Below are 72089 nucleotides of genomic sequence, written 5' to 3' on the forward strand. Positions count from 1 at the left end.
GTAATCCATCACTCACATTTTAATCAGTAGGAAAAGTGTCTTGAATGTAATAGCTACATTTCTGAAAAAGGGTGAGTGGATGGGGCACCAGAGTGACTCAGTCGGTTGAGCGTCTGACTCTTGATTTGGGCTCAGGTCATGATCTCAGGATCATGAGATCAAATCTCTCATTTGGCTAACTCTGAGTGTGGTGCGTGCTCTCTCACTCTCTCTGGCCCTCCCCCTACCCCACTTCATCCCACTGCCCACCCTTCATGTGCGTATGTGCTCTCTCTAAAATAAATAATCTTTTAAAAAGGGGGGGGGTGAAGAGATGGAAGAAAAGGATTATTAAGAATAACAACTCTTTATTGATCACTGTGGTGTGCCAGACATTGTGCTAAAACCTTTGTGAGATTGTCTTGCTGTGTCTGCCCCACGAATCTGTAAGGTCTGTATCGTGATTATTCCTATCTGATAGATGATGAAACTGAGGCTGAACTACTGAGAGACACAATGGTTTGCCCAAGGGTCCCCAGTTAATGAGTGACAGAGCGATACTGGTTTATTTGTTTGTTTCTTTCTTTTCCAGGTTTTTTTTTTTTTTCAAGTTTTTATTTAAATTCCAGTTAGTTGGGACGCCTGGGTGGCTCAGTGGGTTAAGCCTCTGCCTTCAGCTCAGGTCATGATCTCAGGGTCCTGGGATCGAGCCCCACATCAGGGTTTCTGCTCAGCAGGGAGCCTGCTTCCCCCTCTCTCTGCCTGCCTCTCTGCCTACTTGTGATCTCTGTCAAATAAATAAATAAAATCTTTAAATAAAGAAATAAAGAAATTCCAGTTAGTAACATATGGTGTAACATTAGTTTCTCTTTCTTTCTTTAAGCAGAGTAACCATACATCTCTGTTTTCCCAGGGTAGTCCCAGCTTATATCTTGTGTCCTGATTATTATTTCCATCTCAAAAATGGATTCAACAATAAAATATAGGTCACTCTATCTCTAGGTTTTTCCCCCTTGGTACTATTGACCTTTGGAACTAGAAAATTCTTTGTGGTGGGGGCTGTCTTGTGTATTACAGGGTGTTTAACAGCATCCTTGGCCTCTACCCATTAGATGCCAGTAGCATTCCATCCAAGTAACAAAACCCAAAAAATATCCCCAGGTGTTGCCAAATGTCCCCTGAGGAGCAGAACTGCGCCCAGTTGAGAACAACCGCTCATGAAATTTAACTACAGAAGGAAAATACAATCTATTTGTTATGGAACATAGGCTGTGAACTGAACCTACCTTGTACTGTGACTAGCATGTGCCCTATACTCAATAAAGGTTTATTTCCTGGGGGCATTATCTGACTGCCCAGTTGTGGAGGGGAGCAAAGGCTAAGCAAGTAATGAATTAAGATGACCCGAGGGCTCTAGTGATAAAAATCAGTTTGTTGCGATTTTTCCTAGAGAACACCGAAACCGTGTACTGGGAAGTGACCCAGAAGCCTCCTGGCTTCCCATTCTGATCACATTGTGGGGTCTGATTCTTGATTCCCCTGAGTGTTTGGCCTTAGTGCTAAACACAAAAGCCCGGGAGGTAGCCAGAGAGTGATACCGTTTAAGTTTCATAGTGCAAACCTCTTCAATGACAACAGTTAATGATAATCAGTGTTCTGTTTTTCTCCTACTCTTATACTTAGAAATGACCACCATTTCTTTCATACCACCATTTTCCATTTATTAGCAATAACAGAATAAATACCAATAGCACCAATTAAAAATGAATCCACACGATGTGTTTTATCCTTACAGCTGTAATAACTAGTAACTAACATGGACTGGAAAGCACTTTGCAAATGTAAAAAGTGCTGTACAGATACATTATAATTATCATCATTAATAAATTAGCCCGATTCTCCTAGTATTCAAAAGGCACGTAAGGTCAGATACATGGGTTCGATGGGGCAAAATGATCACAACCTACAATGTAGCAATGGTTCACATGTGTTGGCAACAAGTTTTACCCCATGCAATCCTGCAGAGCTGAAGTTACACACCCTTCAAAATATGGGAGAATGAAGCTAAAGTAGACAAAACAGGCTTTTTTTTTTGAGATTTAATGCTTTTGTTTTAATAACAGACTCCTACCTCTTTTATGATAACTTTGAAAAGATAATATAATTAAACTTCTAAATTGTACATTTTAACAAAATTAAAATTTCTTATCTAAGGTGACAGTAAATTTTATTCTTCTCTATAAGCTGATATTCCAGATGTCATTAGAATTTCAAAGCATTCTGTGACTTCAGCGAGGTCAGATTGGTAAATTTTGTGCTTGCATACCTTCAGGGAATAACTGCGGTATTCATTCCAGAATTGTTACTAGAAAAAAACAGCTTTATCCATTCCCTTGCCAGCAGGAGTCTTGGCAAGAGACAGCTCTTGGCTGACCATAAATAAAATTCCTTGAATCACCAGTGTCTTGATTTAAGAAAGAAATTTTACTGTGTCTTTAATACACAAAAGCTGATTAAACAATGGTTAAAAAAACACTACTCCACTTTTTCACAGGTGTACAAAAGGAAATAGGATGGAATTACATTCAACAATAAAGCTTAAAGTTCACTCTAGGTAATAGTTGCATAAACATTCACATACACAAGCACAGAGTAAGTATATTTCAGGAGTCTTATAATAGCATACAGCATACATATGGGAGATTGATTTCAGGTAACATCATAGGTGTTAGCAAGATTAGCAATTCAGAGTGTTCTAAAAAAGGCAAACTAAACCAAAGAGGAGGTGTGGGCTAGCACACCAAGACAAAGCACAGAATTTGAGGATTGAAAAGTCGGCTCACTGTGTGTTTGAGAAAACAATGATTTTTCTTCAATTTCAGGGTCTCAATATAGTTGGCTAGAGAAGGTTGTGTATTCAAAGTGCACAGAATTGTTTCTTAGAAAAGAGAGAGAAAGATCTTTTTATTTAGGAATTAATACATGCAAGAGGCAGCCCCAGAGTGACCTGAAAGAGTAAAGCTGTGATTGGCAGGTGGCCAGTATAATACAGATGTTCCAGGCAATTCTCTTAAAGCACTTCTGTAGCAGCAGTGGTTGTTTAAATGGCTGTAGATTGGATTCTCTTTTGAGGAGAGTTGAGGGGAACTGTAGTCATCATATTTCTCTTTAAAGATTTATAGCTATAGATTTTTCTCTTTTTTTTAAATAAATCTATCAAACAACAAACAGCATAAAGTGAGGTGTTGGGGTTTTCTTTTGTCTTTGCTTTTGCATATGTGTTGGAAAAGGACCAGGCCTTTTCATAAACATTGTGTGCAAAAGAATGGGTAAGAAAGTGAGCACAAGGACATCCGCAAACACATCAGATCTGCTTCTGTCGCCCTGGTTGGCCCCGTGCAACACTGAGCTGTTGGCTTGTCGGTGTGATGTGAGTTGTAGGGATCACGACACCACAGCGACAGACTTAAGGCCTCCTAGGGCCTGGTCAGTGGGGGCAGTTTTGTCTTCGGGAGGGTGGCCACCGCCTCTTGCGTCATAAGGTTTAGAAAGTCTGGTCCCTTTTCGTTTCGCGCTCCCCCCTGGATCGGCCACTCCTGCCATTCTTTTGCCTTTCTTCCCACCAGCCCTCCTCAGGCGGGCTGGTCTCATCTGGCCCCGCCCAGCCGAGGTCTGGCACTCCCTCCCGCACCACCAGTGATCACACCAACCCAGTGGCCCCCCGAACCCCAGCTGCTCAATCTCAAAACCTTTGTGCCTGCCCTGCAAGTGTCATCAAGACAGCATCCCCGGAGCACAGGGCAGAGAGTTTCCAACCTCTCACTGGCGGGACTGGGAAGCCTCTCCTTTGCGGCGGAGGAGAAAGGAAACTTGGGTCTGCTTTTTAGGTTCTGAAAACAAGCCAGAGTGGAGAGAAAGAGTTAACACCAGACTTAGTAAAGCTTTCAAGACAAAACCTGTTCAATGGGATCTACATAGACACAGGGAACTTTCTGCAGATTTCTGAGGTCTATAGGAGAGGGCTCATGGAGACAGGAGAAAGGAGTGGGGAGTTGCTACATGGGAGAGATTTGCCGTTATTACAAAAACTGGCTAAGTGGCTTGTTTCCATGAGGTGACCTCACTGATCACTGTTGTCAGTCGTGCTGTTCCCTTTCTCTTTTTTTTCCTGGGTCTTGTTACCCTTCTTCTTTTTCTTCTTTTTCTTGGTCTCCTCCTTTTTGCCGAAGGTTATGAAGTCACTTTTGTCAATTTGGCTGTTAGTAGGCTCCTGCCGGATGGAGATGATTGCAGGAGATCCTGGGATAATGAATTTGTCTGGCAACTCACCGGGACCAGATTGTTTGGGGTTGCCTGGTCCGTATTTAAAGGTCCAGCTGTTGCTGTTGACACCAGCCCCAACTGGAGGGGACACCTCTCCTGCCTCCGGTTCTGAAAGACAGAAGGTCACAAGTCAGTAGGAGTCAACACATGCCCTCCAGGCCACACGAGTCGCGGAGACAGGGGAAGCTGCACAGATGAGCCTGACCCCCACCCTGAGAAATCAAGGGTTCTTTCTTCAAGCCTGAGGGAAATGTCAGCATTTGGAAACAATCAGGAAGGCAGATTTTCTCACCAGAAGGTCTGGAAATCTAATTTTCTAGTGACATACTTTTGGTTCCTTGTGAAGAATTTCCTAAAGAATATGGTTGTGATTCTTTTGCCTGAGAATAAGATGGGAAATGTACTGGGTTAAAGCAGACTAGGCAATAAAAGGAGTGAGAATCCATTTCACCAAGGAGGTGAAGGACCTGTACCATAAACTTGAAGATGTTTATGGAAGAAATTGAAGAAATGACCCAAATAAATGAAAAGATATTCTGTGCTCATGGACTGGAAGAATTAATATTGTTACAGAGTCAATGCAATCCTTATCAAAATTCCAATGGCATTTTTCACAGAAATAGGACAAACATCTTAAAATTTGTATAGAACCACAAAGGACCCTAAAGAGCCAAAGCAATCATGAGAAAAAAAGAATAAGGCTGGAGGCATCATGCTTCCTGATTTTAAGCTATATCACAAAGCTATAATCATCAAACAGTATAGTGTTGGCATAAAACCAGACACTTAGGTCAATGAAACAGAATAGAGAATGCAGAGGTAAACCAACACATATATGGTCAATTAGTTTACAACAAAGGAGGCAAGAATATACAGTGGGGAGAGGAGAGTTTCTTTAGTTAGTGGTGCTGGGAAAACCAGACAGCTACATGCAAAAGAATGAAACTGGACCCCCATTTTACACCACACACACAAATAAATTCAAAACCGATTAAAGCCTTGAACCTAAGACCTCAAAGCATGAAATTCTTAAAAGAAAATATAGGCAATAAGCTCAATGACATTAGTCTTTTTTTTTAAGGTTTTATTTATTTATTTGACAGACAGAGATCACAAGTAAGCAGAGAGGCAGGCAGAGAGAGAAGGGGAAGCAGGCTCCCTGATGCAGGGCTCAATACCAGGACCCTGAGGTCATGACCTGAGCTGAAGGCAGACGCTTAACTCACTGAGCCATCCAGGTGCCCTGACATTAGTCTTTTTGAATCTGGCACTAAAAGCCAAAGAGAAAAAAGCAAAAAGAAGCTATACCACATCTAAAAAGCTGCTGCCCTTGGGCGCCTAGGTGGCTTAGTGGGTTAAGCTGCTGCCCTTGGCTCAGGTCATGATCTCGGGGTCCTGGGATTGAGTCCTGCATTGGGCTCTCTGCTCGGCAGGGAGCCTGCTTCCCCCTCGCTCTCTGTCTGCCTCTCTGCCCACTTGTGATCTCTCTCTGTCAAATAAATAAATAAAATCTTTTAATAAATAAATAAGTAAATAAAAATAAAAAGCTGCTGCCCAACAAACTAAACCATCAACAAAATGAAAAGGGAAGCTACTGGATGGGAGGAAATATTTGTAAATCGTATATCTGATAAGTGGTTAATATCCAAAATATATGAAGAACTCTTACAACTCAACAGCAAAAATGCATACAATCCAATGGAAAAATAGGCAGAAGATTTGAATAGACTTTTTTTCCAAAGAAGACAGACACATGGCCAATAGGTACATGGAAAGGTACCCGACATCCCTAAACATCAGGGAAATGCAAATCAAAACCACAGTGAGATATCGGTTCCCACTTGTCAGTACAGAGATCATCGAAAAGACAAGAAATGACAAGTGTTGGTGAGGACATGTAGAAAGGGAACCCTTGTGCATTGTCAGTGGGAATGCAAACTGGTACAGCCACTCTGGAAAACAGTATTGAGGTCCCCCCCCCAAATTAAAAATAGAAATAACATCAATCCAGTGACTGTACTTCTGGGTATTGATCCAAAGGAAATGCTAACTTGGGAGGTTTGAGTGTTTACACTCAGTTGAGCCTCTGACTCTTGGTTTCAGTTTAGGTCATGATCTCAAGTGGTTGAGACTGAGCCCCATGTTGGGCTCTGCAATCAGTACAGATTCTGCTTAAGACTCTCTCTCCCGGGATGCCTGGGTGGCTCAGTGCCTTGAGCTGCTACCTTCGGCTCAGGTCATGATCTCAGGGTCCTGGGGTCGAGCTCCTGCATCGGGTTCCTTGCTTGGCAGGGAGCCTGCTTCTCTCTCTGCCTCTGCCTGCCTCTCTGCCTGCTTGTGCGCATGCTCTCTCTCTCTTTCTTTCTCTCTGACAAATAAATAAATAAAAAAAATCTTAAAAAAAAAAAAAGACTCTCTCTCCCTCTCCCCCTCCCCCTCCCCCAGCTCTCTCTCTCTCTCTCTCTCTCTCTCTCAAATACATAAATCATAAAAAAATAAAAGAAAATGATGGGGCGCCTGGGTGGCTCAGTCGTTAAGCATCTGCCTTCTGCTCAGGTCGTGATCCCCGGGTCCCGGAATCGAGCCCCACATCGGGCTCCCTGCTTGGCAGGAGGCTTGCTTTCCCTCCCCCTGCTTGTGTTCCTGCTCTCATTGTCTCTCTCTCTGTCAAATAAGTAGAATTTAAAATAATAATAATAATAATAATAATAAAAGAAAATGAAAACACTAGCTCGAAAATAAAGGTGCATTCCTATGTTCACTGCAGTGTTATTTTACATAGCCAAAATATGCAAACAACAAGAGTGTCCATAGATGGATGAATGGATAAAGAAAATGTGATATATATTGTAAAAATGAGTAAAAAATAATCTCATTTAAAATGGGGTCAATAAAAATAAAATAAATTAAAAAATAAAAATAAAATAAATTGGGGTCAGGAGGGGAGCCTGGCTCGCTCAGTCCCTGGAGCATGAGACTCTCCATCTCCCGGTGGTAAGTTTAAGCCCCAGGTTGCAGATGGAGCTTACTTCAAAAAAAATAAAAATAAAAATAAAAAATGGGAGTCAGGAAGCCCTAAGGGGAGAGATATCTCACACATACCACTCCTAGCAGCCTGCATTACCAGCGAACAAAGAAAGGTGATTCTTACCTTGACAAAAAGAGATACTTTTCACGTAGGAATTTTATCTCCTACTTTTAAGGAAAAAAAAAAAGACAACCTCTTCCTGTCCCAGCAACAACACCCTAACCACCACCTGAAGTCAAAGAGAAACCACCACAATCTAAGACTCTTGTTCTTTTTTTTTTTTTTAAAGATTTTATTTATTTATTTGACAGAGATCACAAGTAGACAGAGAGGCAGGCAGAGAGAGAGAGAGAGAGAGGGAAGCAGGCTCCCCGCCGAGCAGAGAGCCCGACGCGGGACTCAATCCCAGGACCCTGAGATCATGACCTGAGCCGAAGGCAGCGGCTCAACCCACTGAGCCACCCAGGCGCGCCCCGACTCTTGTTCTTTTCCAAAGAACTTTTTTTAGGGGCAAAGGGAAAGGGAGTGAGAGAATCTCAAGCAGACTCCCCATAGAGCATGGAGCTGGATGCTGAGCTTAATCCCACAACCTTGAGATCATGACCTGAGCAGAAATCAAAAGTCAGACACTTAACTGACTGAACCACCCAGGCGCCTCCCCCACCCCCATATCCCCACACCCCCACAAAGAACTTTTGTTTGAAACAACCCTCCCCAATTTCCTCCTGAAACCTATTAAGAGGTTATTGCAATTCCTCTGCTATTCCCTAATAAACTCATTTTGCTGGTAAAATAACTGGCTATTTTATTTTTAGGTTTGACAATTTATATAATGGAATATCATTTGGCCATAAAAAGTACTGAAATCTTGGTATTTGCAACAACATGGATGAACTCTCGGGGCATTATTCTAAGCAAAATAAGTCAGAAGGAAAAAGACAAACACTATATGATCTCACTTACATGTGATATCTGAAAAAACAAGCACGGTAACAAAACCGAAACCAAAAAGCCAAGCTCATAGATATAGAGGACAGACTGATGGAGGCCAGAGGCAGGAGGGCGACAGGTGTGGGCGACATGGATAAAGGAGGTCAAAAGGTATAGACTTAAAGTTATAAATAAAGCAGTCATGAGGATGTAACATATAGCATGGTGATGACAGTTAATAATACTGTATTGCATTTTTGAAAACTGCTAAAAGAGTAAATTCAAGTTCTCATCACACACACAAAAATTCTTTTGTAACTATACAGTGACAGACGTCAACTCGACTTAATGTGATGATCATTTTATAATGTATACAAATATCAAATCATTATACTGTACACCTGAAACTAATATAATGTTGTATTTCTATATCTCAGTAAAAAGAAAAACAATATTATTAAAGAGAATCTCTTTCACAAAAAGAAACAAAAAAACCAAAAGCTCGGAAGTTCTAAAAGCTGTTGTAAACAGTGCATTCCCTGGGGCAATTAGTACTGTTAACTTTTTTTTTAGCCTTTTCTACAATGAAAGATGCCCTGGGCATTTGTTCTTATAATCACCGCTGAAATACCTGAATCTCATTTGGTGTCACCAACTACAACTAAGGCTACTGTTTCTCAAGCCACTTCTAACGGTCTCTGGGGTCTCGAGTTTGCTGTCATAATTTTTAAAATGGAGGTTTCAATAGTGCTGGTAACAGAAGAGGCGGCTAAGTAGATTCTGTACTGCCGAACGACGTCACCAAACTAAACTGCCAAGGGATTGAAGAACACTTGTCTACAATTATACTCCAAATGCTTTAATGGTCTCCAGGTAATGGGGAAAAAAACCTAGATTAGAGGTACCTGATGCAGTTTCAGATGGGAAAAGAAGGAGAAGAAGAATATGCTAAAATCGTAGCATGTGAATTTTGGCTACACATGTATTTTGACACCTACTCTGTCCAGAACAAAAGATAAATTAGTTGAATCAATTATTTGATCCCTATTCTTTCACCGTGACCCTGAGGGGTGGTTGGATGAAGCAGAGAAGTGATGGAAAGATGTGTGGGTGTAGGGGGATACTGACCGGCACAGGCGGAGAGGATCCTTTTGTAAACATGGGTCTACTGGGGTAAAGCACTGGGAGCCAACTGGCTTTCCAAACCCAGTCTCCTACCTCAGTGTGCTCAGAGTCTAGCTGGGACAGACAATCCAGCAATCATAAGGCAATTGGGTAAATGCAATGACCAAGGTACATGTGAAACATTTGAGAAAGTCAAAGGAGATTCCAGAGGAGAGATGAAATTTGGAATAATGAGACTGGGGGAAATTATTATGCATCCACAGGGGTTTTTGATGTAAGACTTTCCCAAGAGCCAAGCTGGAAGACACAATGACTTCTAGAAGAGTAGGGGTCAGAGCTAGAGAGAAAGAGTAATGATCTGTCTGGGCAAAGTAATCCCAGCGGCCATGACATTGAAACCCTTTGACATCCCAGTAGTGTTCTTGTATCTGTCACTGCTCCTTTGGTGGAATCGTGAAAAGTTCTGCCAAGAAAGCGTTTGTGTTTGATTGCAGTTTGGGATTCTCTACATCTGCTCTCTCCATCTCCTGACCTATCACTTCCCTGTCTCTTCTCATCTGGCATCCATAGCACTACTTTTGTAACAGTGCCCATATCAAGCCCACTAATCACATTATTGCTAAAGCCAGTAGTCACAATTTAGTCTGCACTGTCGTGAACCCTCAGTGGCATTTGTCAGTCCCTTCTGGAGACACTGGTTTTTATGAGTTCCCTGTCCTGACCTTTCTCTTTTGGCCCTAGACCTTCATCTCTTCACTCCTGTTGGGATCTCAGCCAAGTCCATGGGTATCCACAGTGTCCAAAGATGCTGATGAGACACAGATTTCCATGTAAAGCCCTTAGCCCTCTGTGTTCCAGACTCATGTCTCCAAACGCCTATCCCGCATCTCCTCTGCAAAGCCTCACTGAGCATCTCAAGCTGAAAGAACTCCTGAGTCCTCTCATCTAGTCCTTTCTGCATCTCTCCGCTCACCTTAGTGCTCAAGCCGGAAACTTCAGAGCCATTCTGCATTTATCATCCATCAATACCTGTCCTTCCTGCCTCCTCAATGTACCTTGACTTTGTCCTCTTCTCTGCATCTGAGCTGTCACTACCCTTTTTTTTTCAGTGCACCATTATCCTGACTGTGAATTACAGCAATAGCCTCTTCCCCTTCAGCCTTCTCTCCAGCCCTCCCCCCAGGAGCCAGAGTTCTCTTCATTCCTTAAGTCTGTCCCCTTTTTTAAAAAAAAACCCTGAGGTATAGAGGGGTGCCTAGGTGGCTCATTTGGTTAAGCATCTGTCTTTAGCTCAGGTCATGATCCCAGGGTCCTGGGATGGAGTCCTGCATCGGGCTCCCTGCTCAGTGGGAAGCCTACTTCTCCCTCTCCCACTCCCCCTGCTTGTGTTCCCTCTCTCTGTGTCTCTCTCTTTCAAATAAATTAAAAAAAAAAAAACCAAAACTGATGTATAGGATACATACAGTAAGATCCTTCAAAAATAGAAACCAGATTACATCACTTCCCTGCCTAAAATTATTCAGAAGCCTTCTATTGCCTTAACAACAACAACAAAAAAGGCAAATGCCTTGACACGGTATATAAAGGTATATCAATAACCTATTATTTTTTTATTCTCTAATTGCATCTACAAGTCTCCCTCTTTTTTTTTTTTTTTTAAAGATTTTTTATTTATTTATTTGACAGAAATCACAAGTAGGCAGAGAAGCAGGCAGAGAGAGAGGAGGAAGCAGGCTCCCTGCTGAGCAGAAAGCCCGATGCGGGGCTCGAACCCAGGACCTGGGATCATGACCTGAGCCGAAGGCAGCGGCTTAACCCACTGAGCCACCCAGGCGCCCCTACAAGTCTCCCTCTTATCACACAGGCCTTCTTTCAGTTCATCAAACTCCCTTTGGGACTGTTTTTGCCTCACGTTCTGTACACACACAGTTTCCTTTTGTCTAGAATGATCTACCCTCCATTCTTAGCATGACTTCTCATTCTTAAAGTCTGTGCTTAAACGTAACCCCATGGCCGAGGCGTTTTATGACCCTCCTAGCCAAGCAGCCCCTTCACCTCCATCTGTCACTGCGGGAGAAAAAATAGTTGTTTTATTCACCACTACACAGCCAACATCTAGCGCAGTTCCTGGCCTCAAACAGGTATTTAATAAATACTTGTGAAGTGGGTGAATGAAAAGACTGTATGAGAAGCGGCAGCCACTCCAGCAGCTCTCAGCTCACTGCACTTCTCCTGTCCCTAAAGACAGTGAAGTCACGTGTGGAAAGCGCTAAGCCTGATCACCAGCTCGATGTGAGAGCCCAGTAAACTGAATCACATATGGGCAACTATATATGGCACAGCTCTCGGGGCGAGGAACGCAGGTTAAGAATATTGCAAATTTAGTCCAAGTACCAGCAAGCAGTTGGGAAACGAAGCAAGAACCTTTCTTCTCTCCCCCAAACCTCCTTTCCCTGGTGGAGCTTCCTTGCTAGCTCTTTGGACATAGGGCCATGGATGCTTTTTCTCCAAGACTGAGATTAATTTCTTTGATCCAACTGAGATAAATCTGCACTTGAGCTCAGCCAGAACCTACCTGCTTACCTTCAAAATGCAGGCCTTGTCCCTGAGAGATGGAAACAAAAGCAAGACTGGGATTTGGAGCACCTGGGTGGCTCAGTGGGTTAAGCCTCCGCCTTCGGCTCAGGTCATGATCTCAGGATCCTGGGATCGAGCCCCGCATTGGGCTCTCTGCTCAGCGGGGAGCCTGCTTCCCCCTCCCTCTCTGCCTCCCTCTCTGCCACTTTGTAATCTATCTTTGTCTGTAAAAAAAATAAAAAAAATACTAAAAAAAAAAAAAAAAAAAGCCTGGGATTTGACAGCTAGGAAAACTGGGTTTCCTACCACTCCATAGTCCTGGACTTTACATAAACCAGGATGGAAACTCTTTTCAGCCACAGCCAGGACTCCGCAGGAGGCCTCAGGAATGTCATCTGGAGATGCAGAGCTCAGAGATAACTTTATCTTGAAGAATTAAAGAACATGAATGGCTCTGCGGGTTGGCCGAGCAAGCCCCTCACAGCAGGACTGCTAAGAGTTAATGAGCCGCTTTTACATGTCAGTGAGCTTCTGGGCATTTGCTGGGAGCCTTGGTTGGTCTGACTCAGCCTTAAACTCCAAGAAGCAATCAGAGAGATCCATCCCCGTGCATCCCCTTCTGATCCAGATTCTGCGGAGCAGAGCGAAATCTGGTTTCTCGAGTCTCTCACAGGCCATTGTGACTGACCTGTTCTAGTTGAAGTATAAGCAAACATCTCCAGGGGCTCATTCAGGAGAAATAATAGCTTCAGGATCTGACAAACAACATTTACTGGCCTCCTAATCTTCAGGCCTATAGACCATTGGCGGGCTTTGCCCGTAAAATGCTGGGACTTTTCTGGCCAAAACAAGGAGAGACTCCTCTTTCAAGAAGATGAGAGAGGAAGAGAGACCAAGGCCAGCACCAGCAAATAGTCAATTAAGGGAATGTTTCTTCATTTGGTGCTGCTTCCCTTCCCCCTCCCATGACTTCCCACAAGTCCCTCTTCTCTGGTCCCAGGGGATCTAGCTCACTAGCAATGATAAGACTCTGTTAGAGCCCAGGAAGAGGACTTCAGATACACGCCAAGCCAGCAGGGGTCTGGATTCTTAGGCAGAGCCCTTCCCTGACATTCAGATTACAACCCAATGGGATTTAAAAAGGCTTTAATAACATATAAACATAATTACAGTAAATGGCTTTGCCTTTTTCTTTTTTCCCCCAGTATTGGCTGATTTCTCCACCATAGGTAGGAATATATTTTAAAAAATCAGAACAACATACATGTTTTTAAAAATGTGTATAGGTCTGCTATTTAGAAAACTGCCTTCTGGAGGTAACTGCCCACAACATTTAACCCTATAAGCCACTTTAGACACCTCCCCCCTTAGGCACTGCCCCGCGTCTTTTTGGCAACATCCTTCCACTCCTCTTTTCTGCTAAAGGATCTCTGGCTGGAGTTTGGCCTCAGGGACTGGGAATGAGAGGGCTGGAGGTTTTGCCAATGCAGATACTGGGGAAGGTCCTGAAAATTGTGAAGCAAATGTCAGACTTGTAAACTCACCCCTAACCCCTATTCTGAATGGCTCTAGACTAGCACAGCGTTTTTCTGATTGACCTTGATTCTCCCCAAAAGAACAAAACCAAGTCGTTCTGACCAAGGATAGGGTTTTCAGGAAAGATCTTGGAGGGGCATAGGCTAGAAAATGTGGGAGATGGCTGAATTCTCTTCTCTTCCGTTCATCTTGCTTCTGAACTTGAGAGCTTGCCCCGACTCTCTCACCTAATAGCACGCAGTCCTGGGCAACTTACATAAATATTTCTGAACTACAGTTTCTTCATCCATAAAATGGAGATGATCACCTTCCTGTCTACACCACAGGATTATAGATGTATTTTATGTTTATTGGGATCTTCCTATGTGTGTGGCACTGGGCTACGCAGATCTACATGCAATATAATTTTTGCTCCTCACAAGAACCATATGAAGTAAATATTGTCAATGTCCATGTCTGTTTTGTAGATATGTCTGTTTTATAGATGAAGAGACTAAGGACCAACAGTCTTGCGGTTATGAACAGGTAGAGCCTAGGGCTCTGGATGGACTCTAGGCGGTCTCACTGCACCACATTCTGAGCTATGAAGACCCTTGCAATTACTTTGATCCTATTTGTATTGCCACCATCTGGGAGAGAGAGATGCAGGCAGAAACCTCTAAGCTAGAATCAGCAGAAAGAGGTGGAGGCTGGGGGAGGGGCACGAATGCAGGAGTGACAAGCTCAGGAAAATCCCAGTCCATTCTGCACGTTTCAGCCCTCCCCTTTCCTCCCCATTCATCCCTTTGTTGCCATCCTTGGGATTTTGGTCCTAAGGTTAATAAAGAGCTTCCAGAAAACCCATCATTTTGATTAAAGCCAGGGCAATCTTGCCAGACAGCACTCTGGAGCCTGCCTCCCGCCTACTCTGCTACGTCCATGCAGCCAGCAGAGGCTATTAAATGATTACAGCCATTTCCGGCCCAGCCAGACAGCTCCCCGGGATTGCTCGCTTGTTATCTGGCTGGGGCTGCTGCTGCTGCCTCTGGCTGCCCAGGGGAAAGTCAGAGCACGGATGGTTCTGCGCATTCTGGGTTTGCAGGTGAACATCCAGGCTTTCTGTGTAGGGACACCCCCCTTCTCCCCATTCCTTGACTCCTCTCCCTACCCAAGCCAGCCACTGCAGCTCAAACAGCTCTGGATTTGTTTGTACCCTCCTGGCTTTGAGCAACCATTGCATGTGTCCGTATGTCTCTCAGGTGTGTGTGTGTGTGTCTGTAGCAGAACTTGGCAGACTGTAGAATCATACATGCTCAGCCTGACCAAAAGGCAAAAACCATCCACCACCAAACCTGTGGAAAGACTACGCGGTACAGCGTCCCTAGCTGCATCCCCACCCCCACCTACCATCTGTGGGGCTTGTGGGCTGCTTGAACAAGCTCCGCCTCCTCTTCCTCGCTCAGCCTTTATGAATTGGGCAACGTTAATCTGAGTAATTACAGCCCACAAATCACAGGAGAACCGTGGTCTGCAACCCAAATCCTGTCCAGGATCAGAGAGAGGGGGAAAAATCTCAAGCCACCTGGGCTAGCATTTCCACCATTTCCCCACTGCTTCTTAGATCTTCAAATGATGGTGGAAAGACTTTTCCATGGAAACAAGACAACGTAAAAATATAATGCCTGTCCTCTAAGACATTAGGCTCTATGATCAGAATAGTAAGTTTAAATATGGCTATACCATATAAATCATGTGATGTTTAGCAAATCACTTAATATCTCAGTTTTCATGGGAAAAGGAGATAATATATTTTTATATATTTAAATATATATCTGCATATTTACATGTTTATCTCTATACTTATATATGGAAACCCTTATATATACATCTTATATATATATATCCCTTTTCTATACACACACACACACACACACACACGTATATAACCCTTTACATATATAGAAAAGGGTTTCCATATTATAGGTAAGGAAACTGAAAGCTTAATTTGCAACAAGGTGATTTGCTCTAAATCACACAGGGATTTGGTAATAAAGCTGAAAAATTCTTCTCGCATGGATTCCCCAGCTTAGTAATCGATTTGTTACTATTATTTTACTTCTGTGAAGCCTTGGGGATGAGGGAGGAGAGTAGAGCTCATTCACAGACCTAGCATTCTGACCCTTAGAGTAGCTGGGAGGGGGTGGTGTGAGTGTGATGGGAGACGGGAAGATCTGAATCCAGCATCCCCCACCCCCAGCCCAGGCTGCCACTCCTGGGTGTCTCACCTCCTTTGGGGGTGGTGTTGGGGGTGGGGGTCTGCAGGATCTGGAAGGAGATTTTGTGGCTCTCTGTTGCCTCGGACCACAGCTGGGCTAATTTTCAGTAATCTTGGAGCGGAAGAGATAAATCCAGCGGCATATTTTTAAAGCCACAGCTCTTGCTTTGTGCCCGAAATAACTCTACCATTTCTAGGTTAAGAGTAGAAAGGCATCATGTGCTGTGAACCTAGATTCAAAAATTGGAATGGCTGGTTTCAAATCTTCTAAGCTCTCCAAAGTCAGCTAGAAAAAATATATATATTTCTTTCCATGACCCCCTAACCCAGCAGGGCTCAAGCTACAAGGTTTTCTGTACCTTATTCCTGGTTGCTAGAGTCCCCCACAGTCCAGAGGGCAACTTCCCTTTATAGCTTTCTTTTTAAACTGCCCTCAGCCTCAGCAGGCTCTTATAACCTAGGGATAGCAGTAGGCTTAAAATGGAGGTTTGGGGGACACACACACAGCTTGGAGTTGGAATCCCAGCTTTATCACTTACTTGTTGTGCAACCTTGAGCAAGTCACTTGTCCTCCCAGCCTGCATTCTTTCATATGTAAAATAGAGATAACAATATCCACCTAATGGAACTGTGAGCATTAAGAAGACACAATGCTCATAAATCACGCAGAACAATGCCTGGCGTGCAGAAGCCGGAATAGAGGATAGGTATTATTACAACGTAGCATCCCTCTGAGGAACCTGACTCCCCACGGACCCCGCCCCCCCATTTATTCTTGGATGCGGTACTGCCAGGAACTCTCTTTTCCAGGGGTCCTCTTCCCATCTGGCTCTGCCCCTCCCAGAGATCATTAAAGAACACTAGCTGTGAAGTTTCCCAGCTTCTGGAACGGGTTGCTAGGCAGGGAGCCATTCTCCAGAGCCTTTGGAGGCTGGTGGGGAGGAGGCAGTTTGGACACAGTGGACCGCCCAACAGATGGGGCATCAAAAGCCTCGGGTTCAAATTGCGGCCCTACCATTCCACCTTCCACTCTTTTTTCCACTACACTGACTTGGGTTCTCTTCACCCATAGGCTGGACACAGCAGCTACCTCCAAGAGGCACTGTTAAGCCATTAAACGTATTTATCATGGACAATAAATGAGACATTGCACTAGGAATAAGGGCAGGGATATGAATAATATTAGGACACTGAGCCCTGCTCTCAAAGAGCTAAAGTGCAGAAGAAGGCAAATGAATAAACACAATGTTGTTTTAAGTGAAAGGGGACTTCACAGCAGAGGCAGTGACCTCTGTCTGTACTTTCTAACCTATTAAGTTCTTCTTTCCAGCTTATCTTTCCCAGCTGGCAAAGTGGCCCCTGATAGGAACTGAAACTGCCCCCTCAAGCACTAACTAAGGCCCTGACTCCAGTAAGACCCTGAATGCTTGACCCCAACACAGTGAGCAGCCTAACCCTTACTGCCCAGCACACACACCCTCCGACCTTGGCCCCACACTGGAGACGGCAACATCTTGGAGATGGTCTTTGAGACACCAATCTGATGTCTTGTCTTCACAGTGCTGGCCTCCCTGAAATAAATTCCTTTCTTGTTTCCCCACCCCTCGTCTTTCTGCCTTTGGATTCTGTCGGCAGCGAGGAACCACACCTGGTCTGTTTGGGATCCCCGGAGCCAGGTGCCCCTGCACCCTTGGGCCCCAGTTGATACATGAATTTTTTTTTTAAGATTTTATTTTTAAGTAATCTCTACACCCAACATGGGGCGTAGAGTAATGAATGGGGTGTAATCTCTACACCCAAGATCAAGGGTTGCATGCTCCTCCGACTAATCCAGCCAGGCACCCCCGAATGTTTTTTGCTTATTTAAAAAAATAATAAATAGGTTTTCAAAAAGCAAAATAAGGAATAAACAAGGTAGAGAAACTTTGGCAAAGAGATGGCATTAAACTTTCTAGAGACAGTGTGTGCAGAGCACTGGTCGAGAAATTAAAGAGCCCTGTTTCGGATTTTGTCCCCACCACTTAACTAGGCAGATATGGGATCTTACTTAACCCTAGGTACCTCAACTTCCTAGGCATTAAAATGGGTATAATAATAGACTCATCTCTGGGAGAGGCTATACAGAATAAAGGAGATATTACATGTAAGGTGCTTAAGACAGTGCTTGGCTTAAGTAAACAAACGGCTTAAGTGCTTAATACCAGTAAGCTATTACTAATATTATTCGCAAGGAAATGCACAAGGAAGTGCACAAGATAAATGTATAGGAATGTACATTGCATTGTTTAAAAAACAGAGATACCAATAAGAAACTGGATAAATGAATAATAATACAGGCATACGACACAGTATATCCTTATTTTAAAAAAATGAAGTGGGTTTATATGCACTGACTTGAAAAGGTGTTTGTTAAAAAACAAAGCTGTATATTACTATGCATAACATCTCATTTTGCTTTTTGAAAAGCTGTTTGTTTTTAACAAGCAAAAAAACCATTCAGGAGTGCCAGGCTGGCTTAGTTGAATTATGTAATTAAAAATTACTTTGAAAAATATTTGGAAGAGGGAATTCTAGTGTGAACGATGGACTCTGGGTGATCATGCCTGTCATTGTGGGTTCCTCGAATATGCCAAATGGACACTGTGGTCCTGGATAGCAGGAGCCGGGAATGCTGTGCACCTGTGAGGACGGGGCCATATGGGAACTCTCTGTCCTCTCCACTTAATTTTCCTGTGAACCTAAAACAGCTCAAAAAAATAAAGTCTGTTGGGGCGCCTGGGTGGCTCAGTGGGTTAAGCATCTGTCTTCGGCTCGGGTCATGATCTCTGGGTCCTGGGGTGGAGACATTAGACTCCCTACTCAGCAGGGAGCCTGCTTCTCCCTCTGTCTGCCATTCCCTGTGCTTGTGCTCGCTCGCTCTCTGACAAATAAATAAATAAATCTTAATAAATAAATAAATAAATAGTGTTAACTTAAAAAAAATATTTTGAGGATACACACAAAACTGTTAACAGTGGTTGTCTCACTGAAGGGAAGCGGGATTGAGGGAAACGAATATTTTCATGCAAACGATGCTGTACTGTTTAATATTCATACCAACAATACAATTACATGTTATTTTATTCTACAGCACTTTGAACTTCATGTTTATCAAAAAGCTGGGGGTACACACTAAACTATTGATAGTGGTGACTTCCTGGGAGGGTGACTGGAGATGGGAGGTAAGGTACTAGTCATTTTACTGTAGTTTTGTATGGATTTCATTCATCACAATTTTTGGCCTTATAATTAAATCAGGGAGAGATGAAAAAGATGACTAGCCCAGCCCCTACTTAATCCGCTGCAAATTCAAAAACCGGCTCAAAAATTAGCTGAAACAAAACATCGCTGCCCTAGACAGTCTGGACCCAGGACCAGCTGCATAACTTGCAGGGCCCATAAAAAATTCCCCTAAGTACTCAAAGATGGCAACAGCGTAATATTAAACCAAAGAGGCCTTTCTAGGCACAAGGCCCCATGAAGCAGCCCTGGCTGGACCCAAGAGGCCCCTGCTGGGTCCCTTCTTCAGCACCACAACTAGACAGGGACCCTTCCTCCATCTCTCCTGCTGCCGGCCCCACCTGAAACTGGGAACCACAGTCTTTTCACCCAACAAAAAAACTGCTTCTGGGTGGGTCTAGTTGGGTTTTCAAACTTTTCCTCTCTCCCCATCCCCCTCACTTGGTTGCAGTCTGCGCTTCTTAAAATTTGGCAGCAATCCCAGGCCCTGTGTTGCTGTGTCACTTCTCAGCCTTGAGCAACCATTTCTAGACAAGCAGTGATCTCCCTGCACAGAGGGTATAAAATGGAGGTGCCATCAGAACACTATAGGAGAAGGAGGACAAGAGAAGGAGTGTCATCTGGGGAAAACCCTTTGCACCACCATTACTCCACACCCCCTTGCACTTCCTATACCATTTCATTTAATTTAGCAAAACCATTTTGCATCCTGTTTTTACTGTGTGCCAGGCATTGTGCTAAGTGCCAGGAATATTAAATTGCATAAATGATAACATTTTTTGAATGTTTACCATGAGCTAAGCACGGCACTGAGCATTCTGCCTGCACTAGCTCATTTAATCCTTACAGCAACAGTCTCTCCCCTTCTACACACTAATAAATTTGAGGCACAATGACTGAGCAGAACAGGGACCTGAGGCATTGTGCAATGCTGTGCTGCCTCCCTTAAGGAGCAAACCAAGGCAAAATTTAAACAAACTTGGCCTCCCTCTCCCCATTTTCACCGACAAGATCAGATCAAGTGCACCAGCATTAGCTCAGAACATTTCCAAGGCCAGTCCGTTTTACAAAAATGCTGTAATCACCTCCCTTTTGGTTCCACATTTCTAAAAAGTTTCCAATCCTACTAGAAATGAAAAAGAAATTAAAAAATACAAAATCAATATACAGAAATCTGTTGCATTTCTGTACACTAATAATGAAGTAGCAGAAAGAGAAATAAAGAAAACAGTCCGGTTCCATTTACGATTGCACCAAAAACAAAAACAAAAAACCCCTACAAATCCCTAGGAATAAACTTAACCAAGGAGTTGAAAGACCTGTACTCTGAAAACTTGGAAGACACTGATGAATGAAATTGTAGATGACACAAACAAATGCAAAGATATTTCATGCATATGGAATGGGAGAACAGATATTGTTAAACGTCCATACTACCCAAAGCTATCTACAGATTTAATGCAATTGCTATCAAAATACCAGCAGCATTCTTTTTTTTTTTTTTTTAAAGATTTTATGTATTTATTTGACAGAGAGAGAACACAAGCAGGGGGAGCAGCAGGCAGAGGGAGAGGGAGAAGCAGACTCCCGGCTGAGCAGGACCCTGAGATCATGACCTGAGCCTAAGGCAGACACTTAACTGAGTCGTCACTCAAGTGCCCTTACCAGCAGCATTCTTCACAGAACTAGAGTAATCCTAAAATTTGTACGGAACCACAAAGGACCCTGAATAGCCAAAGCAATCTTGAAAAAAAAAATAATAAAATAAAAATAAAGAACAAAACTGGAGGTACCATAATCCCAGATTTCAAGATACACTACACAAAGACGTAGTAATCAAAACCGTATGGTATTGGCACAACCTTCGCCCCTGTTTGTGATCTCTCAGTCTCTCTCTCTCAAACAAATAAATAAAATCTTAAAAAAAAATTACAACCATTTAAACAGTTAGTATCCTAAATGCAGGGCTGCAACCCTGAGGGAGAGAAGACAAAAGAAGCTCATTTTTATCTCGAAATCCCTCAATTTAGAGAGAGCTCACTCTTACAAAAGAAATTTCCCCAAAGCAAATATTTAGAATCAATTTATACTTGGTCAAACAGAAGGAAACAGACATGGCACTGACGATTGATTAAACGCAACCCCACTCACTGCAGACCGCAGGGAGGACAACCGGATTAATTTCTTGGTGATGCAATCCCCTGTAGAGGGGATGCTGGCCTCTAGGGAGGCTCTGTCATGGGTATCAGGCCTAATCACTGTCAGAGGCACGGGGAGGGATCTGGTCCCCAGGCAGAGCTGCTGAGGGGGCTGAGAGGCTCTAGGCTTTGGAGGTGCCTGGTCTGCTCCAATCTCAAGGAGGCAGCTAGTATGAGAATAGGTCTGTAATACAAAATGCTCCTAAAAAACACACAAACAAATCCTGTGTCCTGTGTATCCACAGACTTGTCCTGTCACCATCCCAACCTCTGTCCCTGACGCAGGACGTCACACTCAGGAAAAGCAGATGAATGCCGGCTGAAGTATCTCCTCCCCCGAACTGCCCACAACTCCCAATGCACACGTGCACACCAATCAGGCTCCCCACTTTCTTCTTCAGGGAAGTACTGAAGACCTGCTTTCATCTGCTTTCACCTAGACACAGGTGCTAGATGCATACACAGGGCAGGCAACATGCACTGTTCCTTATCTCCTGGCATCACCCTGGGGACAGTGACTTTCCCACTAGCTATCGTGCCCTTTAATTGACTCCTTCCAGATCAGGCTGTGGGTGATCCAAAGAGTTCCTGTCTTCTCCTGACTGCTCTAACTCTTGGGAAAATACTTAGGCCTGGGACAGAACAATATCTCTTAGCCGCTAACATAACAATGTGCCATCTTCCTCCTCTCTCCCCATTTTCACCTCTGCCCATAGAGAAACACCCAGCAACCAATACTTCCTTCCATGGGGAATGGCCTAGGAAATGGGTTCTCACCTTTAGCTCCATTTCCATACTTATTCTTCCCAGGAAGGAAAAGTTGTATGTCCAGTTGGGGAGATTACCATAAGTCATATTTCAAATGGATCATGCTTTTTGGTTGGGGAAAGTGAGCACTAACAGTCACTGTTTTTTCATGGTATACCTCTCCTCTGACTCTTTGTCACTCTCTGCTCCAGCTCCGTTTGGTAATCAAACCAGAATGGTTCCTCCTCCTCACCAAGAGAGTGGTCTGCCATTCTTGATTTTCCTCCATTGTGTTTGGGAGGTGGAGGCTCTACCATATTCCCCACACCATCTTTACCAATAATAAATCTGATTCTGAACCTTGATTCCTCAGTTGGCTCCTTGAATCTATTCTTAATTAATTCTTAGAGGGAAAGGGAGGTGATTAATTAGTCTCCACCAAAGTTCAGACAATTAATAATAGCCTCCAAAGCTGTGTAAAGTCTAGTCCTCACGGACTCTCATCACACCTCTTCATGGTCCTGATATGCACTTTATTTTACCTTTATCTCTACTGAAGTTTGCAACACACAGATGCACACAGCCACAGCTGCCTGAACATGAAAGACCCTGAGCTAATGGTCCCCCTCAAAATGCTGAAATCCTAATTCCTGAAACCTGTGAATGTGATGTTATATGGCAAAAGGGAATTTGCAGATGTGATTAAACTCAGGATGTTAAAACAGATTATCCTGGATTATACAAGTAGGCCCAATGTAATCACAAGGGTCCTTCTAAGGGAAAGAGGGAGGCAGGAAAGTCAGAGTCAGAGAGAGATCTGCGGATGCTATCCTGTTGGCCTGGAAGATAAAGGATCCAGGAGCCCAGAAATGCAGGCAACCTCTAGAAGCTGGAAAAAGCAAGGAAAGAGCCCCTCCCCTACAGCATCCAGAAGGAATGGAGCCCTGCTGATATCTTGATTTAAATGCAGGGAAATCTATTTTAGATTTTTTATTTCCGGAACTATGAGATAATAAAGTTGTATTGGTGTAAGCCACCTAATGTGTGGTAATATGGTACAGCAGTCCTGGGAAACTAACACAGATTTTGGTACCTATAAGTGGAGTCTTGCTATTAGAAATAACTAAAATAACTAAAAATGTTGATATGGTTTTGGAATTGAGCAATGGTTGGAGATTGGAAGAATTCTGAGAAGCATGAGATAAAGTGCCTAGCATACTTTGAACAGACTCTTAGTAGAAAAGTAGTTACTAAGACACTGCTAGAGAGAATTCAGGAAGAAGTGAGAAATGTTAGAGAAAACATATCATCATCTTAGGGAATACCTAAATGGTCATGAACAAACTGGTAGTAGAAATATGGACAATTAAAGAGGCTGTCAGTGACAGCTCTAATGCAAATGAGAAACAGGTTATTAGAAACTGAAGGAAAGTGGATACTTGTTATATAGCAACAGGAATCCACCTTGATTTAAGCCAAGTAAAACTTCTCACCTCCAGAACTGTATAACAGTGAATCTGCATTGCTTTAAGTCATGAAGTTTGTGGTAACTTGTTATAATAGTAATGAGAAGGGGCGCCTGGGTGGCTCAATCGGTTAAGTGTCTGCCTTCAGCTCAGGTCATGATCCCAGAGTCTTGGGATCAAGCCCCACATTATGCTTCCTGCTCAGCAGACAGCCTGCTCCTCCTCTCCCCCTCCCCCTGCTCCCCACCTTCAATCCCCACTCCCCACTTCCCACCCCCCTGCTCATGCTCTCTCTCTCATTCTCCATCTCAGATAAATAAATAAAATCTTAAAAAAAAAAAAAAAACAGTAATGAGAAACTAATACAGAACTCACAGTCAGCCTGGAACTCGGACAATGAATAGTGTTGTCCAAGTTACCAAACTATACCCTTCACTTGGCATGTGGGACAAAGTATCAGTAATGTGTTAGTTAAGTGCACAGGGTTCACTAGCAGGCAGACATAGGGGATATCTGCAGAAATGGGCAGATATGGGTGAACAAATATGAAACACCACTATGTGCTAGACACCTTGCTCGACACTGGGACTATAACAGTGAGCAAAAAACACTAAATGTGTAAATGTATGGAAATCACTTAATTTCTATGAGTCTCAATTTCCTTATCTAAAACATGGGAATGACAATGTGTTTCTCTCTTGTTTAAGTATCCAATGCATATAAAGTGTTTGTCACAGTTTCAACAAATAATAATTCATTAAGTCTTCTTCTCTCTTGTTCTAAAAGATTATTTTATAACAACAGGGGGCAACAACACAGGATTTAAAGATTCTGAAACTTCAACAACAAAGACCCCCTCATCAACATACATACTTCCTTGTTAATAGGTTATCTGTATCCCATGGTTCATCATTAAACACAGATCCAATCTCACAGGCTCAAAGGTGTCCACCTCAGGGCTGTCTACATACCTGGTGATACTCTTTTCCCCCCAAAACTCTCTGACATGTAGTTTGGTATGCATCATGTAAAGTAAATCATTAATTCACACAGGCTGAGGCTTTGAGCCTTGCTACAGACTTTTGGTTGACCCTAGATGATTATGGGAAAAGAGATGTGACACATGTGTTTTGAGTAAGACAGTATCTATAGTGCAGAGTCAAAAAACATAAAAGAGAAGACTTGGGAAATGTCACCTCACTACTCAGGTTGGCCCATGGTGCTAGCTAGAGCAACAGCTCTGGGCACAGGATTGGCCCAATGTTGGAAGTAAGCATTCTTGGACCATCAACAACAAACATGTTTATTCAGACTTCCTACATTTTTTAAGTTTGTTTGGTTGTTTTTTACATTCACTGGCAGCTGTAATCCAGAGGCCAGGTACACTGTTGGGATTCGACACTTAAGAGCTTCTCTAGTAACTCTAGTAACAATAAGCTTCTCATCATCCCTGTTTCCTTGTAGATACAAATTTGTTTCCTAAAAGTTATCTTTTTATACCCTAACCTTCTAGAGTTACACCTGTGAGTCTAACTTCTTCTTCTTTTTTCTTTTTAAAGGCTCGATCTATTTATTTGACAGAAAGAGAGCAGAAGAGTACAAGCATGAGCGGCAGAAGGAGAGGGGGAGGCAGGCTCCCCGCTGGGCAGGGAGCCCAATGCAGGGCTTGATCACAGGATCCTGGGACCCTGACCCGAGCTGAAGGCAGTTGCTTAACCAACTGAGCAACCCAGACACCCCAAGTCTGACTTCTATAAAGCTCTCAATTTTGTGTTTCCATCCTGGTACAAACATCATTTAAAAAAAATTTTTTTTTGAGATTTTATTTATTTGAGAGATAGAGAGCGAGAGACCGAGACGGAGAGAGAGAGAGAGAGAGAGAGAGCATGAGCAGGGTGAGGGGCAGAAGCACGCTCTCCAATGAATAAGGATCCCGACGTGGGGCTTGAACCCAGGATTCCAGGATCATGACCTGAGCCAAAGGCAGCACCCAACCGACTAAGCCACCTTGGTGCCCACAAACATCCTTTTTAAAAATTTATTAAGTTTTGGGGCACCTGCGTAGCTCAGTGGGTTAAGCCTCTGCCTTTAGCTCAGGCTGCCTTCAGTCTCAGGGTTCTGGGATCAAGCCCCACCCTGGGTGGCTCAGTGGGTTAAGCCTCTGCTTCAGCTTAGGCCCTGGTCTCAGGGTCCTAGGATCAAGCCCCAAATTGGGCTCTCTGCTCAATGGGGAGCCTGCTTCCCCCACTCTCTCTCTGTCTGCCTCTCTGCCTTCTCGTGATCTCTATCTCTGTCGGGTGAATAAATAAAATCTTTAAAAAATTTTTTATTAAGTTTTTATTTTAATTCCAGTGTAGTTAACATACAGTGTTATATTAGTTTCAGGTGTACTTTTTCACTTTTTTTTTTTTAAGATTTTATTTATTTATTTGACAGACAGAGATCACAAGTAGGCAGAGAGGCAGGCAGAGAGAGACGGGGAAACAGGCTCCCTGCCGAGCAGAGAGCCCCATGCAGGGCTTGGTCCCAGGACCCTGAGATCATGACCTGAGCCGAAGGTAGAGGCTTAACCCACTGAGCCATCCAGGTACCCCACTTTATTTCTTTTGGTACTGCCATCCTCAGGACTGCCTTCTCCCATCCTTCACCTGCCCACTCCCTTGGAGATAAACCATTCCAGGCAGGGCTACTGCTGAGGAAACTCTTGGTCTCATTGAGATTAGAGTGGAATGCCATTGATTTCTGCTCCCTCTCCTTTTTCTTTCTTTTTTTTTTTTTTAATTTTTTAAAATTTAGTTACTTATTTAATTTAGTTACTTATTTAATTTAGTTGCTTATTTAGTTACTCTCTGTCTTATGACAGAGAGAGCACAAGCTGGTGGAGCAGCAGGCAGAGGGAGAGGGAGAAGCAGGCTCCCTGATGAGCAAGGAGCCCAACCTGGGGCTTGATCCCAGGACCCTGGGATCATGACCCAAGCCAAAGGCAGTTGCCTAACCAACTGAGCCACCCAGGTGCCCCTCCTTTTTCTTTTTTAAAAAGATTTTATTTATTTGTTTGAGAGTGAGTGAGCAAGAGAGCAGCATGAGCAGGGGCAGAGGGGGAGGAAGAAGCAGACAGCCCTCTGAGCAAGGAGTCCAAGGTGGGGCTCGATCCCAGGACTCCGGGATTATGACCTGAGTCAAAGGCAGATGCTTAAGCGAATGAGCCACCAAGGTGCCTCCCCTCTCCTTTTCTGACTGTGGGTAGCAAGCTCTACATGTGGAGGCAGAAGAGGCATCTCTCCAGTCCACATGCTCAAGTCCAGGTCTCCTAGCAATGAACTCTCTTATGGCCCTTCCCTAAGGGCCCCTAGGCTCTAACCAGTGCTTGACCTGAATATATTTCTCCAAATTAGGCAATGACCTTTTCAACTCAAAGTTGACTGCCTCTGTGGAAATGAACATTTCAAGTTCTTTTGGAATCTGGGCTGAGTTTCTCTGAAAATATTTGTCATTAAAGAGCCTTGCTATTGCTGGGGATAGGCTTTCATTTCTATTTTACTAGAATCAGTGAGAATTTAGGCAATGCTTGCTAGGGCCGCAAAGCTTAAATTAATTACAAGCTATTACCTCTCCTCTGCCCTCAAACCAGGTTATAGGTAGGTCCTTTTTGTCTAAGCATCTCTCAGAGAGGAGCTCTGAGCCCACCAATTCCAGACAATCCAAGCCAGCTTTCCTCCAGAATGAAGTATAGACTCATGACCACTTTGCCACAGAGCTCTCAGGCTACACAGGGAGCCTGTCATCTTTGAGCCAAGTCAGGTGGCAGACTTGGTGATCACTGCCCTCCCTTGGTCCTTTGAGACATCAGAATCTTCCCAGTAGAAACCCGAATTTCCCTTTTGATAAGGGGTTTAAAAATTTAGTTACCAACTATGGTGTACATACACAACTAGGAGAGAAGGTAATTGGGAAACTCTACTGTTCCATGCAACACTCTTCAAAAAAGAAGGATAAAAGTGTATTATTTTCCAAAGACATGATTCAAAAGTTGTTTCTCATGATGAAGTTTTCAGGGGCCAGTCTGTATGCTCCAGCGACACATTAAATGGATCAATGATAACCTAAGGAACTATAATGAGTATCCATTTCCTGACCCTGCCTTAGCTGCTTCTCTGCCTCTGGAGGATTTGAAGGAAAGTGGAGCCCAAGGAACAGTTCTTGCTACTCTTCTTTCCTCACTATATCCTCTAAAATGTATGTCCAGAAGCATAAGCTGGAGTGAAGATGGGACTGGATTTTCAGGAGGCATATAAACTCTGTTGGTGGGTCACTTTTAAGGAAGAAATTTATTTATTTTGTATCATGGTCCCAACCCTCACTGTATTCTGCCCTGAGCTAATCAATCCTGGAAAAAATGGTGTAGGAAAAAATGAGGGAGGTGGAGGAAACACAGAGTTGAGGGAAAGAACTATCTCAGAATCCACTTATTAAACAGAAATGTTGAGGGGCACCTGGGTGGCTCAGTCGGTTAAGTGTCTGCCTTTGGCTCAGGTCGTGATCTCAGGGTCCTGGGATGGAGCCTTGCGTTGGGCTCTCTGCTCAGCAGGGAGTACGCTTCTTCCCCTCCCTCTGTGCTCGTGCTCTCTCTCGCAAATAAAGAAATAAAATCTTAAAAAAAAAAAAAACCCCAGTAAACAGAAATGTTCAATTGTGGGAAAACCAGGAAGTTTTCATGCTAGTTTTTCATTTACATGATCATTAAAAATAGAAGGTGCAGGGTGTTCTTCTAAAGGAGGAGGCAAAGGTGAATGAATAAAGCAAGTAAAGACTTAAGTTTCATGGATTCTAATTCCCCATTCCCACACTGTCTTGCTCCTTCCCTCCAGGCCAGGTCAGAACACAAAACACGAGCTACAGAGAGAACTACAGCAGAAGTGATGAGCCCCGAACCCACAAAAAGTAAAAGTGCACCTTCCAAGGACTCACATTCCTCAGCTAGAGACCTCTCAGCCTGGCCCTGAGCCTCCGGTGGCAGTGGAGGATGTGAATGAGGGAGCCGCCTCACACACACAGATTGCTGATCTCATTTTGTTTCCTAATAAGGATCTGTACACACCTCCCAGGACCGTGATTGCCATGACAACAGCAGAAGTTGAGGGTGAGCAGGTTAGTGGAACAGCTTTCTAAAGCCTCAAATGAGGCCTAAGGCTTCACTCACTCATGAAGTGGGAAAATTCGTGTTGGCAGCATTCCTGAACGGATTCCAAAAAAACTCAAGGATCATGGCTTCTTTTGGGAGAAGAGTCAGAGATGGATTCTACATGAAGCCCCTTCATGGAAAGGTGATTTTGCCAGAGAGGTAGGAAACCCTAAGACAAATAAAAGCACGAATCTCGCTCCGTCCCCCTCATCCCTTCGCATAAAATTAGGGCACATAAACTGTGTCCATCATCCACAGAGTAAAGACATCTGGCAAAACCAGGGCAAAAATAACCCCCCAGGGATAAGAAAAAACAAAAATGAAAATAGGTACATTATGAAAAATCTTCAGAATAGAGCCTTCCCACAGAGACAACTCAGAACAACTCAGACCTAAATTCTCAACGTGAAAGATAGACTCATACCTTGGAAAATCACAAAAAGTGCTACCATCTACCAAATGTTATTCTCCAGGTTTTGGAGCATGCATGTATTATCTCATTTAATTCTTGTTACAACCTTATTAGGTGGGCGCCACTATTATCCCCATCTTACAGGGGAACTAGGAATCAGAAACGTTAAATAAGGGACTTAGAACTGCACAGCAGCAGAGCTAGAATTCAAAGAAGGGTTACGCTGACCTGGAGCCTGAACTCTTAGTGATTCTCTCTCTGATGTAGGGAAAGGGCTCCTGCTTCCTGCAAGAATCATGAATAGATGCCTTCCTCGCACGGTTTCTGAGCCTCCAAAGATACCACACAACCTCAGGAATATTTACTCTCAATTCTACATCAGTTCTTAAACTTTGGGGTACACTGGGAGAACATGGAGGGCTTTTTAAAACACAGACTTCTAGGCCCCACTCTGAGAATTTCTGACTCAGAAGGAATTAGTACAGCTGCTCCAAGTACTGTACTTTGAGAACCACTGTCCGGTCACTCTAAACTAAGGTCCCCTAGGCCTCCCTGCCTTAGCCATCCGGCCTGCCTAATTAACCTTCCACTGCCCAGTCCCGATCCCCTGGGGTCTTCCTTGACAAGCCATAGTGTTATCTTTGGCAGTGCGGTGTGTTTTTGGAAGTCCCTGAGCGCTTTTGAAAATAGGATCTCCCACTCCAAAAATAATCTGTTGCCTGAGGTAATGAAAAGTAGAAAAGGGGGCCCGGAAGAAGCACTAGGGGATAGCAAAGCAGCCTGGTGAGCTGAAGCCAGACAGGCTTTCTCAAAGGCAGGGGCAGTCTTTTTATAACCTCTCGGGTTTCCCTCTAGGAACTGATCACAAGAGGGCACCCATTAAAACCTCTTCAGAACATTCACATTGAGAAAGTGAGAGTTGTAAATGGGAATGACTGGCCCTTTAACGCTCCCCCGCCCCATCCCTCCCTCTGAAGAAGCTGTAACTGAATGCTCTCCCTCCTCAGCCCATTTTCTCTCCTCTGCTCAGTCTCACGGGAAGCTGCTAAAGAAGAAGCCCTTGTCCTGGTCTGCTCACACAGAGGTGAGGCTGGAGAAGGGGGCCAGGAATCAGGATTAACCAATTTGATGCCTGACTTGTTTATCCTGCAAGAGACATCACCTGGTGATGTCCCCATGGATCCTTTCGGAGCGTGACATCTTTTTTTTTTTAAATCATTTTTATAAATTTATTTTCAGCATAACAGTATTCATTGTTTTTGTGCCACACCCAGTGCTCCATGCAATCCGTGCCCTCTCTAATACCCACCATGACATCTTATCCTAGGTTTTTGTGGACTGTGAAGATAAATGAATGGTTCAGCGACAAAGCAAAAGAATGCATCAATGGAGGAGAAACAACCGCAAGGAAGACATGTGAATGAGTATTGGGGCACAGACGGCCTCCTTCTCTTCACGGCCGCAGGCTGCAGCTCTTTTAGGTGTGAAAAGGTAGTGGTTCATGAGGGGGTCTCAGACACAAGTGTAAGGAGACCCAGGCAACAAGAGGAAACCTTCTGGAAGCAAATGCACCTTCATCATGAGGCACTAAGGGCAATAGAATCAATGAAAGGCAGGCTCTTCTTGGGACCGGAAATAAACAAGTTTTTGAAGCATTTTCCTTTTCTCTGGGGAGAGCTAATGAAGCCTCCTCATTCCATCTCCAGAAGGGCAGCTGGGGTAGGGGTGTAGGGAGAGTGCCTGGACTGTACAGATGTCAGGATGATCCAGACAACCTTAGAGGGTGTGTCTCTGGGTCCAGAAATGAGAATTACTGAATTCTGGCCCCCAGGTCATCAGCCTAGGCCATGTCATGGATCATGCAAAACCATTCCAGAAAAAAAAAAAAAGATAAAATTAGGCATTTATTAACACCATTTGTCAAGCACTATATTCAGTTCTTTCTTCTTTAGTAATCATGGCAATTCATTAAGATAGGGGTTATCATTATACCCAGTTTACAGATGGAGTAATAGGAAAACATGAATTTAAGCAATTTGCTTATGCTCACCCAGCAAGGAAGTCTGGAATTGCAATTTGATTCAGATCTGATTCCAAATCATGATCTTAATCCTTATGCCATATTCCTTACTGACTCAGCAGAACATACTTTTGAGTCCTAAAACCTAAAAATGTTGAAAGGACAGTGCAGAAAGCAGAGGGGCATCCCTTTAACTTCAAGTCACTGGTGAGGAGGTGTGTGGAAAAGTATGGTGAGGTCACCCGTGGACTACGTGGAAGACGGAAGCTGTGTCCAGCTCAGTCCATGAGGACGGTGACTTGTGCGTCAGGAGCCAGGCACAGTCCTGGACAGAAGGGATTAGCCAATAGTGAAGGGGAGCAATGGCAACTCCTTCCTTATCTTCTGTCAGCAAAAGGGGTTCCTAACATTCTTTCAGATCTGAAGTAAAGAGACCTGGGCCAGATGCAAATGAAAAAACTGGTGGACGGTTCCTACTGCACGTTTGCCTAGGAACGTGTAGCCACCAGCATCATCAATGAAAGGGAGAATGTATTCCGACTTAGTTCCTGGCTCACCAGAGTGACCTACAAAGCCCCGTGAGAACAGGAAAAGCCCTAAAATGAAGGCAGGTGAGCAGGGCGTGGGTGTAGCTGCTTTCAGAACAGATCTTAACATTCTAGGTGCCTCCCATGCTGCAGTACTGGGCAGCCCAACAGCCCTTCCTCCTCCATCACTTCTTCACTCCATCCCTGGCACTGGGGTTGCAGATTTGTCAATGAACTATTTTATGTTCCTCTCCTTGCCATCTGGCAATATTACTCTCTAATGAATTGCTTTAACTTGTGCATTTTCTGTTGTGGTTTTTTTTTTTTTTTTTTTACAAATGTGACTTTTAGTTGAATCATGCCACATTCATAAATAGCAAATGCTGGCTGATTAGAATCGATGAAAGCCCTTAGAGTTGCCAGCAAAAATGGGCCCTTAGCTGCACATGTTACTCGGATAGCCTAATCATTGAAAGGCACCTGATTATTTTTGGAAAGAATGTTTCACACACACACTTGTGTCATCTGTAATGTATCTGTGTATATATTTGAATTTGGATGGGTTCCTGCAGGCCAGCCATGCTAGGAACATAAGTGCTACACACACTTGGATTTGGAGCTAGACACACTTGGGTGTGAATCCTACTCTGCCACTAACAAACTACATGAACCTGGGTATGTTTCTTATCCTCTCTGTGTCTCCAGTTTCTCATACGTAAAACAGTCATAATAAATCCCTTGCAAGGCTGTCATGGGGGATAAATGAGATCACATGTTTAATGTGCTCGGCACAATGTCTGGGTAGATTATGGCTCAATAATCAGAAACTATTATCATCATCATGATGTTCTATTAATAGAGGATTATGATAGACACCATTTGAAGTCTCTGAAATCCTTCCTTTCTGAAAACTGTCACAGGGATGGGCCTATAAAGCCATATTTTTATTGTATGACATTGTATGATTAGACGAGAATAAGGAAACTAAGGAATTATGAGCTTAAGGAATTTTCCTATGCTCTCCCAGCCACTAGGTTCTTGATCCAATCTAGCAGATTCTATTTCCTGAAAATATGGATTAGAATCAGCCCTCACTGGTCCTCTAAACTAAGAAACTGTGAGACAGTCACGTGTGCAAACGTACATGTCAAGGCAGTAAAAGTCAGTCTGCAGAATGATGTAGGTATGCAGAATGAAGCAGGTCTGACTTTGACCTGGAGTCAAAGAGAATAGTGCCTTGGTTTTTATACTTTCCACTTCCATGAGAAACGCCACTGCATGTATCTGTCTGTAGATCTATGTGTCTCCCTTTTGCTTACCACTCTGAACAGGTTTGCAACATCTTCAACCAAAAGATCTTTGCTAACAGTGTCACCTCTGCGCATGAGGCCACAGATCTTCTCTGTGTGGCTCAGATAGCCTAAGCACATGAAAGACCCCTGGTTACTTTACAGTAGAACTTTATATACACGTGTACTCTTCTCTGTTTTTAATTCTTGAAGGACATTAAGTAGAAAATCAAAATAATCATGCAAGAGTATAAGGAAGTCATACATGTATGGAAAAGAAGAAAGACTAAAAAGAAAACCATTAGCATTCCTGATCTTAAAAAACAAACAAACAAGTCATCTAATTGCCTTCTAGAACCCAGCAAGAAGAGAGACTTTGGGTCTTTACCTGGTGTTGCACTGGATACTGTTGGCCACTGCTGATCAGGCCCTCCTGGACCAGCCCGTAGAATGCCAGCCTCCTCCAGGTGCACAGAGCTGAGTAAACACATAGACCCAAATAACGGTTAGACCATAAGCGACTTTCCAGATCTTCTTCCACCCTGAGAAAGCGCATGGCTCTCTGAAGGCAGGGCTACGGCTAACACACTGTACTCATACTTGAAGCAATGACTGCTGAGCAGTTACCTTACATAAACTGCAAAAGCATCGTTGACTTCCTGCTTGTTATACTATTCAGGCAATAAACATGTTTTATCTTTGTGGCAATTCTGGTTGTCATTAATGCCACATGGTGTTTAGTAAATCTAATAGGAAGCCCATCAGAGGGCTAATGCCATTTTAACACCTTATTGCTGAACCAGATGAGGAGAACTTGTTCTCAGAAGCCCCAGGCCTCTTTTGCTGATTCTCTTGTTTCTGGGTCCTCTATAGCAAAGACGAAAATACATGAAAATTATTTGTTGACTGTTGCATTATTCCAAATTAGTTACCCAATTACTTCTTAACGTATTTCATGTTTTACTCTTTCTGTATTTTTTACTTATAGACCACACACCCTATATTTCCTGGGACTTGAGGAAGCCTATCACCACCACTCATGGATCCCAATTCAGAAAAGATTAATTCAGCATGAAATATTGCAGGGAGTGAGGCATGAACTGGGACTTCCTTGGAGGCAAGCAGAGATAGAACATAAACCCTTCAGGAATGGGGCAAACATCGTATTCATTTATATATGTTCAATGCTCACACATAGGAGACCCTCATATACTTGTGGGATGGATGAAGGAAGGAAGGAACAAATGGGACCGTAAGAGTAAACATCATCCCAAAGAATCCTCACCAGAATTAGAGGATTCTTTTCTTTTTTTTTTTTAAGATTTTATTTATTTATTTGACAGAGACCACAGATTTTATATATTTGACAGAGACAACAAGTAGGCAGAGAGGCAGGCAGAGAGAGAGAAGGAAGCAGGCTCCCTGCTGAGCAGAGAGCCTGATTTGGGGCTCCATCCCAGGACCCTGGGATCAGGACCTGAGCCGAAGGCAGAGGCTTTAACCCACTGAGCCACCCAGGAGCCCCTAGAGGATTCTTTTCAAAAAGACATTGGTTCATCTTGCAAATTAAGTTACTCAAAATTTACACTACTATTTGAAGGGTTATGTGAGGCGGCGAAGCAGATGAACTATTGTGGGGGAAGCTCATCTATCAATTGAATATTCTTTCACTCTTGACTCTGAATAATATATCTAATCAAAATTCACTCATTAAGCTCTGCCCTACTGCAATTCTTCCCTTCATCTACATTCTAGAATCTTTCCCCCCTCAAATATTAATATCCTTCATGTGTTCCCAGATTCTTCCAGCAAATTCTATAGGTTCAGTCAGATTCATTCTGGAGATGTAAATTCCCTGGAACCAGCTCAAGTCAAAGCAGAATTTTCAAAAAAACAGTTGCATGAGGTCTGAGGCCAGAACGGCCAAGAAGCCAAGCACATGTGTAAAAAGAGAAGAGTATTCTTTGAGTTTACAACTCTAATATATGTTCAGTGTACTGTACTATGAGGAATGTTACATTTAACTGCACTTTTTAGTTCATTCCTCATCCTACTTATATCTCATGGTATCTTAGTTGAAACCTGAAGAGGAACACACTGGCTTTTTTTCCCTCCATTTGAAAATGGAGTGAAAAGGAAGTGATATGTTTTAGCATTTTATTTCAAATGTAGCTTTAAAGGCACATCTCATGGCTTTGACACTTTTCAAGTAAAGCATTAGTTCAGCCAGGAGAGAAAAAGCTGGTATTATAAACCATGCTTTTCCCTACTGCATGGTTTGCAGCAGTAGCTCAGATGCAGGCAAAACCATGAGCTGGTCACTAACAAACAGGAAGAGCCCTCCTGCCACTAGTATTCGAACATCTGCACAAGTGTTTCTGGGCTAAAATTATGACCCAGGTTCCAATGTGACATCTCAATATGCCCACTGCTGATCTTCAGGCCTTCGCTGATTGGTTCTTGGTCAGAAATAGCACCCATTATAATGATCTCTGCTCGACTTGTAATGTAATGCTTGAGACTATGTTAATTTATTTCACTTTAATGCATTTCTAAATGGACTTAAAACTAATTTTTCATCAACTTTTTTTTTTTAGATTTTATTTACTGGACAGAGAGAGTACAAGCAGGAGGAGCAGCAGGCAGAAGGAGAGGGAGAAGCAGCCTGACCTAGGGCTCGATCCCAGGACCCTGGAATCATGACCCGAGTCAAAGGCAGACGTTTAACCATCTGAGCCACCCAGGCGCTCCAATTTTTCATTAACACATACTTTGTAAGCTCTCTCTTTAGAGACCGATGTAGGTTTGCTAAAGATCTACTGAACTGTTGCCCAGACATTTTGAAGGGCTTAAGTTTAGAGTTCATTCCTCCCTTGAAACAAAATCCTTTTGCGGGTAGTGATCATTAGTTTCCTGGTTTCCAAAGACACTCAAAAGTAAAGAATCTTTTATTTGGCCCTATGGCACTAAATCAGCTCTGGGGATAATGGTAGTTAATCAATTACTGTCAAAGAGACAAAGTAGAGAAACCAAAATTATATTTAATCTGAGTCTTAGAGTAATACTATTACTCTAGTTTCATTTAAAATAAGATAGATTTGGTCTCCAGATATTCAATAAAGGCCTTTCACATGGCTCATCTGCTAAAGAGCCCATGCCATCGATAGGAACAAGAGAGTAACAAGATGGGAAAGATAAGGAGATTCTAAAATGGATGAACATGAACAAGAATAATAGCCAGTCATTGTGGTTAATTGGATATAAGAGTCGACGTGTGACAGAAAACCAAGGTAGAAAACACGTACTTATATTCGGGTCCAAAATCATCGGGATTAATTATAATTTCTAAGGGAGGGACAGAAAGTACAGGTGGGGAAGGGATAGAGGAAGTTGTAATTATTTCCTTACAGAACTTTCAATGGGAGAAAGTACCCAGAAGCCTGTCTCTGTAGCTTTACAGGGAACTCTGATTTGCCAGCCCTTGATAAGCATTTGGCACTACTTCCAGTGTTTCAAGGAAGAGATATGGAGACAAAAGGAACTACTTTCTCCTGGCAAAGTATCTAAAACTTCTCAGTTTGACAGCAGTTTCCAGACCCTGGACACAGAATGTGTCCGAGCCATACAAAGTTAAAGTTATCCCGACAGAAAGAAAAAGGAAGGAACTACATACCTGTGCATTCCCGCTCGGAGGGAGGCAGAGTAACGCCAGTCAGGGTTGGGCTGTCGCGGCTGCAAAAAATCACAAAGGGAGGTTTTGTTAATAAGGCAGAGTGGTGATCACCCTGTGATTGATTAGCCTATTTCTGAAATATTTCTCATATCTGAAAAAAGTATCGAAGGAGCCATTTTATGGGCAACTCTAAGATGCTATCCATATATATATAGCACTTTAGGAGAAAATGAGCTCATCGGGGTCCTTCCACAGACTCCATATCATGGAAAAGCCAGATTTAATGATGCTGTGAGGACCAGCTGTGGCTTCGCCTTGTTCAAAACAGGTCCATGTTCCTAAAGCAGCACTAGAGGGAGGGCAGGCTATTTTGAGACAGGGAAAGCTTTCATTGTTTTGCCTTCAAATGCTTCACTAAAGGAAGGTCTCCCATTTGGTATTCTAGCTAGAACAGGGCTCAGACTCCATGAGTTCTGCTGGCCGGCCACACTGCAAAGGACTGCGATGTGCTGCCGGCTTTGCAGACTGCAGCATGTCCCACCCAGGATGGATGGGGCCCAGCCGCACGCCAAACCACGACGGGAGTCTGAACTTGTTCTGCTACACAGTCCTTTTCATAAAATCCTACCCGCTCCCTGCTTTGCAGAGTGTTTGGCCTCCTCCCTCAATTACTGTGGCTCAGCTCTGATTGCTTAACAGGGAGTGTCTGAAATGCAAAAAGGGGCTGGCTCAGTCTGCCGCACCTGTGTACTGGAAGGACCTATTACCCTTTGTCCACAAACTGTCAATTCCAAGTGGAGGGGACGAAAAAGGAAAATATAGGCCCCTGAAGACTGCTGGAGGAGTTATAGATTGTGTAGAAGGTACTCAGGAATCTCGGGACAAAACGAACCACCATCACTATCTGGTATGTATTAGCAAAAATTTTGTTATAAAAGAATCCTGTGAGGGGCGCCCGGGTGGCTCAGTCTGGTAAGCATCTGCCTTCAGCTCAGGTCATGATCCTGGGTGGGGTCCACAGGGCTCCCTGCTCAGTGGGGAGTCTGTTTCTCCTTCTGCCCCTCCCTCTGTGCATGCGTGCTCTCTCTCTCTCTCAAAAATAAATAAAATCTTTACCAAAAAAACCCCTGATGGATGTTCCCCTCAACATGTTTTCATGGGCAGAGATTAAAGTGGCTCTGTCACTGAATACTGAAGTCTATTTGAGTGGAAAGATGAACAGATGGAGGTTGTATTCTAAAAATTCCTCTGGATTATAATGATCATATTCTGTAGATACAAAGCCACAGAAATACCAATAAACTTCTTCAAAATGTCAGCAATTCCTATTCTTATCCTTTTTATTGTTTATTCAAGGATGCAGAGTATTTCATAGCCACACTTTTCCACAACACTTCGGAAAGGAGTGATCAGCGTCTCAACTCCCGGACAGATTTGCGGGTGGCTAGATGGTATTCAGAAACTTAGCTGAAGTCAAAGCCCAGAAAAAGCTACAACTCTAAGATACTTTACTGCAAATGTCCCCATACATTAACTGCCCTCTCTGGTCCCTTCCACTCTGCTGGCAATATAGGAATATCATCCTTGGTGGTTAAATTCACAGCATTCTATGGATGTTCCATCTAAAGTAGCATAAAACTCTACAGATAGAACAAAGGGGTTCTCATTTTCTACTAGTGGTGTTGCAGGGACCAAAAGAGAAACAATTTGCAACTCATTCTGTAAAGCTGGAAAAACAACTGAAATATTTCCTATTAATCCAATTATCACCATCTCTCCCCTTACCATCAGCAGCGCTCGTGTCAATGGTGAGAACCTTCCTTTAGTAAAGACTTGGATATCCATTAGGTAAATGTTGCCGATTTTTCTGTGATTGGGTAACATTTGTGATGAAAACTGCTGCGACTTCATCTTTGGACTGAAAGCACCAACCTCATTTTGCTTAAAGGCACAATTCTAGTAGGACTGACTAAGAGACTCAGTTCCTGGGGCGCCTGGGTGGCTCAATTGGTTAGGCGACTGCCTTCTGCTCAGGTCATGATCGTGGAGTCCTGGGATCAAGTCCCGCATCGGGCTCCCTGTTTGGCGGGGAGTCTGTTCTCCCTCTTCCCCTTCCCCATCTTGTGCTTTCTCTCTTTCTCATTCTCTCCCTCTCAAATAAGTAAATACTTAAATAAAAATCTTAAAAAAAAAAAAAAAGGAATTCAGTTCACTACACAACCTCACTTCCTCAACTATAACTTGTCACGCTATTTTCTGTAATAGTCCATCAGCAACAAGGTGCTTCTCAGATTCATTTATCAGAATTGTAGTTATGACATGTCTTACGGTAGTAAGACTGGGCAGGGAAAAGAAAAGGAAGAATATACAGTGTTTTAAGTTTCCACACGATATTAGGCAATAGGATAAGCACTTTAAACATACTGTTGCATTTACCCTAACACTTTTTTTAGACCATTAATTCTATACAAGGTGTATCTGTTCATCCATAAAACATATGAAGATCCTCATATATTCATAATACAGAGCTATGTCCTCAGAGCTTCACATGGTTCAGGTATTGGGTAGGTTTTAAAAATGTTTCTGAACAAATAAACTATTATGCAAGAGTAACATTAATGTACTTAAATTTATAGAAATAAGAAATCTGAGGGGCGCCTGGGTGGCTCAGTGGGTTAAGCCGCTGCCTTCGGCTCAGGTCATGATCCCAGGTCCTGGGTTCAAGCCCCACATCGGGCTTTCTGCTCAACAGGGAGCCTGCTTCCTCCTCTCTCTGCCTGCCTCTCTGCCTACTTGTGATTTCTCTCTGTCAAATAAATAAATAAAAAAATCTTTAAAAAAAAAAAAAAAGAAATCTGAGCTTTAGAAAGATTAAATCACTTGCCTGATTGGTGGGTTTGGCTGATTGTTCCATTTAGGTCTCCCTAACACAAAAGTTTGTGCATAAAAAAAAGATTGATTTATTCATTTGGGGGAGAGAGAGAATGTGAGCCAGGCAGGGGACTGGGGGGGAGTTGGGTAACAGGGACAGAGGGACAAAGAGAGAGAAACTTCCGCAGACTCTTCACTGAGGACAGAGCCCATCCCAGGACCCTAAGATCATGACCTGAGCTGAAACAGTCAGCCACTTAACCCGAATGAGTCACCCAGGTGTCCCACAAAAGTTTGTGTTTTAGACTAATTTACATGGAATGACATATATTGTTGACTCTTGAACGACATAGGTGTGAACTGCATTGGTCCACTTACATGTCGATTTTTTTCAATAAATACCGTATATAGTACTGTAAATGTATTTTCTCTTCCTTATGATTCTCTTAATAACATTTTCTTCCCTCTAGCTTGCTTTATTGTAAAATAAAGTATATACAATATAAATAAAAATATATTTATACTATATATATAATATAAAGCATATAAAATATATAAAAATACACCATATAAAATATTTACATAACATATAAAATATGTGATAACCAATTGTTTACATTCTTGGTGAGTCTTCTGGGCAACAGTAGGCTATTAGTAGTTAAGGTTTTGAAGAATCGAAATTTATACTTGGATTTTCAACTGTGCTTGGGTCTAGCACCCCTAACCTTGTATTGTTCAAAGACCAACTATACTTTCTTTTTTCTCTTTGTTACATCTCAGTTTCCCAGATACTGGTTTATTTTTAAATGACACAAAATTTCAAGTAATAAATAAATACATGTGGGTTTCATCCAAGCTTGATTAAAATCAGAAAAACTCAAGTTTAAAAGTTGACTACTGATATACCAGACACATTGGGGACATATACTAAGGATTTGAATGAAGTATGATTGTTTAGTTTTCTAACACTTGATGATACATTCCAGAACTATGCTTAATTCCTATTGGTGGAAAGCCCCACTACATTCTGTTGTTTCAAAGCTTAGTCCTTCAGGAGACTAATAGCCACAAAACTCCAGATGTGGAAAAACTGAATTAGGTAGTCCATACAGGTGATGTAGCATTAATGAAGAGCAAGAAGCCATTTAAGTTTCTACCAAACTTATAACAAAGATTTAACTTATCCTGTAATGATATTATTTATTATTTACACCATAGAATATCTGAGCTATAGAAGGGTGAACCACCTCTTTCAAAACAAATTTAAAATAAAATAGGTTTAAAATACTTTATCTCCTTCAAAAAGAAAAAAAATCATAGGACCACTCAGGAAATGACACTCCTTGTCATGGAAATCCATGCTGATGCTATTGGTAAAGCATCCTATGAGACATGAAACTACATGCAATGTCTCCTTTTCTTCCAATAGGGACTCTATTAAGGATGTATCCTGCAGATTTTTCACACTGATACTCTGTGATCATTAGTATAAACTATGAGAGGCAGAATCCTAAAATTCCCCCCCAAGATCTTCACACCTTGATGTATGTGCCTTGTATAATCTCCAAGAATAAATATGATGGCTCTTACTTTGCTTGGATTATGTCATATGACACACTTGGCTTTAAGACAGGGAAATCATCTGGGCCGGACTGATCTGAGCACATGAGCCCTTTAAATCTGGGTCTAGAGATCAGAGACAAGAGTTGGAGAGATTTGAAGCTTGGGAGGGATTCCACAGGAGAGAAGATTCTCCACTGTTAGCTCCAAAGATGGAGGGTATCATGAGGCAAGGACCTGAGCACAACCCCTAGGTATGTATGGAGTCCACAAAGAAGTAATATCTGCCAACAGCCTGAATGAACTTGAAAGCATATTTTTCCTCAAAGCCTCCAGAAGACAGCTCAGCCAAGGTGCCATATTGATTTGTGAAAACCTAAGCAGAGAACCCACTCACATCCTGTAGGACTCTGAGAGAGTAAATGGGAGTTGTTTTAAACCACTGATTTGTGGCAATTTCTTACAAAGCAATAGAAAATGAATATATAAACTGTTGGATCAATAAGGCAAGAAGGAGTATAACATTTAAAATAATCACTGTTATATTACATATTAGTCTTCTAGTAAGGCAATTGAAAAGATGAGAAATACGAGAATTCTAAGTGAACTACTTTCCTCTGAAGTCACTTGCTAATCCGTGAAGCAGGAAAGTAAAATAAATATAGTATTGAAACATACTAATGGGTTCTAGTACAACAGAAAATGCTAGGTTTGCTTAATTCTGGAGGCACAGCCTGCTAGCACAGCAGTTACTCCCTCACTCACAGTTTTACTTCCCTGGAGCCCAGAGTCCTGACCCTGCAAGGCCAGAAATGAACTGATGTTGCTTGTGTGCCAAGGAACTAACATTTTTTCTTCACCTTTGCAATATCAGATATTTCTTTGCATTTGTCAAGTTCAAATTCCTGAAAGAAAAAAATTGTAATTTTTAGGTGAGCAGATTTGAAATGTTGCTGAGGAATCCTCTTGCCCTTTGATTTTTGAAATTGTGATTATAGACTATAATGCTAAAACTATGATCATATGGACAAACTAAATTTATATTCATACTTAATATACACAGGAAGTTTGAACCAGGTGAATTCCTAACAAAAGTCACATTCAAAAACACCTATAAATCTCCATTGAATTGATCGAAACCTCTGGACTCAGTAATGGCAAGTTTTCCTCAAATATCTGCGAAATGACATCATCCTAACCTCTCATTGAGAGCAGAAATTGGTGGCAAACCAAGGCAAGTATCCAGAACTGACTCTGCTCTTCTGTCAAGTAGACAGCATGCCAATGGGCAACTTATAATATGCCAGGCTGTGTCCCTGCAGTGTTTGGAGGTAGACCAGATGCCGAGGTGACAGCTCACCCCTAGTTCAGAGGAAAGGGTAAGCCAATGACATTCAAGCTACAATAAATAGATTTCTTCATCAATCAGAATATTTGCTAGATAAAGAGACGGAGAAGAGCTCAGCCATAATTCCATCTGGCTCAGCAGATCTGCAGAAAAAGCAAGGAAGGAGGTAATTTGAAGAAATTATTACATTACCAGACCAAAGAGAATCTTTTCTCAGAACAGTCTATAACCAATATGGAAATGGCAAAACAAAGTAGCCCACCACTCAAAAGCAGCCATGAGAGGATGGAACACAGGAAGAGAAGTTCACAGATAGAATTTCTTTGCCTATTCTGACCATCACACAGGTTTCATGAATTCACCACCATGTCCCTTTGCACTAAGTGTAAATTCTGATACAGGACAGAGTCACCAGATAGAAAGGTTGGTCCTAGGGGAAAAAATTAGGTGCCACTAGAAGAAGAATTAGCTCTTTCAAATCACTGCATCCACAGTTAGGGGTGCAAGTGTATAAACAGTGGCAGAAATATGGAAGATCCGATGGCTACAAATTGCTTGAAAAGAAATGGCAGCAAACTGATTTCTGCTAATGTTTTGTGATTTCCACATCTTATGCCACCCGCTCCCACAGAAGCACAGTTGGACAGATCTGCCCAGAGCATTCAGAGTGACTCCTGAGGAGTCATAGGACCACAAAGGCACAGAATCTACCTTAAGATTTGGTTTCCTTTTCTTGGAGGCTCTGAAAGGGGCGCCAACCACATTCAATATCAGGTTTTCAGAAATCTCCAAAGAGAAATTCTGCCCCATTGCCAAAAAGTTACTTCGGAGAGCTCATTGCACAAATGGCTCATGAAATCAGCTCACTGGGGGGTGAAATCTATCAAAAGATTAGAGTCTGATGTTAAATGCTGTTTAATAAGCAAAAAAGAGAAATCAGAAAAAAGAACAGAGATGAAAGATCGCCACAGTCTATGCCAAAGTGAAGCAGGTAAAAAGATATCAGCTTGAGAGTAACATTTTTACTCATTGATCCTCCTGACTGTGACCTACTTTTATGCAAGGAATTACTCTTTCTCCTAAAGCAGTCAATTTACACTACTAGGTGAACCCATACGTAGTAGCCAAAATGCCAGATTATCACATAACGAAAGGAGTATAAGCATTGGGATTTCTGTCTACGCATACTATTTGAAACAGCATAATCTTTGAAATCAGAAAGACAAGACCGAAAATAGACTAACAGAATGACTGTGTGTGTTACTTAACCTCTCTGAGCTTATTTCCTTATATGCTAGATGCTGGTAAGTGTTTCTTTCATGTATGATTTACGGGGAATGAAATCACACATATATCGCAAAGCAGAACATTTTTATATAGCATAGTGGTCACTGAGTGCAGATTCCCTTATTCATCCTTTATCATCTTCATCTCATCTAATGTGCGCACACGGCATGAAGTTTCCCCGCCATCTGCAATAACTAGGTAGGGAAAAGAGAAAGCCTACCGTGGGAGTTTAACAGGTTGATCTAGCAGTCATGACTTTCAGAGCTGAGTGACTTCTGCTTCCATTCTGCCACGTTGACCTGACTCACTCCCTTCTCCTAATTATAATAATTTCAGGAGCTAGAGATCTTAGGGTTCTTCACCGGACTTTTGAACGTGGCTGGCAGAAATCTGCCTTGATTAAAATCATGCATTCATTCTCCTGCCAAAATCCCACAGGAGCAAGCACTTTTCTGACATACTTTTCTCCCTCAGTTAAAGGTTTGTGTATCAAAGTCCGTATTAACACACAGGTCAGTGTAAGACAGAAATAGTTCATGTATCAAACTACCCCAAGCTTTGAGCCTGGAGGAGAGGAAGAGTGTCCTTCAGCTGGGCTTCCAGCTCACAGCTGGTGGCAATGCTCCCCCAGCCTCTTCACCACCTGCAGCCCACCCCAGGCCCAGAGGGGCTTCACAAGAATATGTTAAGCAAATGTCTACAGCATCCTTATTGAAAGCTAAGCCTTTTTACATGCCTCAAAAAGTGATGATCTAAAGAATTCTGAAAACTCCTTAATTTTGTCCCCCTATTCTTCTTAATCTGCAATCGGCCTCCCATGGTTGCTCAATATTGACTAACAGGCTTCTCTGATACATCCACTTACAATGTACGTGGGAAATACTCTATCCATCTGGGCTTTATTCTGTATTGTATGCATTACTTTCCTCAAGATTAGCAGGAATTTAGAATGTGAAACTGTGGACATTAAAAAAAAAGATAGCTTTGGAATGTCAATGAAAATACATCACAAAAATATAGGAGGGACAAACATTATTAATTCCTTTTGTAGTACCTCTGAAAGTCCTAGCTACAAAGTAGTTGTTTGGGATGATAACAATTCATCACTATGGATGGAACAAAATTCTGGCTTTTGAAATACAACTTCAAAGTATCACAAAGCAGAATCTCTATTTTCTATTTTCAAGCATGCGTATGGAGAAACACTACACAAAAGCATCCACACATTCATGCACTGTCCAGTAATTTACACACCTTCTTCATAATAATGAGCAAGTGACCTTTGCCTACTTAAAACTTAAGGGGTGGCTGGGTGGCACACTAGGTTAAGTGTCTGACTCTTGGTTTCAGCTCAGGTCATGATCTCAGGGTTGTGAGATCAAGTCCTGAGTCAGGCTCAGTGCTTAGCACAGAGTCTGCTTGGGACTCTCTCTCCCTCTGTTCCTCCCCAACCCCCCACCTTCATGCTCTCTCTCGCTCTCAAATAAATAAATAAATAAATAAATAAATCTTTAAAACACAAAACTTAAAACCCGTGCATTTACCAACACCTGTCTTTGATGTACAGCAAGCCATCCACTTTCCAAGGTTTTTCTAGCCATTGCCAACTAAATCTTAGATCCAGAAAACGAACATGTGCTTTGGAATATGTTGGACTATTCCTTGAAGTCCTGTCATTTAACTTAAAGATAGAAAGGACTTGAGAGGCTACTTCACATCTCATTAAAACCTTTGAAATTGTCCGCAGGAAGTCAGGAGATTTTACAGATTACATTTAATCTACTGCAGGGAAATCATATTACAATGAACGTGCCCTATGCCAAGAAAGCTGACAAACAGGAGAGTTCTTTTCTCCTTCTCCCCAATCCCAGCTGTCCTGGTATCCACCACATCCCCACTTCCTCAGTCCACTTGTTCAAATACCTCCGTAGCCCAATCAGACAAATTCGTTCTTGATCTCTTTGCCTTACCATCCTTCATTTCCTCAGGTAGCCCCTACAGTAGAATTACCGTATCAATGAGCCAAAGCACACTTGGGCTGCAAGGTGAGATCCATAGTCTCATGACCTCTGACATGAATTGCCAGAAGATCCTATCACATCAGTTTGGCGCAATTACCAGAAATAGTAACTGGATAATTTTCAAGGTATAAACAAGGACAGCATGCAGAGTCCACCACCACAACCCGTAGAGGTCTCAGAGCTTTTTGAAAACCAGCACTCCTAGAGTACTTCCGAAGAAAACTTTCCCTCTAGATGATACAGCAGAGCCATTTCTCCTTGAATCTCAAAACATTACCCAGTATGGCATCATCTTATTCTCAAGCCTGTTCCAGCCCTCTGCAGAGCTCTGTTTTAACATCAAATATTTAAGACCAATCCTTATTTCTCCAACATTGTTATGGTCAAGGCTTCATACGTCTGGAAAGAAAAAGTAAAACAATTCTCTGATGTTATTTTTCTAGCATGGGAACAACACAGATTATAACCAAGTCACAGGTACTATATATATTCAGTTTACCAGGTAACCCCATCACTGTTAGTAACTCAACAAAGCCAATGACACTTGGGGCGTGGGGAGGGGATGTGTGAAAACGCATGACCCCTTGACTGCTATCTCACCTCGTTTTGAGAAACAGCATCATTTTTGAGAATAATCAGGTTCCCGGCACTCTGCCCACTTTGGCCTGTGAGGTGCCTGCTGTCACTCGCGGCTGCTTGGGCTCCCCCAGGCCCCAGTCCTGTCTGTGCCCCTGTGTTATAAAACATGAAAGTGTCACTCCCTGAGCCTGCTGTCAGACAGGCCTTGTAGCAGTAGGTCTTGGTGAGGGAGCCATTCCCTCGGACTTCAATGAAGTGAGGCTGCACTTTGAGGCCATGGGGTATCCTGGCATCGATATTGTTATTGGCCTGTTTGTTGAGTTCGGCGGGGCAGCGCTCCCTCACTCCACAGAAGCCCCCACAGCACGCGGTGCCGTATGCCGTGTAGCGGTAGCACTTGATGATGCTCAAAACAATGATTGTCAAAAGAAATATAAAAGACACTGTGCTTAATGCTATTATCAGGTAGAGCGTAATTTCAGAATATGTCCGCGGATTCTTAACGTGTCTCTGAGTATCCGGGAGGATTCTGGAGACTCTGTCCACCACAGCCACTGTAATGGCCACGGAGGATGATAGTGATGGCTCTCCATTGTCTCGGACCACCACTGTCAGGTTGAAAGTAGTTCCACTCTCATCTCCCATCTTCCTGGTAGTCCTAATCTCTCCTGTGTGTAGCTCAACTTTGAAGAGGTCCAGGTCAGAAGTCTGGGCCAGATGGTAAAAGAGCCAAGCATTTTGGCCAGAGTCTGAATCCATGGCTATGACTTTGGTGACCAGATAGCCGGCAGGGGCAGTCCGAGGCACCATCTCAATGGCTGCTGAAGAGTTAGTTGAGGTAGGGTACAGGATGTGGGGGGCATGGTCATTCATGTCCACCACATACACATTGGCGGTCACAGTGCTGCTCAGTGGTGGACTCCCCTTGTCCTGGGCCTCCACGGTCACAAAGAACTCCCGAAACTTCTCATAGTCAAAGGAGTTGACAGCATAAAGGCTGCCACTGGCACTGTTAACGGAGACATAGGAGGTGACTGGCAGCCCTTGAATCTCCCTCTCCAGGAGGGAGTAGGTCACCTCCGCATTCTCCTTCTCATCTGGGTCTGTGGCTTGCACAGTGCAGAGCAACACCCCTGGCAAGTTGTTCTCCTCAATATAGATGGAGTAGGAGTCCTGGAGGAAGCTTGGTGGGTTGTCATTGATGTCAGAGATCTCAACCCGCAGTGTCCGCTGGGATGCGAGCTGGGGTACTCCCCCATCGGTGGCTGTCACTGTGATGTTGTAGGCGGCCACACGCTCCCGGTCCAGCGGACCGCTCACCACCAGTGTGTAGGAGTTTCCAAAGCCGTTCAGTCGGAAAGGCAGAGAGGCCTCCAGGCCCAGACTCACCTTCCGGTTGAGGCCCGAGTCTTGGTCATTGACACTGAGGAGGGCCACGACGGTGTTGGATGCAGCGTCCTCAGGCACTGGGCTGTACAGGTCCGTGAGCACTACCTCTGGTGCGTTGTCATTCACATCCACGATGTCCACCAACACTTTGCAGTGACCCACCATGGGCACTGGACCCTGGTCAGTCGCCTGCACATAGATCTGGTAGGAAGAGGCCTCCTCATAATCCAGCGCTCCACTTACCCGCACTTCCCCAGTGCTGGCATCGATGCTGAAGAGCTGCCTCTCCCGGTCCGACGTGTAGCTGCTCAAGGAGTACCTGAGCTCGCCATTGGAGCCCTCATCCGGGTCCGAGGCATTCAGCTTCACCACCAGCGTGCCTGGCGGGGCGTCCTCCCGAAGCTGGACGCGGTAAGTGGACTGGTCGAAGGTGGGAGAATTGTCATTAGTGTCCAGGACACGCACGGAGATCTGTGCGGTGCCCGAGCGGGCTGGACTGCCGCCGTCCACAGCTGTGAGAATCAGGTGGTGCAAGACGGCCTGCTCGCGGTCCAGGCCCTTCCGCAGCACCAGCTCCAGCACCTTACTGTTCTCCTGCAGGGGTTTCAGGTCCAGCTCAAAGTGCTCGCTGGGGCTGAGCTCGTAGGTCTGCACCGAGTTGGCGCCCACGTCGGGGTCCTGCGCGCTCTCTATGTGAAAGCGCGCTCCAGGGGCCACCGACTCGCTCACCTGAAGCCGGTAGTCGGGCCGCGGGAAGCGCGGCGAGTTGTCGTTGATGTCCAGCACCTCCACCTCCACGGCGCTCACTGCTACGGGGCTGTGCGCCAGCACCTCCAAGCTGAGCAGGCAGCGAGGCCGCTGCTCACACAGCGCCTCCCGGTCAATGCGCTCGTTGACGAAGAGCGCTCCGCTCGTCAGGTCCAGCTCCAGGTAGCGCGGACTGGGCGCACCCAGATGGTTGATGCGCAGGCAGCCGGGCCCCAAGCGCCGCAGTTCCAGCCCCAGCGCGCTAGCCACGTTGCCCACCAGCGCGCCGGGCGCCTGCTCCTCCGGCACCGAGTATCGCAGCTGGGAGGCCGCTGGGCCCGGCAGCAGCAGTAGCAGCAGGAGAGGCGGCGGCGGCAGCAGCCAGGACATGGGCGGCCGGAGTCGGGGATGCTCTGTCGCCCCAGGTCGGGTACCCGCCAGCTCCATAGCCACCGGCCGCGGCGGAGGTGGGAGCCGCGGGGCAGGGCCGGAGGCAGCAGTTTTCCCAGCCGTGCTCCACGCCCGGGCCCCGCCTCCGCCTCCGCTCGTGCCACCCTGCGCCCGCTCCCCCACGGCTCACGCGTTAGCAAACGCCGGGGGCCGCTCCGCTCGTAGGCCCTCCGGAGGGCTCCTGGCCCCGCCGCCCCCGCCGACGCCCCATATCCCAGCTCCTCCGCTCGCCTCAGAGCCGCTCAGCCTGGCTCCGCTGCCTGCCTGCCGCCGCCGCCGCCGCTCCAGGGGGAGGGAAAAGGAAGCAGAAGGGGAGGGGGAGGAGCGCTCTGCAAGTCCGGCTCGGATTCCGCACCGAGGTGGCAGACGGCAACCGGGTGTGATCGGTCGCTCCAGCCACTCCAGCCCCGGCTCCCTCAGCCTGGCCCCGCGGGATCCCGGCAGACCGCGGGAACGCGGCCACTCCCTTTCTCCCTGCCCCCAGCTCCCTGCTCAGCCAGTCTCCACGGTCCCTCCGCCGGCTAACGCGTCTCGTAAAGAGATTATTCTAAGACAAACAGTTCTGTCTCTAGGACTTGGGCTATCACCTTCCCAGGAAAAGATTTCCAAGCGCGATTCAGGAAAATAAACTCGGGGCCTTAGCTTAGTAGGGGTATCTGGGCGGCGGCTCCACATTCAAGAGAAACAAGCGCAAGGGAGGCGCTCTGGGGTTGCTGACGATGGGGATTATTCACCTGACCCCAACGTTTTCCCTACAATACTCCTGAATAGCGCAGAAAGTATTCAACTCCTGGGGCAAAGGGAGGAGGATGGCAAGTGCGGTTCTCTTCTGTGGCGCAAGCCCTAAAGTAACATCCTGGGATCCCAATACTCAGTTCTGCTAGTAGCCAAGGGGCGCTTGCTTTCAGCGTGTACCTTGACAAATAACCAAGAAAACATCCAAAATTTTCTTTTAAAAACTGGCTCCATAAAACTGCAGGCGAAGGTCTTATTTGACCCCTTTGTATCATAGTGGGGAAATCTGGTAAAATTTTAAAGAAATTCTTCCCTCAAGTTTTTCCTTCTTTTACTCCAATTCTTTTTATCATCCAAGACATTTTCTTTGTTCTTTCAAGAGTGATTTAAAATTTTTTCTTGAACAGATGACAATGTCTTCAAGAGCCTGCAAAACCATTACATCAAGAGGGTGACTCTTGATCTCCCAAGCCAGGCTAGAATTTGGACTCCATGAATGCTTTGCAGTGAAAAATCTGCTGTTATTAAGCAAAATGGGGGACATTGGGATTTATCTTACAACAGTCAGCAGTTTTGATGGCCGCAGCTCCCCTCCCATAAATATGAGGTTCCTTTCCACTTTTGGCCCTCCTTCCTCCTAAGACTCAACCTTGTATTGCTACAGAGACAACAAAAAGACAACCAGTTTCTCTTCAGTGAATGAGAAAGCTAAAGGATCAGAGGAAGTGTCGCTGTGCTGTGTCACTGCTTCTTCTTCTCTGTTCCAGACACCCATTCTTCCCAGGTCATCTCCTCTCTTCCACAGGAATTTAAAATCCATTGCCCCACGTGCAAAAAGCACTCACCAAAAAGTCCTGTCCCTTTCTCATCTCCCAGCATCCTCTCACTCCTCAATCTCCCTCTGTGGGTCAGCCCATTTTCTAGCTATGGGCTGGAATAAAGCCAGAATGAGAGCTGACATTTAGCATTCTTCCCTCCTTGAGGGGATGGCTGAAGGGGCCAAGGCAATGATCCTAACACCCAGATTTCAAAGGCCTGAACTAGGACCTCCCTTCCTTCCCACCCACTAAGTGCACTTGCTGACAACACTCCACAACCCAACCAATTTGATTCCAGAGATGCTCCCAGATTCCTCCCATCACTGCTGCTTCTTATTTGTCCTCTTCATTCCTTCAAGGGTGCAGAGTGGGAAGCAATTTCCATCACATACTATTCCTGTCTCTTTTCTTAGGTCTCTGGCTTCTCCTTCTCTGTCTGCTTCCTCCCCAAATGTCCCTACAATAACTCTGTCTCTGTTTGCTATGGTAATTTGATCTCAGAAAGCCTTAAACTCTCAAGTGCATGAATTGTAGGCCTGGCCTGTGTCTTCACCCATTACTTATTTCTGAAAATAAATGGCTTATAAGTGGAATCAAGTTATAAGTTGTCAGGAAGAGTGACCTTTTCTTTTTTCATCTCCTCCCAGGGCCTGACAGTCACTGCCACCTCTGCCCACAGCTCAGAAACCTGGCTACTGGGTATTGACCATGCATGGATCTGTGCCCCTGAAAAGATCATAGGCACTTAAGGAAGAGTGACACTTAAAGTGACAGAGGCTTTGTAAAGTCTTTAATGGAAGCCCCCAAGTGTCACATCTCTAGAGAAAAAACAAGGCTTGTCTTTTAGCAATTTGTCATCTTTCAGGAAGGATACCTGCCAGGTTATCCGTTTTGATGTGTCAGGATCAAAAGTTTCAACTAGTATTTATACCCTCAGTGATTGAGAAGGCAAACAGAAAGCCAACACAAATCAGTCATCTTTTCAAAGACGTTGTCCTAAAGAGATTGTACTATATTTGGCACTACAATGATTTTGTTCCACACACTACTGTACTAAGCCTCTTGCCAACCTTCCTAGTTGGTGGAATGAGATTGCTCAGATTGCTGGCAAGTGCCCTGTCGACAATATGAATGTTAATGCCTTGACCACTGCTTCCCTTACTATGTACTCCTTCCCTTGGACCTTCAAGAACCCCTATTAAAAAGCAGAATAGCACAGTGTCTAGGAACACAGACTTTGGAGTTGGTCATCCACTTGCCAGTGACTAACCATATGGCCTTGGACATGCACTGAAATGTAAGCTTCAGTTTACTCATTTTAATCAGGGAAGACAGACAATATTAAGTAAGGGTAGTTATGATTATACGAGATGTTGTATTTAAAGCAATTTACATAGTGACTAACAAGTATGTTATAACTATTATTATTATTAAAATGCAACAATTTATTATCACATAATACTTGACAGTCTCTATATAGCATAGTGGAAGTCAGTGATGATGGGAGCTGAGTGTGCACCAAAGTTAAGCTTCCCCAATTACTTCTAGAGCTTAGCCTATATTTTAAAAACAAAAACCAGTCCCTTTTTATATCGCTAAGGAAAAGGGACTTCTGTCATGAGAATTCCTTCAAGTGATTTGCTTCCTCACAAGAGATTCACCTTTTTTTTTTTTTTTAAAGATTTCATTTATTAATTTGAGACACAGCAAGCGGGGATAAGAGGCAGAGGGAGGCGGGTAAACAGACCCCACTAAGTGCAGAGCCCAATGTGGGGCTTGATATAGGGCTTCATGTGGTAGCTTGTTCCCAGGACCTGAGATCATGACATGAGCCGAAGTCAGATGCTTAACAACTGAGCCACCCAGGTGTCTCCAGAGATTCAACTTTTTAGGATACATGAAAATACTTGAGCAACAGAGCACAGCATAGTTCCCAAACATGCTGTAATCTCCAGCACACAGCACAGTGCTAGGCACTTAATTAATGTTTTTTGAACAGAACTAAATTTACAACTTCTGCAATTCTCTGAAATAGAAACAGCTTCTTCTTTTTGCTCCCTCCAAGTCTTACATACATTCCAAAATCCATCTTAAAACTCATCTAATCCAAGAAACATTGTCTAGTCTCATAATGGCCTTTTTTTCCCTTCTTCCGCAGTCTACCACATATTTCTGAATGCTGACATGTGTCATTCTTCATTCATCTGAATGGTTTAATAGTATCTCTTCACCTGAATTATAAGCAACCTGCAAAAAGAAGTCATGTCCTATACTTCTGTGTATTCTTTTTTTTAAGATTTTATTTATTTATTTGACAGAGAGAGAGAGATCACAAACAGGCATCCTATACTTCTGTGTATTCTTTTTTTTTTTAAGATTTTATTTATTTATTTGACAGAGAGAGAGAGATCACAAGCAGGCAGAGGTGCAGGCAGAGAAAGAGGAGGAAGCAGGCTCCCTGCTAAGCAGAGAGCCTGATGTGGGGCTCGATCCCAGGATCCCAGGACCCTGAGATCATGACCTGAGCCAAAGGCAGAGACTTAACCCATTGAGCCACCCAGGCGCCCCACTTCTGTGTATTCTTCACAGTGTGGGAAACCTTATAAACTCTCAATAAATGATAATTGTGTCATTTTCTTCAGATCCTTTCTGGCAAATTCAAGAGCTGCTACAGTTTGGGCTTGTCCTCTTCGTTGTATATGGACAGACTATGTCTAATGGAGAGGGGGCTCAAGAGTCTGAAATGAATTTACTGTGGATTTTTTCCTTTAAAATTTGAAATACTTTGTATTTCATATTTGTATATACCCCTGGAGAACTGAATCCCACTAATAAAGTTGCTGAACTCTAAAAAATGCTCTGCCCAAAAGTATTAAGTGATCATTCTTTCTACTTTATATTGTAATCATAAAGTACAAGTACTTGCTACTTATAACTAACAAAAAAAGTGACAGGTTAAGAGAAGTGCCATGATAGGCAAGGTTTTGTGCCACGGTAGACACGGTTTTGTTTATCCCCATGGTAGAAAATAATTTTGAGATAGTATTCCTCAATTCTATCCCTTCATTATATTTGTAAAATGAATCTATCATGAAGTCACTGGACACAAGAGCAAAACCAATCACAACACAACTGAATTAAAGCTATAAGAAAAATACCAGCACTCAGTAAACTCTCCTAATTCACATAAATTTTTCCTTTATTATTGCATCATTACAAATAATTTCACTTTGAGATGATCAGAACCAAACCATCTGGAGTTTTTTGGCCGTGGGGCAAGGGGACATACTCCATTAGTTTGATTGGTCTTTTTGGGCAGACCATGATGAGAATATCTGCCAAATCAGGAAGGATTTACATTAGTGCAGCCCCAAAGTTGTTAAAAATTTTCACTTTGTTATAAAGGACCAGGACTTCTGGTCTTTATGCATCTCTAGAAGTCAAATACTTCCCTATATGGTTACAGCATTCTCTATAGGTACACCACCCAGTGGATGGGGACATAAAAAAGATTTTTCATGTAACATGACAGCTAAATTTTTTTCACATTCCCTTCCATCCAGAAGGCATTAGCTTTCAGGGAGAAACCTCTACATTTTTAGTTCTGAGAAACTAATATACTATTGATTCTGAACTGAGGCATCTAAAAATTGCTTAGAATAAACAAAGGGACTCAAACTATCTTTGGATGAGTAACAGTAAAAGGAGAGACTAGGTTAAAGGATTGGGGCAGACAGTGCAACATTAACAGATAAAACCAAACTGTTCAATTAGTTTCTGGCTCTGCTTCTCTATCAGTATTCTCAATGGAGATAGCCTAACAAAAATTATAGAATGTTAAATGTTGAAAGGTATTTAGAAAATGTATTGCCCAGATTCTTTGTTTTTCATTGAAGGAAATGTTTAAGCAGAACTTAAACCTCAAGATCGGTGCCAGAAGTAAGTCAAGTGTCTTTAACAAGATATATGATCTTCCAGGGTAATGGAAGAATTTACAGATGTGACCAGGGAACCAAATTTCCTATTTTTTTTTAAAGAGTGACTTTGAATTTGATATAAATTCCTTCAAAACTCTGATATTAATAAAGTGATTGTTTATGAGCACTTAAAAATGAAGGCATTCATGCTAGGGACTACTTAACAAAACTGGTAACATCAAGCCAACTGCATAGACTTAAAAAAAATATTTTACATTGGCATTCTAGATTTTCAGTTACCAGAGTCTTTGATAAGGGAAATTCTACAGGCACAACTTCTCTGAAGTTCATAGAGACAGTTAAACAAAATCTCCCAATATAACCTTGCAGACAAAATGAAGAAAGAAAAGCTGCAAAACAATATAATTAGGTGATTGCTTAACTGTGTGAATAACACTGCCAAAGAGTGTTTATTAATGGAATGCTTTAGAACATTAAATCTAACTGGGTGAATACAGCAATCCAACTGACCGGTCTTAGCCTATTTAACATTCTATCAGTGACTCAGGACAAGGAAGCATCAAGTGTCCAGGCCAATCCAGGAACAAACTGAGTTCTCTGGAATGAAAACAACTGCCTAGGTTAGCCATGTTTCTAACTCACTGAAAATAGCACCAGTATTCCATTTGAGATTCAATACCTGCCAGAAATTCCTAAGTTTGTCTTTAAACTAATTTTGGGCTTCTAGTATTGCCATTAAAACTTGTTCCAAGTTTCCATTCATCACTCGAGGCCTCTTATTTTAATAGAAATCCTTGTCTGGCCCTGTTTCTCCTTGTAATTCTTGGGATTTTAGCCATAGAATGAACTAAGACAGGAATCTGGCACTAACGAACATCTTTGTTCCCAAGTGGGTTTTAGCCAAAGCATTCATTGATTTGGATGCTTTTTTTTTTTCTTTCTCAAAAAAACAAAAACAAAAACAAAAAACCCACCATACATCTTATTGTGGTTCCTTGAATTTAAACTGTTTTCCAAGATATGACCTGGGCTCAGTCTAAGTGAAGGCCATAATTTGTTTGCTGCTTAGGAAAAAAACAAACAAAATTGTACCTCTCAGATATTTCTCAGAAGTATCTGTTCATATATTCAAAGTATGAGGTAATTGTTGGCTTTGGGGATCCCTCTTTCACCCTGATGCCTTAGCACTTAACAGTTATTATTTCTAAACATATTATCTCATTTAATCCTCACAAGAGCACAGTGAGGTTGGTATTGATGTAAATACTGGATCAGAATCTCCAGGAAACTTTTTTGCATGCCTCTGTTTCTTGAGATTCTACTATAATATCTGACCATTACACATGTACTCCTGATTAAGAATTGTATTATTTGGGACACCCAAATAGATCAGTCGGTTAAACGTCTGCCTTCAACTTGGGTCATGATCCCAGGATTCTGGGATCCAGCCCCACATTGGGCTCCCTGCTCAGTGGGAAGCCTGCTTCTCCTTCTGCTTTTGCTGTCTGTCTCTTTCCCTTTCTCTGTCAAATAAATCAATAAAATTGTTTTAAAAATTGTATTATTTGGTCTTGAGAGCTATTAATTTCCAAGTATTTCAAATGGGATCCTATCCAATTGTTTCCATAATTACAAATTTCTTTTTCTTTTAGAGACTTTGATTGGATCTTCTGATTTTTTAATGACTAGACTTGATAAAATTATGATACAAAATAAATTTTTATTTCCTACCCCAAGCTTTCCTTTATCATCTTCCCACCCATGATATTTTGCTTAAATTTACAAATGAGGTTTTACAAATGATTCGGACTTTTCTGATATAAATCCCATTCATGTATTCCTTGAGATAGATGTTGTTACATAATTCCTTCAGCGGTTATGTATACAATACATTATAAGTTGGGTAAAATATAAATCCTTTAAATTAGCTAAGTTAATATGTAGTGTGTTTTCTGTGAATATTAAAAGATCTTTTAAGGTATTTTGATGAGATAATTAAGGTTATCTAAAAAACTTTCTTCATCAAAGGTCTTTTTGGGGCACCTGGGTGGCTCAGCCAGTTAAGAATCTGTGTTTGGCTCACGTCATGATCCCAGGGTCCTGGGATCTAGCACCAAGTTAGGCTCCCTGCTCAGTGGGGAGCCTGCTTCTCCCTCTCCTCCTCCCTTGTGCTCTCTTTTGCTATCTCTGTCTCTCTCTCTCTCTCTCTCTCAAATAAATAAATAAATAAATAAAATCTTTTTTTTTAAATAAGCTCCTTTTTAAAAAGTGATTCAGGAAAGACATATAGATTCTTCAATTTTGTAGTAACGTCAGAATTTCTTACAAAGCATCTTTAAGATAGTAAGATCTAAGATTAAATTCCACTAGCAATTATAGACACCCCCCCCAACAGCTCCTTCAAGGTTTTTAATCACATTGAATGCTAAAATCATGCATCTAGGTAGGGCCCTCTTCTAGTACTCCTGCTTAAAGTAAAATCAAATTCTATGATTCAAGATCTAGCTCTACTGTTTACTAATTATGTGTCCTTGAAAAAGTTGTTTAATTTCCCTAAAACTCAGCTTAGTAAAATAAGAAAGACATAGTACTTACTATAAATGTTTATTGAGATAAAGCATGTAAAAATTTCAGTATATAAGTTCTCAGTGATTATTAGCCAGAAAAAAGAAGGGGTAGCATAGGGGTAGAAGTCTCATGAAATTATCCAAAAAACCTGAGGATAAGGGAGTAAAAAAAGGGGGGGGGGAATCCAACCTTCTGCATTCTTTCTCTTTTTTTAATATTACAAGCAAAAAAAAGCTTATTCTACCTAACTGAAAGAATAAGGTAGAGTGGAAGAAAATCTAGTACTGGTTCTATTTATACAGCATCTCTGAATTAATGGTCTCACAAGATCTTAAAATCATTTAAGTTGTGGCATCTATAATTGGTTGATGCCAACTTCAGCTTTTCAGCACTGAACAGGAAAAAATATACATAAAATTCCCCAATCAATCAACACTTTAACCTGTGACTTTTTTTTTTTAAATCTAAATCTATTGGAGAATTCTCCAATAAATCCAGTGAACCAATGACAATGGAGTGGTAACTTTAACAAAGATATAAAATTGAGGCAGAGAATAGTTCAATAATTTGCTAGAAATACGGAGTTGATTTTAAGCAGACACGGGTAAAAATTGCACTTTCTCTCTTTCCAATTCAATGTTACATCTATTATAACAGAGTTGTCACCCTAGGATTTTCAATATCCTTTACAATTAAAATTTCATCATAACCTCCCATGATTAGTTGTCTACAGTACCCTTAAGCAAGACTAGTATTCCTTTGATCCAATTATTATAAGCTCATTTAAAATCTCAACTGTATATGAAACATTCATTGGTTCATAAATCAATATATACATAATATATACTGGACAGCTCTGTCTCTTAGAATATGTGATTTAGTGCTCCTTAAGCTCCCAAGAGTTGAGGAATAAAGAGGATTTTCAAATTACAAGAAGTCATTCTTTCCACAGGTCAATATTGATGTGTTAAGAAAGTAGCAATCACCTTGATAAAGTCAGGCTGTGATTTCCTGGCTACAAGGATGAATATTGCATCTCTGGTTGAAAACGCAGGTTATAATTCTGAGAACCTGGCAATTGTAGGTTGCAGACAAACACAAAATTATCATTAATTATTCCCTAATCTTACTTCCCCCAGGGCCAATATATTTTGAAAAAAAATATGAAGGGATTCAGTGGTATTAAACAGGAAGTGCTAACTTGGAAATACAGGAAGTAGGAAATCACATTTATTTCCATATAACTTTTTCAACAACTCTTGTATGTTGGTCTAATGAAGCTAGATTTAAATTCAAATTCATCAAGGATTCATAATCTAGTATGTGCCAATCTCATTAAAGAAATATTTTAATATGCATCAAGATTATTGAGTCAACATTAAGTATATGGCATAAACCCTGTAGGCAAGCAGACATTTCATAATTCTCCAACAAACCCTCACTCATCACTAATCTTAAAGGCAGAAAAGTTTGAAAGTCTAGAAGGAGACATTTCTTTTCTTCCTTGATTTAGGTAAGTTTAGTGGCTCTCAATTTTTAGCATCCATGACAATTTCTCAAGGTGGTACCAATACAAGTAGGAACATTGTACTTGAAAAATTTATGTGATTTTCAAGCTTACTATTATTTAGATATACTATTCACCATACAGTTATTTTGGAACATACCCTTGAGAAATATGTGCATTTCAGTTCCATTTAATTTTACCTTATGTCTATTTTAATTTTTAAATCTCAGAATTTTTAGAGAAAAAATTGCCTTAAGTTGGGGTATAAGAATCTTTTTTTAAAAATATTTTATTTATTTATTTATTTGTTTATTTGACAGAGAGAGATCACAAGTAGGCAGAGAGGCAGGCAGAGGGAGGGAAGCAGGCTCCCTGCTGAGCAGAGAGCCAGAAACAGGGCTTGATCCCAGGACCCAGAGACCATGACCTGATTGGAAGGCAGAGGCTTAACCCACTGAGCCACCCAGGTGCCACTAGGGTATAAGAATCTTAATGGCAGAGATAAGTCTGAACAAAACAATCTCACTATATTTTTATTAAAATAAAACATGTCCCAGCTGTCTCTCCAATGCAGATCTTCCATCCAAGAACTTACTTGGGGTGTCCAACAGGCTCAGTCCACAAAGGACGTGACTCTTGATCCTGGGGTTGTGAGTTTGAGCCCCACATTGAGGGTAGAGATTATTTAAAGAAAGAACTTACTTGATATCTGATAGAATAATGAACTGGAATGAACTGTTAAAGTAGAATAGGAATGCTTTTAGTCTATGAGCACACACAGGTGATATTCTTGATTTTCTTACATAGAACAAACATCATTCTAAACAATAGTTTATTCTCCCGATGTTTGGAATATATGCATTAAATACTTGTTTAGACACACACACACACACACACGAAATCATGTCCACCCTCAGATGCTGGGGAACTTTTCATTCATTCGACATTTATTGAACATTAACTTTGTGGCAAGGACTGAACTAAATACTTAACTTCTATAACACTTTCTTGGTACTTCTTATGTACAGTTTTAATTTATATGTCAAATTGGGGTAATACATGTAGATATTTTCCCTGTTCAACATGCTTAAGACACAGAGTTTACTCATTCAGGCTACAAATATTGAATGAAAAACCATTACCTGTCAGACAATCTGCTGGCTATTGGAGGAACAATGGCAAAAGAAACAGACATGATATTGATCATGGAGTAGTGCAGTAAGGGAGGTAGATGATAAACAAGTGAACAAATAAGTAGGCAAAATGTAAAAATGTCATAAACAACCAAGAAATTATGATAAAGGATCCCTGAAGGAAATATATTTAGAAATAGCAGTCAGCAAAGGCCTTCAGGAGGCCTAAAAATTGTGACCTGAAGGATAAGAAGAGGCTAGCCAAGCAAAGACTAGTGAGGAGAGCATTCCCTGCTGGGAGAACAGCAAGTGTGAAGGTACTAAAGTAGAAAAAGTCAGCCAGACTTGAAGATTAGAAAGACAGATAGTGTGGCTAAAGCATAGGGAGCAATGGGAGAGTGGCCTAAGATGGATGGGAAACAACCAGGGGAGGGATCTTACAGTCTTGTACATTACCATAAAGAGTTTGGATTTTATTCCATTTATTCTAAGGTAAAAAGCCATTGTAGGTTTTAAGCAGTACATGAGATGATTCATTGTATATATATTTTTTAAAATACTACCATAATTGCTATATGGAGAATGATATAAGAGTGCAGGAAAACTAGTCACAAGGCTATTGCATCCATTCAGGGGTAAGATGGTGATGTGGACCAAGGTAGCAGCTGTTGGTTGAAGATGGACACCTGTCAACTAAGTTTCAGAGGTGGAATTTATAGGACTGATTAATTAAAGAGCAATGACAAGATACCCTTTAGAGAGGAAGCTGTCAAGAATGACCCCCCAACTTCCGCCATGAAGAACTGGGTGGACAATGGAACCAGTTTCTAAGGACTATGGGTAGAGATGGTCTGAGCAGGTCTGGAAACCAAGGATTCCATTTTAGACACGTGTGAACTGCCTGAAAAAAGCCAAGCAGAGATGTTAGGCAATCAGATAGAGTTTGGAACTCAGCAGAAGGGTCTGGGCTGAAGATTTAAAATTACAGGAGTGCCTGGGTGGTTCAGTCAAGCTTAGCTAAGCATCCGCCTTCGGCTCAGGTCATGATCCTAGGGTTCTTGGATTGAGCCCCAAATTTGGGGCTCTCTGCACAGTGGGGAGCCTGCTTCTCCCTCTCCTCTGCCCCTGCTTGTGCTTTCTCTTTCTCTCTCTCTGCTGAATAAATAAATAAAATCTTTTTAAAAAATAAAATTACAATTGAATAAATATCTTCTGAATGAATGTGGACACTGTGGTAAGGGGGCAGAGTTATCCCTTATCCTTTGATAGTTGCTTCTTGTACTGGCCTTACTCTCCTTTTCTGCCATAGCAATACTCCTTATTTATTATATATAGATCCCTTTCTAAAGTACTTACAAAATTGTACAGAAGACCTACCCAAAGCAGAGTGTACTTGGTGTTCTAGATATTCTTAGAAGCAACTAATAAAGGAAAAAAAGAATCTGGGGACCACTAGCTACCAAAATACAGCTTTTACTGCTATAAAAAAGAGCCTCTATTATATACATGTGCTTTTTGAACAAGTAAATAAACATATCCATATATTTAAGGTTTTTAAAGGACATAAATTTTAGTTATACTATGTGATTTATTTTTATTTTTTATTGGTCTTCTATTTACTTGATTTAGGTTCAATAAGAGGTTCTTATACAAAATTCAATTCACCCAGAATTGTAAAAAAAAAAAAAAAAAGTGAAAGTCCTTTCAAATCCCATTCTCCTATAGACTACACCTTTAACAGACAATTGTACATCCCTACAGACTTTTATTTATACATATATAAATATGTACATATATATTTTGTCAAAATGTAACCATATGCTATACACTATCGTGAAACTTCGGTTTTTTAGTTTCGCTTAACATATATGATGGACAGGGATGCCTGAGTGGCTCAGTCAGTTAAGTGTCTACCTTCGGCTCAGGTCATGATCCCAGGGTCCAGAGAGATCAGAGATTGAGCCCCATTCAGGTTCTCTGCTCAGCGGGGAGCCTGCTTCTCCCTCTGCCCCTCCCCCTGCTCCTGCTTTCTCTCCCTCTCTCTCAAATAAATAAAATCTTTAAAAGAAAACAAAAACCAAACAAACAAAAGATATATGATGGACATCCTTCCATGTCAGTGCCTAAAATTCTGTTTCATTCCTATTAATAGCTAAGAATGGATATTCAGTTATGTATGGATATTTCATAATTTATTTTTACTCCGTGATTGAATATTTAGGTACATTTCTGAAAGTATGTGCATGCATATGCCTGTGTGTTTATTCTGAAAGGTACTTAGTTAAAAGTACGCACATTTAATTTTTAATTAGGCCAAAATGCTGCCCTACATTTTTTGTGCCAATTTATACTCTCAATCAATAGTAAACAAGCCAATTCATTGACTTCAGATTTGTCTCCAAAATTCTGAGTTCATGATGTAGTAAAGAAACACAGAATCACATTCACAGCAGTATTTTGTTTTCCTTAATAAAAAGATCTCACATTATTATGTATTTCATATGACTTGCATGAATCCTAAATGTTCACTGAAAAAGTCTGCTTACTTCTTTGAATTTATTTTACTTAAATGGACTGGTTTTATCATAGTGTTTTATATCATCTTATCCCTATATCCAACAGGGTTAAAGTTTATTCCTTTAAGAACATATATTTCTTGATATCTCACTCTCCAAATGCTTTAGCCAAAAATAAAGAAATTATGATATTTAATTATTGGACAAATATGATATTTAACAAAAACTTAAAAACATAAGATCTGAAGCTGAATCCAGTATATCTAAGTAAGGTCACAACAGGCCTTTCAGAGAAAACAAATGTAGCCTCTGGACAAATTTATAAAGCAACTCTTTGAGAGCTCCTGAAAATAAGCAAAAGCAGGGAGATTTGAGGGGAAGTGGGATAGAGTCAAAATTTGGAAAAAGGGATTAGCATGGAGTTTCCATTGCTTTGGAATGAAGACAGTCATGATTGTGGCAAAGCATGAGGAAACTAAAGCACAGATAGCCCTCAGTTTCTCTTCCATGAGGAACAAGAGGAAGGAGCCAGTGGCAACAAGCAAGCAGGGAGGGGAGTAGGGGAGGAGACTTGAGCTAGAGAGAACCAAAAAAGGGATCTTTAAAGTCTGTACCTGAATTCTTCCCATGTCTCTAGACATCCCCAAACCATACATATAGAAAACAATGCTAAAGCTAAAAGAACTAAACTAAACTTTGAACTATTGCCCATCACAAACAAGAGAGAATTTATATTTTTAATCCAATCAAGTTCTTCCTCTACTAAAAAATATTAACATCCTTCAAAGGAATATAATAGAATGCAGTCTCCACAAAATATATGTAATATCCAGGACACGATTCAAAATTTCTTAGCATATAAGGAACCAGGAAAATGTGATGTATTCTCAAGGGTAAAGACCGTTTAGAAGTTCATCATCAAACCTGAGATAATGCAGACAATGACTTAAAAGTAGCTACTATATTTAATAAAATAAAGGAAAATGTGCTAGTATGAATGGAAAGAAAGTAAATCTTAACAGAGGAATCGAAAATATAAAAAAGAGCCAAATGGAAATTTAGTACTAAAAAGGAGAATATCTGAAATAAAAATTCACTGGGTGAGCTTAGTAGAAGAATGGAAATAACAAAGGCAAATGCAGTGAACCTGAAAACAGAGCAATACAAATGATCAAATATGAATTGAGAGAGAAAAAGAAATGAAATAAAATAAAGTCTCAGACACCTATTGGACAAGAAAGGAATACAAGGAATGAATATTATTAAAGAGCAAACTTTAACCCTACTATGATGAAACCAGTATCAAGATGTATCATATGTAAATAATTGGAATCCAGAGAGGAGAGAGAGAAGAGAACCAAACAATATTTGAATAAATTAAAACTAAAAATTTTCCAAATTTGGTGAAAAACATAAATTTATAGATTCAATAAATTCTGTCAATTCCAAACAGGATGAATATGAAGAAAAGCACAAATGAACATATCACAGTCAAACTTCTGAAACAGAGATAAGTAAAAAAAAAAAAAACAAAAAAAAAAACCCACCTTGAAATTGGTGCCCTCACCCCCCAAATGGACAAACAAAAACAACAATATTACAAAAAGGGAACGACTCAAATACCTATAGACTTCTCATCAGAAATCATAGAGTCTGGAAGACAGTGGAATAAAATATCTGAAATGCTGTAAGAACAGACTCTATCAACCCAGAATTCTATATCATCCAAAATATTTGAGAAATAAATACATTTTCACATAGAGGAAAAGGAAGAGAAATTGTTGCAGCACACGCATTACAAAAAAATTCTAAATGAAGTTCTTTTGGGTCAAAATGAAAAGATACTATAAGGAAAATCAACTCTAAAGGAACAAATGGCCTTTTGACTGCTTAATCAGAAATTATAATTTTGTCTTGTGGGGCTAATATTGTTTGACATTTAATACAGAAATTATAACATAAGCAATAGCATAGGAAGAACTAAATGGTCTTCCACAGTTGCAAAGTTTCTATATTTTTTTAAAGATATTATTTATTTATTTGAAAGAGAGAGAGATCACAAGTAGGCAAGAGGCAGACTGAGAGAGAGGGGGAAGCAGGCTCCCTGCTGAGTGGAGAGCCCAATGCAGGGCTCAATCCCAGGTCCCCGAGACCATGACCCGAGCTGAAGGCAGAGGCTCAACCTACTGAGCCACTCAGGTGCCCCACAATGTTTCTATATTTTATGAAAATGGTATACTAGTAACTGTGAGTAGACTGAGAAAAGTTAAGAGGTATGCTATAATCCTTAGAACCAACACTAAAAAATGAAAGTACATATATAGGTTAAAATAGATATATATAAAAATGGGAAGATATTATAAAGAATATTCTAGTAATTCAGAAGACAACAGTTAAGGGGAAACAGAAGAACAAAATAAGAGGGGACAAATCAAAGACAAATAATATATTAGAGAACACAAATTCAAACACATCAAAATTTACTCTAATGTTATTGGGCTAACCCTTTCAATTAAAAGACAGAGATCAGTGAAATGGATAAAGGAACAAGATCCAAAATACTCTTTCTACAAGGGCACACTTTATGTATGTGTATATATGTATGTATGTATTTGTTTATTTAATTTTTAAAAAATGTTTCAAGTTTTTATTTAAATTCTAGTTAGTTAACATTAGTGTAATATTAGTTTCAGTAGTAGAATTTAATGATTCACCACTTTCATATAACACCAGGTGTTCATCACAAGTGCCCTCCTTAATACCCATCTCCCATTTAGTCCCCCCACCCACTGCCCCTCCAGCACCCTCAGTTTGTTCTCTACAGTTAAAAGTCTGTTTTATGGCTTGCCTCTTTTTCCTTATGTTCATCTGTTTTGTTTATTAAATTTCACATATGAAATAAATCACATGTCATTTGTCTTTTTCTGACTGACTTATTTCACTTAGCATAATATACCTTAGCTCCATTCACATTGTTGCAAATGGCAAGATTTTATTCTTTTTTATGGTTGAGTAATATTCCATTGTGTATATGTACCACCTCTTTTTTTTTTAAAAGATATTTATTTATTTATTTGACAGAGAGAGAGAGAGAGAGAGATGGTAAGAGAGAGAGAGCACAAGTGGGGGAGCAGCAGAGGGAGAGGGAGAAACAGGCTTTCCACTGAGCAGGCAGCCTACCACATCTTCTTTATCCATTCATCAGCTGATGGACATTTGGGCTCTTTCCATACTTTGGCTATTGTTGATAATGCTGCTATAAACATTGAGGGGCATGTGCTCCTTCCAATCACTATTTTTGTATCCTTTGGGTAAATATCTAGTAGTGTAATTGCTGGGTCATAGGGTAGTTCTATTTTTAACTTTTTGAGAAACATTCATATTATTTTCCAGAGTGGCTGCACCAGTTTGCATCCTACCAACAGTATTAAGAGAGTCCCTCCCCCCACATCCTTGCCAACACCTATTGTTTCCTGTGTTGTTAATTTTAGCCATTCTGATAGGCGTAAGGTTGTATCTCATCGTAGATTTGCTTTATACTTCCCTGTTGTTGAGGGATGTTGAGCATCCCTTCATGGGTCTGTTAGCTAGTCAAAGTTTTTTTTTTTTTTTTTTAAGTAATCTCTATACCTAATGTGGGGCTAGAATTTACAACCCCAATATCAAGAGTCACATGCTCTACTAAGTGAGTCAGCCAGGAGCCCTACAAGGGCACATTTTAAATTTTAAAAAACAGAAAATAAGTAGACTTACTTTAAGTAAATAAATATGTATTCCATGCAAATACTAAACATGAGACTGGAATGGCCACTTTAGTGTCATAAAAAATATACTTCAGAGAAAAAAAAAGAGTATTAGCAGCAATAAACAAATATTTAATAATGATAAAGAAATCAATAAATCAGGAAGTTTTTAGCTATCATAAATGTATATATATCCCTAATAACAGCCTCAAAATGCATGAAGCGAAAATGAACATAACTAAAGGAAGGAAAATAATAAAACTTGTATTAATATAAAAAATAATAAAAATATAATATAAAAATAATAAAAATAATATAAAAGTTTTATTAATATAAAAAATAATAAAGGTTTTAATGCTGCTCTCTGAGCAGCTGATAGAATTAGAGAAAACCACTAAAGACAATCTGACTCCCAATTATATTTATAAATCACTACACCTGAAGACTGGAGAATACACATTCTTTTCAAGTGCACTTGGTAAATTCACCAAGATAGACTGCATGCTGGGCCGTAAAATAAGTCTCAATAATTTTTAAAAAAATTTTTTAAACTTTTTTTAAATTAATTTTTTATTAACATATAATGTATAATTTGCCCCAGGGGTACAGGTCTGTGAATCGTCAGACTTCACACTTCACAGCACTCACCATAGCACATACCCTCCCCAATGTCCATAACCCAACCACCCTCTCCCTACCCCCTTCCCCGCCGCAACCCTCAGTTTGTTTTGTGAGATTAAGAGTCTCTTATGGTTTGTCTAAGTCTCAATAAATTTTAAAAGCCTGAAATCACGCAGAGTAACTTCTCTGACCAAAAGAGAATTAAATAGAAATTAAAAGCACTAAGATATCTGGGAAAACCAAAATATTTATAAATGAATTCTGGAACACTGAAAAGAAATTTTAAAAAATAAATTAAATAAAAAAAGACAGTGGGAGGGGTGCCTGGGTGGCTCAGCTGTTAAGCGTCTGCCTTCGGCTCAGGTCATGATTCGAGGGTCCTGGAGCCTCACACTGTTCTCCCTGCTCAGCGGGAAGCCTGCTTCTCCCTCTCTCACTCCCCCTGTCTGTGTTCCCTTTCTCCTTGTGTCTCTGTCCAATAATTAAAATCTAAAAAAAAGAGAAAGATGATGGGGGAAAAAAGGAAGTTATTCCACTCCTCTTTAACTGCATAGAGTTATGAATCTAAATTTAGGTTACTTAATACCTTGGGGGATTCTTGGGATTTACAGTTTCTGTGCAACATTTGTGTATTATTTTAGATGTAAAACAAACTCTATTGATGTTATAACCCACAAATGAAATCTTCAAACACAAAAATTGATCTGAGGGGCGCCTGGGTGGCTCAGTGGGTTAAGCCGCTGCCTTCGGCTTGGGTCATGATCCCAGGTCCTGGGTTCGAGCCCCACATCAGGCTTTCTGCTCGGCAGGGAGCCTGCTTCCTCCTCTCTCTCTCTGCCTGCCTCTCTGCCTGCTTGTGATTTCTCTCTGTCAAATAAATAAATAAAATCTTTAAAAAAAAAAAAATTGATCTGAGTTTCTCCTCTTCTTGGATTTCTAAAAGCCCCTAAGTAAGCTTTTGAATAGGAGACTATGCAGCCATCGTATAGACAAAAAAGAGAAAAAAGCTCAACATAAGTTCAATCAAACCACTCTAGGGTCCAGCCTTCAGCAGAACATTGCATGAGGACAATAGATAAGTAGATAAAATAGATTATATAGATAAAATTAATTTGTAAATGATTTATAGAATGAAAATGGACATTGTACTTCAGAGGAGAGGCAAAAGTGAATGAGGCAGATGGCAGCTGAAATAGGCCTAAAATACAGATACGTTTTCACAGCTTATCCCGCTGCTCATTTAAATAGGTTGAATACGGAATATCGTAACTGCAAATATGAACATGAACTACTTTCAACTCCTTACTACCCAGAGAGTAAATCTTTTTTTTTTTTAAGATTTTATTTATTCATTTGATAGAGACACAGTGAGAAAGGGAACACAAGCAGAGGGAGTAGGAGAGGGAGAAGCAGGCTCCCCACTGAGCAGGGAGCCCGATTCGGGGCTCGATCCCAGGACTCTGGGATTATGACCTGAGCCGGAGGCATACGCTTAATGACTGAGCCACCCAGGCGCCCCCAAAGAGTAAATCTTCTTGTTCGGTGGCAAAAATCAGTATGAACAAACTGCGAGCCCAAGGGTCACAGATGATGAAGCATACTACTTAAGAACCAAAGTCCTTTGCTCTCCAAGGAGCATTATTATAACTCAGACCAATCTGATTTTTAGTTCAACAAAAGTTGAGAAGCATCAGAGGTCACCAGGTGTGATTCACCACACACCAGAATGCAGACAGCACAGCTATAATCTTCCCAATACTCTAATCTTTGGTGGTGGAGAACGGGTGCTTGGGAGATGCGTTTCATCTCAAACACCTTAATAATGAACTACCTTGCTCAGGCTGTTGTTAACCTTAGGAAGGTATCCTGTAAAAACTTTGATGGAGATGGAGACTATGTCCTTCTTTTTCAGAGAAGAAGCCAAATATAAAATCTTTTTTTCCTATTACATGACATTTTCCAAATCAAAAGAACAGGAATGAAAAACAAGCTCTTTTATTAACTTCCTCAGTGTCTATGTTATTTCTGGGTACTGAGTTGGGGCCTAGAGACAACTTGTGATTAATTATTGGACCTAATGGACTATTTTTAATATTTTCCAAAACAGTCCCAACTATGGCTAGAAATAGGAACCAAAGAGAATTATGTCTCAGAGAATAATTCATGACCTACAACAATTACAGAAGCAGATTCAGCAGAGAAGTTAAGACAATATTCTTAATCACAATCATCATCAGAAAGAATTAGCCAATATTAGAAGCTGAGAACATGAACAGATGTTTCTGGAGTGATGGGAACTATACAGTGGAATAGATGATTAAAAGAAACAGAGACAGTTCTAAACTCTCGTTTTACAACTAGGAAGAAATAGGCAAAGATCACTACAGAGCTTCAAAAGGCTTGTAAACTACAAAAGGAATTTTAGGGGGGAAACCCAGCATTTTTCCCTTTGAGTGTAAACACTCAAGTTGCTCAGGTGTCCTAAAGCAAGATAACCTAATAATTATTATTAAAATGTGTAGGATGCAATTTACAATTATTTTATCTTCCTGACCATCTTATCATATGTAATGTCTCTATTTATAACTATTAAGTTTCCTGCCTTAAGGTGTACTATAAGTCATGTTTGTATAGCAAATACTGTATATAGTTTCCTTTTGATAAATGTTTGCATGAAATCATCTCTATCCTTTTACTTTCAACTTCTTTATCCTTTTAATAAAGGTATGTCTCCAATAAGTGACATATGGTTGTTTAATTTCTAACCAGTCTATCTTTATTAATTGGAATGTTTAGTCTGTTAATATTTAATGTAACTACTGATGCACTTCAATTGAAAACTATCATCTTACTACTTATTTTTTTATTCTATCTGTTCTAATTTGTCTTTTCCCCCCTTTCCTGCCTTTATATAGATTAATTTAGTATATTTTTATCCTATTGTCTCTCCATTAATAACTTGTTGGTCTCATACTCTTTTTTTTAATATTTTATTTATTTGTTTATTTGTCAGAGAGAGAGAGAGCACGCACACAAGCTGGCAGAGTGGCAGGCAGAGGCAGAGAGAAAGGCAGGCTCCCTGATGAGCAAGGAGCTGGATGCAGAACTCAATCCCAGGACCCTGGGATCACGACCTGAGTCGAAGGCAGTGGCTTAACTGACTGAGCCACCCAGGCGTCCAGTCTCATACTCTTTTTTAAAAATATTTTTTATTTATTCATTTGAGAGAGAAAGAGAGTGTGAGTTGCATGCACTGACACACAAGCATGAGCTGGGGGGAGGGGCAGAGGGAGAGGGCCAAGCAGGCTCCCCGCTGAGCAGAGAGCCCGACCTGGGGCTCCATTATGACCTGAGCCTAAGGCAGATACTTAACTGACTGAGCCACCCAGACACCCCCACATATTCTTTTAATATTTTAAATGGATTACCCTAGAATATATAACATGCATCCTTGACTTATTAAAGTCTAATGTAAATTTTTACTTTTACCACTTCTAGGATGACACAATGGCCTTAGAATCTTTTAATTGTATTAAATTTTAATTCTATTAAATTCATTAATTCTATTTACCTTTCTTCATATATGAGAACATTATCATTCTCATATATTTCAGTTCTTTTTATATTTTATTTTATTTATTTTTTAAATATTTTTTTTGTTTATCTGACAGAAAGACAGAGAGAGAGCACAAGTAAGCAGAGAGTCAGGGAGAGGGGGAGAGAGAGAAGCAGGCTCTCTGCTGAGCAGGGAGCCCGATGTGGGGCTTGATCCCAAGACCCTGGAACCATGACCCGAGCTGAAGGCAGCCGCTTAACCAACTGAGCCGCCCGGGTGCCCCTCTTTTTTATATTTTAAATCTTACTATGTATTACTGTTGTTTTATTCAATGACTATTTACCTCTACTACTTCATTCTTTCTCCCCTTCCTCCTTTCCTCCTTCCCCCCTCCTTCCCATTATCCTTCCTTCTTTTCCATATTTTTTAAGCTTCTATCTGAAAATATTTTCCATATACCTAAAGAAATCACTGTTTACCTCAGCAAAAATTTGCTTAGGATATATTTCCTCAGTTTTGATTGAAAATATTTTTATTTATTTTCCTTTCTGAAGGATATTTTTTGCTGGGCATAAAATTCTAGGCTTGCAGTTGTCTGCTTTAAGTCCTTTAAATATGTCATTTCATTGCTTTCTGGCTTCCATTTTTTTTTTTCTCGAGAAGTCAGTTGTCAGTCTTGCTATTGCTCATTTAAGGGTGATAGGTCTGGGGTACTTGCGTGGGGCAGTTGATTAAGCAGTTGACTCTTGATTTCATCTCAGGTTCATGATCTCAGGGTGGTGAAATCGAGCCCTGCCTAAACTGGGAGTCTACTTGGGATTCTCTCTACCTCTGCCCCTCCACCAAGTTGAGTGCATGTGCACGTGCATGCTCTCACTCACTCATTCTAAAAATTTAATAAATAAATAAATCTTAAAATATATATTCTCTCTCACGCTCTCTCAGCCCCTGCTTACTTGCTCTCGCTCTCTCTCTCCCTCTCTAAATAAATAAACATAGGTCTTTTATTTTCTGGCCATCAAAAGAGGATCAATAAAAAGACTATTGAAGTCAATAAATCTTTGGCATAACTTATTCTAAAAAAAAGAAAGCAAAAATACAAATATGAAGAATGTAAAAAGAAACACCATTGGGATGCCTCGGTTAAGCATCTGCCTTGAGCTAGGATATGATCCCAGGTTCCTAGGATCAAGTCCTGTATCAGGCTCCTTGCTCAGCAGGGAGCCTGCTTCTCCCTCTGCCTGTTGCTCCCCCTTCTTGTGCTCTCTCTCTCTGACAAATAAAATCTTTTAAAAAAAGAAAAAGTAAAAGAAACACCATTATGGTTCCTACTACACTAAAATAATGAGAAATATAATAACATTAAGCCTATATATTACATTATAAAATTTAGATTAAATGCACAAATTTGTTGAAAAAAACAACTTGCCAAACTGACAGAACTAGAAATATAAAATTTATATAGCTCTATACCTATTGCAGATATTGAATTTATAATTGAAAACATTTTTATGAAAAGAATTTTAATCCAAGAAAGCTTACTTCTGAATTCTCCACATATTTCTGGGAGAAGAAAACACTGATTTACACAAACTTTCCAAAGAATTGAAAAGGAAGTAAAACTTCTTAACTTATTATATGAGGCCAGGATAGCTTTGATAACAAACTCTTACAGAAACCTTACAAGAGTGGAAAATTACAAGCTAATTTATATCATAGACACAGATCTTCTATCATAGACACACAGATTTTTTTAAAATTCCAAACAAAATGTTGGGAAACCAAATCCAGTCATATAAAGAAGGGTAATACATTAAAACCAACCAAGGTTTATTCCAATAAAGCAATATTTGTTTATTAATAAATCAACCAATGTGATTCAGGATTTGAATAAAAGAATAAAATCATACGATCACTTCAATAAGCAGTGATAAATTAAATTTATTAAGCAATTAATAAAATTTATTTATTATTAAATAAATTTAATATCTTTTCATAATTTTTTAAAGATCTCTTAGTAAATTAGAAAAGGAAGGAAGCTTCCTCAACCTGACAAAGGACCTCTGGGGAAAAAGTCTATCTCATATTAAATACAAGAAACTTTCACTCTGAGATCAGAAATAAAACAAGGCTATCATCACTTCAACAATGCCACAA

General features: G+C 41.5%; 1 protein-coding gene across 2 annotated transcripts; it reads right to left on the reverse strand.

The window, feature by feature from the left end:
* Positions 1–4050: 4050 nt before the first annotated feature.
* On the reverse strand, positions 4051–48795 carry LOC111141133 (protocadherin alpha-C2). 2 transcript variants are annotated; one of them, XM_022493480.1, is made up of 5 exons: positions 47167–48795; positions 37731–37743; positions 36546–36604; positions 33261–33349; positions 4051–4410 (listed from the first exon to the last, which is right to left on the reverse strand). In XM_022493480.1, exons 1-5 carry the CDS (start codon positions 48792–48794, stop codon positions 4100–4102), a joined length of 2100 nt encoding a protein of 699 aa, XP_022349188.1. In that variant the 5' UTR covers position 48795; the 3' UTR covers positions 4051–4099. The 2 variants fall into 2 exon arrangements, with proteins under 2 accessions (XP_022349188.1, XP_022349187.1); XM_022493479.1 differs by lacking the exon at positions 37731–37743 and having other exon boundaries at positions 46233–48795.
* Positions 48796–72089: the final 23294 nt, after the last annotated feature.

The sequence above is a fragment of the Enhydra lutris genome, unplaced genomic scaffold (assembly GCF_002288905.1).
Source record: "Enhydra lutris kenyoni isolate GAN:26980312 unplaced genomic scaffold, ASM228890v2 scaffoldscaffold5, whole genome shotgun sequence".
NCBI lineage: Eukaryota > Metazoa > Chordata > Mammalia > Carnivora > Mustelidae > Enhydra > Enhydra lutris.

Bases quoted from the DNA above. Each gene is read 5' to 3' on its own strand.
- LOC111141133 (XM_022493479.1), bottom strand. From the start codon at position 48,794: ATGGAGCTGGCGGGTACCCGACCTGGGGCGACAGAGCATCCCCGACTC. The intron at 36,605-46,232 runs GTGAGATAGCAG...GATTTTTTGCAG, and splicing joins ATGCTGTTTCTCAAAACGAG to CCGCGACAGCCCAACCCTGA. The intron at 4,411-33,260 runs GTAAAGACCCAA...TCTGTCTTTCAG, and splicing joins AGTATCCAGTGCAACACCAG to AACCGGAGGCAGGAGAGGTG.